This window comes from Miscanthus floridulus, unplaced genomic scaffold, assembly GCF_019320115.1.
Source record: "Miscanthus floridulus cultivar M001 unplaced genomic scaffold, ASM1932011v1 fs_211_3_4, whole genome shotgun sequence".
Lineage (NCBI taxonomy): Eukaryota > Viridiplantae > Streptophyta > Magnoliopsida > Poales > Poaceae > Miscanthus > Miscanthus floridulus.
This window is the reverse complement of record NW_027096384.1, coordinates 1-60,000: the sequence shown is the minus strand read 5'-3', so window position 1 is coordinate 60,000 and position 60,000 is coordinate 1. Positions and strand designations below refer to the sequence as shown.

The 60,000-nt window shown below is 43.6% G+C and overlaps 4 protein-coding genes and 1 pseudogene across 4 annotated transcripts; 3 read left to right on the top strand and 2 right to left on the bottom strand.

The window, feature by feature from the left end:
- The first annotated feature begins 2,292 nt into the window (after positions 1-2,292).
- On the top strand, positions 2,293-2,853 carry LOC136530810 (serine/arginine-rich splicing factor SR45-like). Its single transcript, XM_066523527.1, has one exon. It carries the CDS (start codon positions 2,293-2,295, stop codon positions 2,851-2,853), a length of 561 nt encoding a protein of 186 aa, XP_066379624.1.
- A 27,940-nt stretch (positions 2,854-30,793) lies between these two features.
- LOC136530812 (serine/threonine-protein kinase 1-like) lies at positions 30,794-39,851 on the bottom strand. The gene is made up of 18 exons (XM_066523530.1): positions 38,574-39,851; positions 38,375-38,463; positions 38,060-38,167; positions 37,817-37,924; positions 37,626-37,716; positions 37,458-37,510; positions 35,858-35,920; positions 35,390-35,434; positions 35,249-35,284; positions 34,940-34,995; positions 33,440-33,521; positions 33,216-33,332; positions 33,028-33,133; positions 32,301-32,451; positions 31,955-32,189; positions 31,619-31,819; positions 31,436-31,521; positions 30,794-31,334 (listed from the first exon to the last, which is right to left on the bottom strand). Exons 1-18 carry the CDS (start codon positions 39,415-39,417, stop codon positions 31,235-31,237), a joined length of 2,571 nt encoding a protein of 856 aa, XP_066379627.1. The 5' UTR covers positions 39,418-39,851; the 3' UTR covers positions 30,794-31,234.
- Positions 39,852-39,988: 137 nt separating this feature from the next.
- Positions 39,989-56,502, bottom strand: LOC136530809 (cleavage stimulation factor subunit 50-like). The gene is made up of 20 exons (XM_066523526.1): positions 56,283-56,502; positions 49,895-50,276; positions 49,564-49,760; positions 48,794-48,935; positions 47,950-48,103; positions 47,283-47,308; positions 46,512-46,603; positions 45,323-45,515; positions 45,145-45,248; positions 44,975-45,044; positions 44,676-44,759; positions 44,507-44,593; positions 44,027-44,097; positions 43,817-43,868; positions 43,667-43,724; positions 42,875-42,969; positions 42,614-42,768; positions 40,886-40,994; positions 40,554-40,610; positions 39,989-40,472 (listed from the first exon to the last, which is right to left on the bottom strand). The coding sequence occupies exons 1-20, from the start codon at positions 56,342-56,344 to the stop codon at positions 40,317-40,319; spliced, it is 2,346 nt and encodes a 781-aa protein (XP_066379623.1). The 5' UTR covers positions 56,345-56,502; the 3' UTR covers positions 39,989-40,316.
- LOC136530807 (uncharacterized) lies at positions 41,163-41,893 on the top strand (annotated as a pseudogene).
- Positions 51,353-55,599, top strand: LOC136530811 (uncharacterized). The gene is made up of 3 exons (XM_066523529.1): positions 51,353-52,820; positions 53,056-53,273; positions 55,543-55,599. The coding sequence occupies exons 1-3, from the start codon at positions 51,521-51,523 to the stop codon at positions 55,597-55,599; spliced, it is 1,575 nt and encodes a 524-aa protein (XP_066379626.1). The 5' UTR covers positions 51,353-51,520.
- Positions 56,503-60,000: the final 3,498 nt, after the last annotated feature.

The following is a 60,000-nucleotide window of genomic DNA, read 5'->3' as shown; positions in this document are numbered from 1 at the left end:
ACTTGCTGCAGTTGTGCACGCCCTAAAAATTTGGAGACATTACCTACTTGGTAACGTGTGCAATATTTTCACGGATCACAAGAGTCTTAAGTATATCTTTACCCAACCAGAGCTAAACATGAGACAGCGTAGATGGTTGGAATTGATCAAAGATTACAACTTGAATGTGCAATATCATCCTGGTAAAGCCAATGTAGTGGCAGATGCTTTGAGCAGGAAGTCACATTACTTGACTGTGCAGCCATTACTTGAAGATGGATTCGATCTAATGCATCCTGCTGTGTTAAATAGTATTCAGATTAGTTGCTCTTTGGAGAGTAAGATAATAGAAGGTCAGAAAACTGACAAGGGGATATTCCACATCAAAGAGAAAATAAAAGAAAAGCCGTCTCAACACTTTAAAGTGGATGAACAGGGCGTGTTGTGGTTTGACGACCGTCTTGTGGTTCCCAAGGATCGAGAGCTTAGGAATAAACTCATGGATGAAGCTCACCTTTCTAAGCTATCTATCCATCCTGGAAGCAGTAAGATGTATCAAGAACTAAGATCTCGATATTGGTGGACCAAAATGAAGAAAGAAATTACAGCCTATGTTGCCAGATGTGACACATGTTGTCGAGTGAAAGCAATTCACATGAAACCTGCCGGTATGTTGCAACCCTTATCCGTCCCTAGTTGGAAGTGGGACGATATCAGTATGGATTTTATCACAGGTTTGCCCACTACTCAAAAAGGACATGATTTGATTTGGGTAATTGTGGATCGTCTTACCAAGACCGCTCATTTCTTGCCGGTCAAAACAGATTATCGACCACCTCAATATGCCGAGAAGTATATCGCAGAAATTGTGAGGTTGCATGGTATACCAATGACCATAGTATCTGATAGAGGCTCACAGTTCACGGCTCATTTTTGGGAACATTTACACAAAGGCTTAGGAACTAGTTTGATTCGCAGTACCGCGTATCATCCTCAGACAGATGGTCAGACTGAACGAGTAAATGCTGTTTTGGAGGACATGTTGAGAGCCTGTGTATTGTCTTCCAAGGGATCATGGGAGTCATGGTTGCCATTAGCTGAGTTTTTTTATAATAATAGTTATCAAGAAAGCATCAAGATGGCCCCATTCGAAGCTTTATATGGCAGAAAATGTAGAACACCATTGAATTGGATCGAGCCTGGTGATAGAAGGTATTATGGTATTGATTTTGTAGAAGAAGCCGAGAAGAAAGTTCATATTATTCAGCAGAATATGAAAGCTGCCCAATCACGTCAGAAAAGCTATGCAGACAAAAGAAGGAGACCCCTTGCGTTTGAAGTTGGTGACTATGTTTATCTAAAAGTCACGCCAATGAAGAAGAAAAGGTTTGGAATCCGAAGGAAGCTTGCTGCGAGATTTGTAGGACCATACAAGATCTTGGAACAAAGAGGTCCGGTAGCCTACAAGTTAGAGTTACCTGAGACAATGAGTACAGTTTTCCCAGTTTTCCATGTATCACATCTCAAGAAATGTTTGCGTGTTCCGGAGGAAAGAATAGAACCTCGAGGTATTCAACTCAAATCAGATCTGGTGTATCGTGAGCAACCAGTCCGGGTGTTAGACACTAAGGAACGTGCTACTCGGAATAGTATGGTGAAAATATACAAGATACAGTGGGATCATCATGATGAGGGAGATGCAACTTGGGAAACAGGAGAGTATCTACAAAAAGCTTATGAAGAATTTTATAACAAATGGTTCGTAACCCAAATCTCGGGACGAGATTTTTATAAGGGGGGAGGGCTGTAACACCCCGGTGTTATGCCTGCATTTAGGCATTGCTAATCATACATATCGTGCATCATCAAGCATCCTATTCATACATGCGTAATCTTGCATATAACAACTGAAACATTACTTCGAAACATACGAAACATGTTTGTGAAAAGTAAATGATGCATACACTTATTAGAATTGTTTTGCCCTGAAATTTTCTTGCTAGTTTAGTAAAACATGTTTGACTGCTATTGTAAATCAGCTAGCAATAATTAGTTCAAATTTTGGAGCAATGTTTGTATTCAAAGTAATTCAAAATTTTGCTTCCAAAATAATTCTCCAAAATGAGGGTTTTGAATTAAAATTGACTTTGATTTTTATAATTCAAATTCTAGATAGAATTGGACTTTGGTCATAAAAGCAAAGTTGTAGGGAATTAAATTCTAAGCAACTTTCATTTTTGGTACAATTTCAAAAGAGGTCATTTTCTTGCTCAAAATAATATTTGAAAACAGTTATTTGAAAATTTATTGAAAATGGAAATTGCAAAGAATGTTTCTGTTTTCGCGGGCCGCCGCCTCCTTTCCGGCCCAGCCCCGCAAGCCGGCCCAGTGAAGCCCCCGCGCGCGCCTCGCCCCGGCCCAGCCCAGCGCCGCGCTGGCCTGCCTCCGCGCGCCTGCTCGCTGACGCGCCGCGCCGCGCGTCCCGACCGCGGCAGAGCTCGCCCGCCGCGTGGCCGCCCTGCGCTGGCGACGCACGCCGCGCGGCAGCCGTGGCCTGGCACCGCGCCCACGCGCCCGCCTTCACCTGCTGGTGCCCGCGCGCTCGCTCACTCACGCCCGCACTTCTTCTCCTTCTCCTCCAGAGCCCCGCGCTCCGCCCTCGCCGCGCCCGAGCTCCGCCGGCGTCAAACCCCCGCACCACCGCGCCATTCTCCAATTCGTCGCGCCCGCAGCTCCGCCTCGCCTTCCTTGAGGTCGCGCTCGAGCTTACTCCGCCTTCCGAGCACAGGTCGGGCCTCCCCGCGTCTCGCCGCCGACGGCCATGGCGCCGCTGTGCTCGGCCGCCATGGAATCCGTCTTCCTTCTCCCCTCTAGCCTCGCCTAGCTACCCTACCGAGCTCGCCTTCTCCTCGCACGTCTCCTGCGCTCGCTCGCTGGCGCTGCCGTAGCCGGAGACGGCCGCCGGCCGCTGGCCGAGCCGCGCCGTCGCGCCAGCGCGCGCCCCGGCGTGTCACCATGCCTCGGCTGGCCAGGCCGAGCCAGGCCGTGGGCTGACGCCCTGATTGGGCCGTCTCCCCCCCTCTCGCGCTCGGGCCGCGCAGGCCAGTGATGGCCATGGGCCAGCTGTTCCCTTCGGGCCGGCCCAGCATTTCTGAAATGAATTGATTTCCATTTATTATTTGTTATTTGAAATCAAAAATGGTTTGAAAAATGTTTGGATGGTCAAACTTGCTCCAAATTTGTTGAAACAAAATTTGCTAGGTTCCTTATCACCAGATCTACTTGGGAAAATTATTGCATGTCATGTTTGGGATACTTTTCTGTAGGATTTTAATTAATCATGGATATTGCTGATAACTTGAAAAATATGTAGAAAAATCTATAGTCTGCAGAAAAATATGATTTCAAGTTTGTTAATCTTCTTAGGTCATGTACTTCCTAGGAAAAATATGTTTCATGCATGTGCTGTGGAAAACTTTGGAGGTATAGTTCAAGTGCCTTTAATGGCTGATTTTTGTTATTTTTGCTAGAGAGCAAACTTTGTATAAAACATGCATGTGGTAATTTTTGTACAGTCATTATATGCTATTAAGAACTTAGGAAAAATACTAATTCTGTTGTTTGACACTTTTCATAGTACAAAGTAATTTCATGCTCATTTTGATGTTTTAGCTTGTCATTTTTGTGTAGGATAGTTTGCTTATCCAAATGCTATGAAATTTTTATGGTAGTCTGCTTAGAGTAGTACTATGCTACTGTAATTTTCTTAGATTTTTAGGAGCATCAGAAATATAGGTTGCTATTCAAACCTATTATTAATTAGGGTTTAAGCAAGTGTTGCTTTAAGTGTGATTAAGAAATTAGTAAAGCTTTAGTGTATCTTTGAAGCATTTCATAAGATAGGTTAACTTAACATATTAGTAGTAGAAGAGAATGCAGTAGATGGCATGTGCTTGTAGCATAGTTTCTTGGATGATGTTGACTACCTTGCTTTTCCCCATATCCATTGCATTCATCTCCTTCGATGCACCGATTGCATAGGCACTTACACGCATTGCATCATACAGGATCGCAAACCGAGAACCCAGTCGTCAGTCCCGAGGAGCCTGAGGAGCAGCTCGAGGTGCAGCAGCAGGAAGTGCCAGAAGCCGACGAGGAGGACGTTGAGGAACTTCCGGAGTGCCCCGATCACCGTCCGAGCTCCTTCGAGAGAGGCAAGCCCCGGAGCATTTATCTCCCGGTTTGCAATGATTTAATTAAATGCTTTACTTTAATTGATGCATTACGTTCAGGAGTTGTTTGCAACCGTTGCTGCATTATACCTTGCTTACCTTTGTTATACTATATCCTTGTTACCCTGGTATCCGCAGTCGAGTCAATGCTTAGCTGGCTTAGACCGGTAGAAGTCGGGTGATTTCCTGTCACCTGTGAGCTATAGGTGGTTACCTGGATCTGCTTGGATGACTATGAAGTCATGGTATAACTAAGTGTTAAATGAAGTTGAGACCGGACGGAGACTTGCAGAGTTTTGAACTGTAGTGTTTTCCGTCTGTGTCGATTAAGGACCGGCCGTTGTTGGGCCTCGAGTCATGTTGAACGCATGCCTTACATTTAGCTGGCCGGATAAAGTACCTTCCGACCGCGAAGCTGGGAGATTTTTCGGGCCGAGTAGATTGCCCGCAGCGCACTGTGCCGAAGCAGGTGTGGTAGGACACGGGGGCGGGATGATAAGACCAAAGTGCAGTCGGTCGGCCCCCGGGTACATGTGGTTCCTGGCAAACTCGAGATTCCTGGAAAGTTGACTCGGTGATCAATATCTCACTTTAGCGGGTGAGTGAGGTTTGTGTAAGGAATAAATCACCAGCTGGTTAGGAATCGATTCGAATCGCCATCGCTCCTGGATAGTGAGCACTTGACTTGAGTTACTTCATCGTAGTAAATGTTATGGAACACTTGGACAGTTATAATGAATATGACAGTATGGAAGTTGATTAATGATCATTGGTTATCATTATCTGCTTAATCATATGTTTACTCTAGTATAGGTGCAAATCTAGTTGACAGGTTAATAATAATTAACTTGGCAATAATGCTTTTAGAAAGGTTCTTGAAATGCTAAAAATGCTTCTTTTTGCAAATGAGTCAGCTACCCTACTATAAAGCCCTTCATAATCCTTGGTGTCATTTATTTTTGGTTATGTCGGGTAAGTCTGGCTGAGTACATTCTCGTACTCAGGGTTTTATTCCCACTTGTTGCAGATGGGCAGATGTACTATGGCTATTGTATCAACTGCCTGTATCCTGCGATGGGTGATGCTTAGGACCATGGGCATGGTCATTCCTTACGTCTCGTCTAATGCTTTTGTTGGAGATGATCATCAGCTGGCACTATAATTGAACTCCATGTGAGTGTGTGTGGTTTTAAACAAATGACTTCCGCTACTTTTATTCGAACTTGTTTTGTAATAACTATGTTTAAACTCTGATGTATCTGTTATGCAAACTTTTATGTAATATGTGATTGGTGACCGCTAAACTTATTATGATCATGGCTGGGACACGAGTTGGTTTGAAATCCTTCGTGATTTCACGGACTACCGGGTTATATGGGCTTAAGTTGGCTAAATCGTCTGCTCTGGTGGATGATTTTCTTACTTAATTTCGTATAATTGGTCGGTTCTGTTACACGTGCTGTGAGGTGAACGGCAGACCACAAAGGCATGGCTGCATCAGCGATGAGGAGGCGACACTAGAGCTATGACTAGCGTGTGCACGATGAAGAGGGAGCCAAGGCGAGCTAGTGTTGTAGAAGAATTGGCGCGGGGTGAAGTGGTGGAGGCTAGCCACGACGCGGGAGATGATGGGCCTTAATGTCACGTTGGCGGGCAAAGCTCCAAAATTGGAGCCCAGCGTGATGCGAGTCAAGGCGGGGTGGGATTGGCTAGAGAGGGGGTGTGAAGGTGGAGACACGAGCATGAGGAATTGATGAGAGGTGCTCGCTCTCTGGCTTCACCATGGCACGATGCGACAGCGGTGGAAAACAGAGGGAGAAAGAGGGAAAGAGAGAGACAGCGCGATAGGTGGGCTCAGCTCATCCATGCCTTGATGAAATGCGAGCGGTGGCACCGGGAGGCCCACGCGTCGGTGCTAACCAATGGGCTTGCGTGCCCAACCGGCATGGCCCGCGTGGCTGTAGTGCCATAAATGGCATGGCGATGGCGGCTCGCCCACGTGCGCGTGGTAGAGGCCACAAGCACAAGGCCGACAACAGCACATAGGTGCATCGGACTAGCGTGGATGCGACGATGATGCGATGGCAGCGGCAGCGTCGTGACATGAGGAGCATCGGTAGTGTGGACGCGATGGCAGCGTAGCATGGCCACGGCCGCGGTGGTACCCAAACGGCAACGCGAGGTAGAGCAGCAAGGCGCGGGGCCAGTGGCTCGCTGTGGCCGACCTCAGCCAAGCCTAGACGGCTCGACTGGCCAAGCGTGGCGGCACGGTTGACTACGTAGGATGCGGCCATCTATGCGGTGTGAGAAGGCCGCGCGGTGACCGCGCACCCGGAGCCAACCAACCCGAGACAGTGACACGCATGAATTTTAAAGCTTTCAACACGACCAAACGATTACTTTGGGTCCTAAACCATCTTCATCATGCTCAAGATGGCACATGAGACTACCAAATTGAGCTATAACAATACACCACTCCTTAACCCAATCTCTCACAATAAATTGCTAAACATAGCAGTGTCTAATTGTTAGCAGACTTGAAAATTTCTAAGTTTTTGAGCTAAATTTGATTTCCATTTGCGATTTCTAAGCTAGTGGAAATATTAGCTAGTAATATCATTTTTTGACCGCAAGTATTTCATTGTCATCTACAACGTTTGTACTTCAAACTTTATTTAAGTATCACATACATGTTCTATAGCATTTTTGCTTAATAAAAATTGGTTTTAAACCCTAAGTGATATAACATGACTATCGAATCAACTTTCGTTTCGCATTTTAGTTGATCATTTTGAGTTATAGAAATTGATCTACATACTTTATCACATGCATTAACACATAAACATGATGCTCATGACATGTTTTAGTAAATGATTTATAGTGTAACACCGAGGGTGTTACACACTTGAGGTCGGCGTGGGGACGTCCCGGTCTCTGGTCTGGGTGGCTACCCTCGATGAAGCAGTAGAGGAAAGGGAATGGGGGAGCGTCCACATGGAGGTTGGGGACACGGTTCGTGCCCTGACCACCATGCTGATCTCAATGCACGACATTGTTGCCCCGGTTGGCCAGGTATGATATGACCGTGCTTCCGACCCTCATGGTGTCTTTCCGTGCTTCTAAGTCTTGTCTTCTTCACAGATCCTTATGGCCCGCAGCTAGGAGAAGTCATAGTTCCTTGCTAAGGAGACATGGTGGAGTGAGGGGCTGTCCGCATAGCTCACTGTCGCCCGTCAGGAGGTGGCTGAGCTTGACCCTGCCGCCCAGGAGGTGTCAGGGAGAAGAATGCTCGCGACGATGCCCACGAGGCCGAGGAGAAGCTCGCAGCCCTGATCGAGAGGAGGTAGTCGAGGTAAGCCATCCTCCAGTCGGCCAGAGGGTCGGGCTCTATTGTTGGATCCTCGTCAAGCTCCATGACTTCTGGGTTAGATGGAGCCACCGGTTGGTTAGCCCCCGAGCCTAGGGCAGGTGGCCCATCACCAGTCTATTCTGGCTCCTCATAGAGGACCAAGGGCTTGTACTAATCATTGGTGAAGATGCCCGTCGACATTGGCTGTCGGCCAGACGCTGTTTTCACCAGCGCATCGGCTGCCTCATTGAGACACCTTGGGATGTGATTGAGCTCGAGACCATCGAACTTGTCCTCTAGCTGGTAGACTTCTCAGCAATACATAGCCATCCTAGCATTGTGGTGGCTTGATTCCTTCATGACTTAGTCGATGACCAGCTAGGAGTCACCCTGGACATCAAGCCATCGGATACCCAACTCGATGGCGATGCATAGGCCATTGATGAGTGCCTCATACTCAGCCACATTGTTGGAGGAGGGGAAATGGAAGTGAACCATGTACCTCCTGCATACCCTGAGGGGTGAAACAAAGACTAGCCCCATGCCGATGCCTTTCTTCATCAGCGATACATCGAAGTACATCATCCAGTACTCTTGGTCGATGACCGCTGGCGGCATTTGGATCTCGGTCCACTCTGTAATGAAATCAGCCAACACCTGGGACTTGATGGTCATCCAAGGGGCATATGAAATACCTTGACCCATCAGCTTGAGTGCCCACTCTACGATTCTTCCTGTGGCATCCTAGTTTTGGACGACCTCATCGAGAGGAAAGGACGTCACGACCATCACTGGATGCGACCCATGTAGTCAACACACATTCTCTATTTCCCACTCTTTTTCTATACAAGAACGGGATTGGCTAACCACTCGGGGTGGTATACTTCCTTGATGAACCCGGCTGCCAAAAGCTTCGCAATCTCCTCGTCGATGGCCCTGCGTTTCTCCTCGTCGAAGCGATGCAGGCGTTGCTTCACTAGCTTGGAGCCTGGCCTAATCTTCAAGGCATGTTCAGTGACTTCTCTTGAAATGCCTGGCATGTCTGAGGGTTTCCACGCAAAGATGTCTCTGTTGGCACGGAGGAAGCGAGCGTACTTTCCTATTTGGAGGAAAGTGTGGTGCCGATCTGCACCACTTTGCCCTTAGAGCCACTAGGTCTATGAGGACCTCCCTGATGCCCTCTACAGGCTTGAAAGACCTGGCCGATCGCTTGGGGTCGGGTGCTTCTTCAATGACCTCTTCCCTGATGGTCGCAAGCTCTTTGGAGGCAACAATTGCCACGGCTTGTTCGCAGCACTCGACCTCGCACTCGTAGGCGTGCTAGAAGGAGGTGCCGATGGTGATGACCCTGCATGGACCCGGCATCTTTAACTTCGGATAGGTGTAGTTGGGGATGACCATGAACTTCACGTAGCATGGACGTCCTAGGATGGCGTGGTATGTCCAGTGGAACCTGACCACCTCGAAGGTAAGGGTCTCCATCCTATAATTGGTCAGGTTCCCAAAGGTGACAGATAGATCAATCTACCCAAGTGGCACGGCCTGCTTTCTAGGCACGATGCTGTGGAAAGGCGCCCCGGTTGGCCGGACGCATGATCGGTCGATGCCCATGGCATCGAGCGTTTCAGTGTACATGATGTTGAGGCCGCTGCCTCCATTCAACAACACCTTGGTGAGCCGCTTTGTGCTGATGATTGGGTCAACCACGAGTGGATATCTTCCCGGCTGTGGGATGCTTTCTAGGTGGTTAGTCCGATCAAAGCTTATGGTGGACTCCGACCATCGGAGGAAGGAAGGTGCGACTGTATAAACCTTGCGGTGCACAAGCTTTTGGTGACGCTTGGAGTCATAGGCCGCTGACCCTCCGAAGATCATGAGGCAGCCATCTAGCGTCAGAAATCCACCATCCTTCCCCTTGGCATCGTCTGCGGCTGGCTTGGGCTCCTTCCTATGCTCCCCCTTGTTGGAGCCTCTGGATAGGAACCGCTTCATGAGGATGCAGTCTTTGTATAGGTGCTTGATGGGGAAAGCATGGTTTGGGCATGGCCCTTCGAGCAGCTTCTCGAAGTGGTCCGAGGTACTCTCGGTGGGCTTCCGACCCCCTTGCGTTCGGTAGTGGCAAGGAGCGAGCCCTTGCGTCATTGCTTGTTCTTTTTCTTGTTGGGGCGGTTGGAGGTGCCTTTGTTGGCGTCCTCATCCCGCTTTGCCTTACCCTTAGGGCGGTCGAAAATTGCCCCAAACGCCTCCTTGCCTGAGGCGTGGCTGGTGGCGATGTCGAGGAGCTCCTTGGTGGTTCATGGGCCCTTACGTCCTAGCTTATGAACCAGGGACTCATAGGTGGCCCCGGACTGGAAAGCTCCTATGTCAGGTTGAAAACGAAAACAAAAATTCCCGACCGAATCGCATCGTTTTTTACATTTGATCCGATTGTTTTCAGTTTTTTTGGAAAAATACAAATTCGATATGAAATTCGGAGAGAAAATTCGAAAATGGAGCGGAATTCGGTTTAAGCTATTTTCGACCGTTTTCTATATTTCTATATTATATTCGGTATGTAACCGAATTCGAAATTCGGTGCTAACCGAATTTGGTCCAATATTCACAAACTCACAAAGCCCAGTAAGCCTACTCTACAGCCTAGCCCAACTTAACAACCCTAAACCCTCCACTCCTATTCCCATATTCCCTTATCCCTTCACTCCGTGCAATTGCGGCGCCGCACCCGCACGCGACCGTCGCGAGTCACGACGCACCTGCCCCCTCCCGTCCTCCGGTCCTCCATCCTCCCTCCCTTCCTAGCAGCGCCGCCACTAGCGCCGTCCTCCGCCGACCAGACCCCACTCCGCCAGCGCCGCCACCCCGTGCGTCGATGGCGCCCCCTCCTGGAACGAAGGGCAAGCCCAAGACGAAGAGCGTGCGTCAACTTCTAGAGCCTCCGCCTGTTCCGGCAGCGACAACAACGACGTCTCCAACAGGTTCATCTTCCTACAATCCTACATTCCTACCATTACCACTACCAGTGATGAAAATTGCCTGTGTATTTCCCCACCAGTTAGCAGTGTATAAGAATAATAAGATTTAGTATGTCTTTACCTCACACAAATTATTTTAATAGCAACAGTCCCTATTTTATTTGGCTATTCTAGTTTTTTTTTCTGATTTAGCAATGTTTCACTTGGCTTTTGGTAGGATCTAGGATTAGAAGGCCTTCATCTCAAAGTGTTGCATCTAGTGGAACTTGTGAAAGTCCAGCTACAGCAGCATCAGTGCTAGGATCAATGGCGGCATCAGTGGCAGCATCAGTTGATAGTGATGCACCAGCAACAACCACAACATCTCCACCTAATCAAGTGCCAATTAATGTTGATGATCAAGAGGATGACGATGATCCAGAGCAGGCTCGCCTTTCTGGCAAGAGGTTTAAGAAATTGACATCGTGGGTCTGGCAATATTTCACCAAGAAAAAGGAGTATGTAGAGGTGGAAGGAAAGCTAGTTGAGGAGTTGTGGGGACACTGCAATTTCTCTAGGTGTGATCACAAATATAGAGCTGAGGGCTCCAATGGGACGACTTCATTCAAGCACCACTTGCTTTCAAAACACAGTATTGTGAAGGGACAACAATAGCTTAAAGCTGGTAAGACACCTGGTTCTGAAATTGCTCATGTTCAGCCTTACAAATATGACCAAGAAGCTAGCTTGAAGAAATTAAATTTGGCAATAACCATGCATGAATATCCTTTCAATATAGTTGAGCATGAGTATCTTGTTGATTTCATCAAATCTCTCCGTCCTAGCTTTCCGATAAAATCCCGTGTCACTGTTAGGAAAGAAATAATGGACAGATATCTTGCTGAAAAGGAAACTTTGTATGCACACTTGAAAACTATGAAGTGCCACTTTAGTGCAACAATGGATATGTGGACCTCATGCCAAAACAAAGGATACATGTGTGTTACTATTCATTAGATAGATGATAATTGGCATATACAAAAGAGAATTATTGGTTTTTTCAATGTAAAAGGTAGGCATACTGGTGCAAAGTTGTCTCAAACATTCACTGAAGTTATGGTTAAATGGTACATTGAGAATAGACTGTTTGCTCTGACTTTGGATAATGCTAGTTCAAATGAAGTGGCTGTCAACGATATAATTTCAGATCTGAAAGACAATGCTACTGGTTCCCTAGTTTGTGATGGGATGTTTTTTCATGTTAGATGTGCCTGCCATATTCTGAATTTAGTTGCTAGAGATGGGTTGAAAGTCATTTCAGGAACACTCAGCAAGATCAAATCACTTGTACTAGCTGTGAAAGGTTCTCCATTGCAGTGGGAAGAGCTTATGAAGTGTGCCACTGAAGCTGGGTTGGATACAAAGAGGGGTATTCAAATGGATGTTTCAACAAGGTGGAACTCTACCTATCTAATGCTGTGAGACGCCTTGTACTATAAGGATGCATTTATTAGGCTCAAGTCTTCAAATCGTCGTAAGTATGACAAGTTTTCTCCATCTTATGCTGAATGGGAGAATGCATTGACACTTTATGGTTGCTTGAAGAAATTTTATGATCTCACTAAAATTCTCTCTGGCACTTCATACCCTACTGCAAACTTGTTTTATAGAGGTTTCTGTGAGATAAAGGTCTTGCTTGATGAGTGGTGCTATGCTGAAAATATTACAATTAGAGAAATGGCAATTTCTATGAATGCAAAATTTGAGAAATATTGGGAGCAGTCCAACATTGCTCTAGCTGTAGCCTATTTTCTTGACCCTAGGTATAAGAAAAGGGGCATAGAGTACTACATGAAGAAGTTCCATGGTGCTTATTATCAAGCTGAACTTGATGAGTTTGTTAGTGTGGTAAAGAAACTGTACAACTTTTATGCTGCATCATCAAAGAAAACTAGTCAAGGGGCTGCACCTAGACCTAGTAACATAACTGATATATTAATGGGAAATGTAGACCATGGCCTAGAAGAATTCTTATATGAAGCAAGTGAATCTGGAATGGTTGAGTCAAATGAGTTGGACATGTATATGGTAGAATCACTAGTGAAACTTTATGGTGAGTTTGACATCTTAGCATGGTGGAAAAACAAGAGAGAATAGTATCCTATCCTTTCACAAATTGTTCAGGATGTAATGGCCATACAAGTGTCAACAGTAGCATCCGAGTCTGCTTTTAGTGCTGCTGGTCGTGTTGTTGATCCCTATCGCAGTCGTCTTGATCCCGAGATGGTACAGGCTTTAATTTGCACAAAGGATTGGGTTGCTACAGCAAGTAAATGTGCTAATTTTACTTGTTATTTTCACTTAGATACTTGTAGTTGCAGCTGAATAATGCATTGCATTTTTTCCTTCCTTATTTTTTTCAGATTCTAAAAAGCTTGGATCAATTGTGAGTGATCTTGAGGTTGATGCTTTGACTAATGTTGTGGCTAAACTAAAAATTGAGGTATGTTTATTGGCTGCTTCCTATGAAATATACTAGCTGCTAGCTACATGTAGTTTTAATTAACTTTGCAAATTTGTACTGCTTCCTGTGAAATATACTAGCTGCTACATCTAATTTTAATTAACTTTGCATACTTGTAGGAAAATAACAAGGAGCGGGATGAGGACAATGAGGTGGACAATGAGGAAGCAATTGACATGGAAAGTGATCCTGACATCATGAATGATGCCAATGAACTGTAGATGTTCATGTCCTATCTATGTCCTATTAATTAATTGCTTATTCGTAACTTGTATTAGCGTGTCGGTGACTATATGTTTGTCAATTGTGATGATACTTAAGGTCATGCACTCGTTATTCGTTAACTATTATGTGCACTTGAACTAAATCATGCACTTCTTAGTTTGGTCATGCACATTTTTAAAGTCATGGACCGTGGGTCGGTATTTCGTATTGAATTTTCGTATGCCGACCGTGTTCGACATAATTCCGATCGAATTGGTTCGTTTTCAAAATACCGAAAGTTCGTTTTTGTTTTCGTTTCTGGCTATATCGTTTCCGCTTTCGCGTTCGTATTCAAATATAAAAGTAGAAAACAATACAGGAGTTTTTCGACCGTTTCCGATCGAATTCATCCTTACTCCTTTGACGTCGGTGTCGACGACGTCGGGCAGCTCGTTGCACTGTCGGGAGAAGCGCCGGATGTACCCACAAAGAGTTTCCCTAGACTTCTATCGGTGGTTTTTGAGATCCCATGGGTTCCTAGGATGCGTGTATGTGCCCTAGAAGTTTTCCATGAAGATCTCTTTTAGGTCCGCCCAACTTTGGATTCGGTTGGGCGGAAGGTGTTCCAACCACGTTCGCCCCGAATCGACCAGGAATAATGGAAGGTTGCGGATAATGAAATTATCACTATCCACTCCATTGGCTTGGCAAGCAAGCTGATAATCCTCGAGCCATAGTCCGGGGTTTGTTTCCCTAGAGTATTTTGGGATGTTGGTCGCCGGTCGGTACCACGGTGGGAAGACGACGTTGAGGATGTGTCGGCCAAAGGCCCGGGGTCCTAGTAAGTCAGAGCTCGGGCTTCGGTCATCGCCGTTGTCATAGCATCCACCACGACGAGGGTGGTAGCTGCGGCTAGCCTCCTCCTTCTCATTGCTGCAGGCATCCAGGGTGTTGTGTGCGTCACGGTGGAGGCCGAGACGTTCATGCACTGGGACCGTGGCGCGTGGCCTACCGTCTTGCTGCGCCTGATGAACTGACATGTCCCTATCGGGTTGCTCTGAGGGTGCGCATTGGCTGGCGTCGAGCTCACATCGTTGGGACAACGAGCTCTCGGCATGCTGCGCCGCTGCACGCTCAAGTAGTGTGCGAATCTCGAGATGGGCCCGACGGTCCTCGGGTGTCACGGGGTTCGGAAGCCCCTTGAGCAAGGCCACCATGGCAGCAATGTTCTGGCTTGCCCGGGTAAAGTGTGGGAGGGCTTTGTCATCCTCGATGATCCTCTGGTTCACGTCGTAGGCCACGGCATGCGTACACCCACCATCTCTGTGGCGCTCGATCTCTCGCTCGAGCCCTGTGCATTCCTGCTCGAGCTGGAGTCATGTTTCATCGAGCTCTTGGTGCTGCGCCCTTAGCTACTCTACCCACAGGCGAGGTGGGGCCCTTGCGTCCCCCTCGACCTCATCATCGAGGTCGTTTGTTGGGGTAGCCCTCTCTCGTGGATGCTTTTGATGTATCCCTCGAGGGTACCTACCATAAAACACTCTTGCGAGAGGGTGATAGCTGTGGCAGAACCTCCTAAATTATAGGGCCCACATGCACCTGGCACTGTCCGACGACCTTTGACATCTGTGCATATGTTTCCGATAACTTAAGAAGACTGTCGGGTGTCCTTGGAGAACCCCGAATCATCCACGATTTCCAAGCAGGATTACGTTACAGAGTCATTACAGTATTACAACATTTATTCAAATATCTACACCAGAGTAAAAACAGCGGAAGTCTTACAATAACATAATTTACAAAACAGTAGTTTCAAACCTCACAACTAAGTTTGAGGATTATTACAAAACAAAATAGTGGAGTGGCATTATAATATAATACAAAACACACAAAGAAACTGCCCTGCCCAGGGGCCACACATTTACTTCTCATCGTCATCACAAGGAACAACCGTCATGCAGCACGATCCAAAACAGATCTGCTCACGAGGCTCACCTGCAACAAGGGTCAACGAACCCTGAGTACAAAAGTACTCAACAAGACTTAACCGAAACAAAACTGAGAAGACTTAGGAATGCAGGCTCAGGGATTCAAGGTATGGTTTTAGCAATAATCAAAGTTATTTTGCGTAAAAGCTCTTTAACAAAATTCTTTATTTCAACAGTTAAAACTTCATAAAATCATATACAAAGATGACACGATCCATAATGAGATCATGAAACTTCATATCCAACACCTTCACAAACCATTCTCAAGTTCTAGTTATTAATACTACGATGATGAATAGTGAGTTGAGTCTCCATAACCGAGGAGCAACGACGATTCGAACCGATTAAGACCCAGCTAGGAATTCCAGACCACACGACATATGTAGGTCCCTGACCTACATATACCAACCTACACTCAGATCCTCTAAAATAAGAACGGGTCCGCGCCACCCGAGAATACAGTACTCCACCTTTTCAGCCCATGGCCACGTGGGTACACGCTACTCTCGCCATCTCTCCACTCCCAGTGCACGAGTAGCCATTCTCATAATAGAATAGCCGAGTAAAGGCTTACCGGAGTATGTGGTTAGTACTACAAAGTCTCACCTCATGCAATTCAACAACAGTACGGACCTTAATCGACACAGACGGAAAGGACCCGCTCACAAGACCTCCATGTCTTGTGGCTCACACACACCGAGTCCACCCGGTCTAGATTTATTACTCCACATTCCCATATCACATGATAACATAAATAACCAAGGTTCCATTTAAAACTTGCAGGTGGCAGGTAATCACCCGACCTTCATCGTTCTAAGCATAGCTAAGCAAAACTAGGCATATACGAATTTAAAACTGGTAATATGGTAAATATGGAATAACAAGGTTGGTAATGTACCAATTTGGTTTGTACTCGACTCCTAATCACTTAATGCAGTAAAAAGAAGCAAAAGCGAAATCAATTTGTAAAATACAAGATAGGGTTGTATGCATCCGGGGCTTGCCTTCGTTGACGGAAAAGTCTAGTTCCTGCGATGTTTCACAAGTATTCGATCCGACCTCAACAGACGGATTAACCTCCTCCACAACTTGATTAACTACTACGTGTTCACCTTCGTTCACTACACGTAGTAACAGTGCCATGTTTAACATGATACGGAGTACGAAACATGATGCTCAATGATGGATGCAAAAATTAACAATCTGAATACAACTTTCCTTCGCGGTACAGTTACAAGTCAAACTAACCAAATCTTTTTCGTACTACTTACATCAATTGCCAGGGATCATTACCAACTAATGATCCAAGGACATCACTCAATCAAAAATGCAAACAAAACCTAAATCACTAAAGGTTACTGTTTGCTTTTATGAATTAATTAATTAATTAAGAATTATGAAATAAATCAACTTGTTCCAATTGACCCAAAATTTTTTGTAAATGTTCATTACATGATAAGTAAGTGGCAAAACAAATTTCATAATTTTTGGACAATTAAATAAGCCTAGAAAAATCATGGAAATCCATTTATTAATAAATTGAGCAATTTTCATCACATTCAAAAAGTGTTGAAAAATAACATTTCATATTTTTCTTAAATAATATACATCACAGAGGAGTCACACAAAAATTTTCATAATTTTGGAGCTCTAAATAATTCTACACAAAAATAACAAAAACAGACACTATTCATTCAAATCTGAAAAACAGAAATTCATTTTAAACTACGCAGTCACTGACATCGGGTCCCACTTGTCATCTTCAACCTCCAGCGCTGACTCCGGCGACACGTGCGCTGATCGGCGATTCCTCGCCGACGGTGAGACCAACGATGACGAACAAGGTACCAAAACACTACCCTCGACTAGGCGCATCGATCTAGGGCACAAGCTGGACTAGCTACGGACTAGACCGAGCACTACGCCGGCCATGGCGGCCACGACTGCGCGGCTACGCTACGCTGGCGATGTGAGACCTGTAAAGCTTAAACAGATGGCCCAGGAAGCATCAACAGCTCACCCCAAACGCGACTGAGTAGAGCACAAGGCCGGAGGAGCAACGAAGAGGTGGGTCGACGTTCCGAGCAAGCACGGCGGAGCAGACCATCGTCGGTGGCGATGCTCCGGTGGCTGTGGTGGTCAAAATGAGAAATCAATGGGTCATAGAGTACCACAGCATCGTGGCGAAGCTGAAGCAAGACTCAGCAGGGGCAGAGGCGCACCGTGGAGCTCTGGCCACGGCGAAGCGCTCGCGACGGGGACGCTACCGGCCGCGAGGAAGAAGAGCGCGCACAGCAGTTTCCCAGCGAAATCAAACTAAATTGGTGGGTTGGCTAGGCGCACAGGGATAAGGCGAAGCTATTGAGCGCTACACTACGACGGCACAGGCGCTGGTTCGACGGTGGGAGCTCGCCAGAGATGAGCAAGGCGACGGGAAAACAGAGGAGGAGGAAACGGCAATGACGACGGCGACTCGAGTTATAAAGGATGGCCAGGAAGCGCAAGGAAGCCATGACGAAGCCATTTCCCTCGCCAGCGCGACGCCCAGACGGCCACGCGCGCGACTGGAAGCAAGCCGAAGGATCGCCGGCAATGTAGCTTAAGCGGTGAATACTGTTCACAGATATTACAAAATTGCCATTCGCCAAAATTCACAAATTACTCTCAAATTTTCATAACAGCTTAAAAATCTCCAAAAACAAAAGTTGTTCAAAATCAAAAGTTCTACAACTTTTCTTTTATAACCAACCCCTAATTCGGTCTACATTTTGAAATGATCTTTTGAATTCAAATAGGGGACATTTAAGGAATTTCGCCTTTTCAAATAACTTCAAATTTTACTAAACAACTTGAAAAACTCCAAAAACAAACTTTGTATAACTTGTCAAGCTCTACACTTTTTCTTTAAGGCTCAACCCCAAAATGTGCTTCAATTTTGAAATGGATTTTCAGGGTAGGGTTTAAATATTGAAAATCAGGGTTTTCGGAATTTCAAATCAATACAAAGGTTTCAAACTTGATTCAAACAATACCAAGCAATACTTATAATATAAATGTAAACTTGTTTTAGTGAATGCATATCAAAGTTTGCAATATGACCAATGCCTTGCAATGCATATGATGATATGTCTAGTTTTTAGTATTTAAACACCCGAGGTGTTACAATCCTTCCCCCTAAAAGAAATCCCGCCCCGAGATTCAAAGCCATAGGGTAAGTAATGGAAAAGGAAATGTGTCGCAAGAACACATACAAAATCTGTCCATAAAATAGTTGAGGTCCTTTTACAAAACACAACTTGTACAGCCGAGCTCAACTAACATTACTCTATTCTTATATAGATGCTAGAAACTCTGGAAACTCTTCTAACAAGTAATCTTCTGATTCCCAAGTAGCTTCCTCTTCTGAATGTTGATTCCATTGTATTTTATAGAACTTGATTATCCTCCTTCGAGTAACACGATCCTTCTGATCCAAAACTCGGATAGGATATTCGGAATAAGTCAAATCTGGTTCAAGTTCCACTCCTTCAACCTCAATATTCTGCTCAGGCACTCGGAGACACTTTTTCAATTGAACACATCATGTACAGCTACAAGATGTTCAGGTAATTTCAAGCGATATGCCACTTTTCCATACCTCTCCAAAATTTGATATGGTCCAATATATCGAGGTGCCAACTTGCCTTTAACACCAAAATGGATAACTCCCTTCATTGGTGATACTTTCAGATATACAAAATCTCCTTTGTTAAATACCAATGGTCTCCGCCTTCTATCCACATAACTCTTTTGTCAGGATTGAGCTATCTTCAAATTACTTTGTATTTGCCTAACCTTGTCTTCTGTTTCTTTCACAAGGTCAACTCCAAAGAATCTTCTTTCTCTAGGCTCAGACCAACTCAACAATGTTCTGCACCTACGACCATAGAGTGTTTCGAATAGAGCCATTCTAATGCTTTCCTGATAACTATTGTTGTATGAGAACTCGGCCAAAGGCAAACATTCATCCCACTTTTTGGAATAGTTAAGAACACAACATCTTAACATATCTTCAAGTACTTGATTGACTCTTTCAGTCTGACCATCAGTCTGGGGATGATAAGCTATACTGTATAGAAGTTTGGTACCTAACGAAGCATGTAAGTGTTTCCAAAAGCTAGAGACAAACTGTGTACCCCTATCTGACACTATGGTCTTTGGTACACCATGTAAGCTCATGATTCTTGCTAAGTACATCTTGGCATATTGGATCATAGGATATATAGTCTTGATAGGAAGAAAATGTGCTGACTTAGTGAGTCGATCTACAATAACCCACACTGAGTCAAATCCCTTTGATGTCTTGGGTTGACCAACAATAAAGTCCATACTAATGTCTTCCCACTTCCAAGCTGGAATAGGTAATTGTTGTAATTCACCAGCAGACCTCAAATGTATAGCTTTTACCTTTTGACAAGTATCACACTTTGCTATATATCTAGCAATCTCTATTTTTATTTTAGTCCACCAGAATCTTTGCTTTAAGTCATGGTACATCTTGTTACTTCCTGGATGGATAGATAACCTAGTAGCATGTGCCTCTTCTAGAATTGACTGCCGCAACTCAGGAACTTTTGGTACCACCAGGCGATCCTTAAACCATAGCACACCTTCACCATCTATGCTAAAGCATTCTGCTTTTCCATTCTTGACTCTTTCCTTGATATGGGCTATACCCTTGTTTTCCTTCTGATCAGCGATAATCTGGTCTTGAATAGTGGCTTCAACAGTTATGTTAGTCAAACTTCCTTGTTGAATCATCTCTATACTCAACTTTTCCATCTCTTGGCATAAAGTCAAACCCATTGTTCTCACTGTTAGACAATTGCAATAACTTTTGTGACTGAGGGCATCTGCAACCACGTTTGCTTTACCAAGGTGATAATGTACTTCCAAGTCATAATCCTTAATCAGTTCTAACCATCTTCTTTGCCGCATGTTCAACTCTGACTGAGTAAAGATATACTTTAAGCTCTTGTGATCTGTATACATATGGCATGTATTACCAAGCAGGTAATGCCGCCAAATCTTTAGAGCATGGACCATAGCTGCTAACTCCAGATCATGAGTCGGATAGTGTTCTTCGTGTTGCTTAAGTTGCCTAGATGCATAAGCAATGACTCGGCCTTCTTGCATCAACACACATCCAATACCAATACCTGAAGCATCACAATAAACATCAAATGGCTTCTCGATATCAGGTTGGGCTAATACTAGTGCAATAGTCAACAATCTCTTCAAAGTCTGGAAAGCCTCTTCATAATCAGATGACCAGACAAACTTGACTTGGTTCTTCAACAATTCAGTTATGGACTTTGATATTTTAGAGAAATCTAGAATAAACCGACGGTAATACCCTGCCAATCCCAGAAAACTCTGAACTTGATGAACTATGGTTGACGGTTTCCAATTAAGCACATCCTTCACTTTGCTTGGATCAACTGCAACGCCTTCAGCTGACAAGACATGTCCAAGAAATTGTACTTCCTTAAGCCAGAAATCACATTTGCTAAACTTGGCATATAGTTGATGTTCTCTCAAGCGGGTCAGAACAATTCTGAGATGTTCCGCATGTTCTTTCTTATTCTTGGAATATACTAGAATGTCATCAATAAACACCACTACAAACTTGTCTAGCTCAGGCATGAACACTGAATTTATCAGATACATAAAATGAGCTGGAGCATTTGTCAAACCAAAAGACATTACCAAGTATTCATATAAGCCATATCTTGTGGTAAATGCCGTTTTGGGAATATCTTCAGGCTTTATCTTGATTTGGTGATATCCTGACCTCAAATCTATCTTGGAGAAAACTTTGGCTCCGGCCAATTGATCAAAAAGCAAATCTATCCGAGGTAAGGGATACTTATTCTTGATGGTCACTTCATTCAACGGACGATAGTCGACACATAACCTCAGGGTCTCATCTTTCTTTTTCACAAAAATTGCCGGACATCCCCAAGGTGATGAACTAGGTTGGATAAACCCCTTCTCAATCAATTCTTGTAACTGAGTCTTTAACTCGGCCAATTCCTTAGGTGACATCCTATAAGCTCTCCAAGAAATCGGAGCTGTTCCAGGTTGCAACTCTATGTTAAACTATACATCCCTATCAGGTGGTAGACCAGGTAAATCTTCAGGAAACACATCCAGAAATTCACACACTACCGGGATATCTCTAATCTCTTTGACAGCAGTTGCACAAACCTTGCCCACTGATCTTCTTAAGGTTGAAAGTTGGATGAGAAGTTGAGAAGTACTATTAGGCAAACTCACCCTTAATGTCCAATTCAAAGCATCTATAACAGCCTTATGCTGATACATCCAATTCATTCCCAAGATTACATCTATATCCTGATCCTTAAGGATAATCATGGTGGTGGGAAAAATATGCCCACCTAGGTTTACGGGTACCTGGTATACCATTTCCTTAGTACACAGACGTCCCCCGGGCGACTGTATAAAGAAACTTTCCTTTGTTGCCCCAATTGAAATTTCATGCTTTACCACAAATGTTCTATTGATGAATGAATGCGATGCGCCAGAATCAAAAAGTATAACTGCAGGGTGATTGGCAATAGGAAACATACCCATCATCATTGGTTCCCCTTCCGGAATTTCTCCAGCTTGAATATAGAACACCCGTCCTGTCTTTCTCTCATCTTTGCCCTTCTGAGCATTCTGATTGGGGTTCTTGTGTGGTGTCTGACCCTGTTGTTGATTGGCAGGAGCCTTCTGATAATTTTGATTAGCCTGCCTGGGATATGGACATTCCCTAGAGAAATGACCAGTCCTTCCACAATTGTAACACGGATAGTTGTGACCCTGGGACGTTGGAGCATTGCCACCAGGAGCATTGGTCAACTGTGAATTTGGGTAGGTTATAGCAGGACGGACATTTGACTGTTGCCCGGCTTGGGACTGCGGCGGACGATAAGGAGGACGATTATGATGTACTGGATGATAAATCACCCTCTGCCTCTTCTGATTTCCCCCAAAGGATCCAGACGGCATACTCTTTTTCTTCTTGAGCTCCTTATGCTACCGATACTTTGCCTCTGAAGCAATTGCAATATTTACTGTCTCATGGTAAGTGACATTGGTACAAGTGGCCATCATAGTCTGCAATTTGGTATTCAGGCCTCTCATAAACCACCTTTTCTTCTTGGCATCAGTATTGACATGCTCAGATGCATATTGTGACAGGTGATTGAATCTTCCCACATACTGCATCATTGTTTGATCTCCTTGCTTCAAAGCAAGGAATTCATCTAGCTTCATAGCCATAACTCCTTAAGGGATATAATGGGCTCTAAAGGTAGTACGAAACTCAGCCCATGTTATTGGAATGCCAGCTGGTTGCATAGCCACTAAGTTTGCCCACCAAGCACTCATTGCTCCTCTAAGTTGCTGAGCGGCAAACGCAGGTTTCTGATACTCCGTGCATGGAATGAGATCAAATTTCTACTCCATTGTTCGAAGCCAGTCATCAGCCTCCAATGGTTCATCTGCCTTAGTGAACACCGGTGGTCTTATATCTGTAAAATCAACATATGTAGCCTCCTGTCTGTTATGGTGGCGACCACGGTTTCCGTGCATCTGATTCTGATTACTCTGAGCTATCTCATGAAGTAAACAAGAATTTTCGGCCGTCACATTGACAAGTGCGGTTATAGCATCAGCCAGATTTATTGGAACTGGTGGTGGATCTGGAATACAGTCCTCATCTTGTGAAGTTCCAGGAATATACGAACCCCGCGTACGATGCATCTGCTCATAACAAACCAAACTTTATTCACAAGTCTTTATTGAATTGCACCAAAAGCTTACTCCAGACACATTACATAGGGTTTACTAATATAAACACAAACCCGCAAATACCAAAACAAGACTACATAACTTAACTAAAACTAACTATTATACAATTCTACTCCTGTCCTTGATTACTTCAAACTTCAGGCTTGGTATCCATTCCGGAATTATTACCGCCTTCATCATCACTTTCATTGATCATTACTAGTTCTTCAGGATCTTCTTCTTCTTCCTCTTCCGATTCGTCATCATCGGCAAATATGACACCGGGGTCCATTGCATCAGCTTGGGGCTCATGATTTGGATTTAGTAGATTGCTAAGCCTATGAACTTCCTCATGCAGATAAGTATTATGTTCTTCTAAATCTTCGACATAGAATTCTAGCTCATGAGTTCTAGCTCTAGCTACATTTTCCCTATGCCAAGCTTCATTCCTTCCCTCCACCGTACGAACTAACATGCTTTCACAGTTCCTGTGCGTGGTGGTGAGATGCCTCAATTGATCCTGTAATTCTCCTACCTGTATAGCATCCAAAGTCCTATCTCTAGTAGCTTGTGCTAACTCTACAGAAATCCTCTGTATCTCTGCCTGGGGATCAGGCCTAGAGCTGCTACTGGTAGCACCGTCATTCCTAGGGGCAAGTTGGTGACGAGGAACTCCTTTGAGTCCAGTGGACTTACGGGGCGTCATCTTGGTACGAGCCATACTGTAGGAAGCCAATTTAATCCAAGTAAGACCATTTGATCAAAGTCTAAAGAGCAGCTTATGATGGATTACATTACTCAAACCAGACTCACTACTCAACTCCAGACTCAGAGGGAAAGTAAGTAACGAATGGATTAATCATGATGCATGAATCGTTCTTACGAACAAAAACATCAAAGCTTATAATACACATAAACAACATTTGTTTTTATATAGGGCATAGTAAGATTACTACTCCACCACACAAAACGTTTTTAATCAAATAAGGAATGGTGAGAAAGAAATAAGATAAGTTAGAAGCAATTTGGACCAAATTATCAAGTTAAATTTAGTCATCCAAATCATTTTGAAGTTTTTGTAAAACAATACAACAAAAAACCTTGCAACGATGCTCTGATACCATTCTGTGGTAGAGCCTCCTAAATTATAGGGCCCACATGCAACTGTCACTGTCCGACGACCTTTGACATCTGTGCATATGTTTCCGGTAACTTAAGAAGACTGTCGGGTGTCCTCGGGGAACCCCGAATCATCCACGATTTCCGAGCAGGATCATGTTACAGAGTCATTGCAGTATTACAATATTTATTCAAATATCTATACCAGAGTAAAAACAGCGGAAGTCTTACAATAACATAATTTACAAAATAGTAGTTTCAAACCTCACAACTAAGTTCAAGGATTATTACAAAACAAAATAGTGGAGTGGCATTATAATATAATACAAAACACACAAAGAAACTGCCCTGCCCAGGGGGCCACACATTTACTTCTCATCGTCATCACAAGGAACAACCGTCATGCAGCACGATCCAAAACAGATTTGCTCATGAGGCTCACCTGCAACAAGGGTCAATGAACCCTGAGTACAAAAGTACTCAACAAGACTTAACCGAAACAAAACTGAGAAGACTTAGGAATGCAGGCTCAGGGATTCAAGGTATGGTTTTAGCAATAATCAAAGTTATTTTGCGTAAAAGCTCTTTAACAAAATTCTTTATTTCAATAGTTAAAACTTCATAAAATCATATACAAAGATGACACGATCCATAATGAGATCATGAAACTTCATATCCAACACCTTCACAAACCATTCTCAAGTTCCAGTTATTAATACTACGATGATGAACAGTGAGTTGAGTCTCCATAACCGAGGAGCAACGACGATTCGAACCGATTAAGACCCAGCTGGGAATTCCAGACCACACGACATATTTAGGTCCCCGACCTACATATACCAACCTGCACTCAGATCCTCTAAAATAAGAACGGGTCTGCGCCACCCGAGAATACAGTACTCCACCATTCCAGCCCATGGCCACGTGGGTACACGCTACTCTCGCCATCTCTCCACTCCCAGTGCGCGAGTAGCCATTCTCATAATAGAATAGCCGAGTAAAGGCTTACCGGAGTATGTGGTTAGTACTACAAAGTCTCACCTCATGCAATTCAACAACGGTACGGACCTTAATCGACATAGACGGAAACGATCCGCTCACAAGACCTCCATGTCTTGTGGCTCACACACACCGAGTCCGCCCGGTCTAGATTTATTACTCCACATTCCCATATCACATGATAACATAAGTAACCAAGGTTTCATTTAAAACTTGCAGGTGGCAGGTAATCACCCGACCTTCATCGTTCTAAGCATAGCTAAGCAAAACTAGGCATATACGAATTTAAAACTGGTAATATAGTAAATATGGAATAACAAGGTTGGTAATGTACCAATTTGGTTTGTACTCGACTCCTAATCACTTAATGCAGTAAAAAGAAGCAAAAGCAAAATCAATTTATAAAATACAAGGTAGGGTTGTATGCATCCGAGGCTTGCCTTCGTTGACGGAAAAGTCTAGTTCCTGCGATGTTTCACAAGTATTTGATCCGACCTCAACAGACGGATTAACCTCCTCCGCAACTTGATTAACTACTACGTGTTCACCTTCGTTCACTACACGTAGTAACAGTGCCATGTTTAACATGATACGGAGTACGAAACATGATGCTCGATGATGGATGCAAAAATTAACAATCTGAATACAACTTTCCTTCGCGGTACAGTTACAAGTCAAACTAACCAAATCTTTTTCGTACTACTTACATCAATTGCCAGGGATCATTAGCAACTAATGATCCAAGGACATCACTCAATCAAAAATGCAAACAAAACCTAAATCACTAAAGGTTACTGTTTGCTTTTATGAATTAATTAATTAATTAAGAATTATGAAATAAATCAACTTGTTCCAATTGACCCAAAAATTTTTGTAAATGTTCATTACATGATAAGTAAGTGGCAAAACAAATTTCATAATTTTTGGACAATTAAATAAGCCTAGAAAAATCATGGAAATCCATTTATTAATAAATTGAGCAATTTTCATCACATTCAAAAAGTGCTGAAAAATAACATTTCATATTTTTCTTCAATAATATACATCACAGAGGAGTCACACAAAAAATTTTATAATTTTTGGAGCTCTAAATAATTCTACACAAAAATAACAAAAACAGACACTATTCATTCAAATCTAAAAAACAGAAATTCATTTTGAACTACGCAGTCACTGACATCGGGTCCCACTTGTCATCTTCAACCTCCAGCGCTGACTCCGGCGACATGTGCGCTGACCGGCGATTCCTCGCTGACGGTGAGACCAACGGTGACGAACAAGGTACCAAAACACTACCCTCGACTAGGCGCATCGATCTAGGGCACAGGCTGGACTAGCTACGGACTGGACCGAGCACTACGCCGGCCATGGCGGCCACAACTGCGTGGCTACGCTACGCTGGCGATGTGAGACCTATAAAGCTTAAACAGATGGCCCAGGAAGCATCAGCAGCTCACCCCAAACGCGACTGAGTAGAGCACAAGGCCGGAGGAGCAACGGAGAGGTGGGTCGACGTTCCGAGCAAGCACGGCGGAGCAGACCGTCGTCGGTGGTGATGCTCCGGTGGCTGTGGTGGTCAAAATGAGAAATCAATGGGTCATAGAGTACCATAGCATCGTGGCGAAGCTGAAGCAAGATTCAGCAGGGGCAGAGGCGCACCGTGGAACTCTGGCCACGGCGAAGCGCTCGCGACGGGGACGCTGCCGGCCGCGAGGAAGAAGAGCGCGCACAATAGTTTCCCGACGAAATCAAACTAAATTGGTGGGTTGGCTGGGCGCACAGGGATAAGACGGAGCTATTGAGTGCTACGCTGCAACGGCACAGGCGCTGGTTCGACGGGGGGAGCTCGTCGGAGATGAGCAAGGCGACGAGAAAACAGAGGAGGAGGAAACGACAATGACGACGGCGACTCAGGTTATAAAGGATGGCCAGGAAGCGCAAGGAAGCCACGATGAAGCCATTTCCCTCGCCAACGCGATGCCCAGACGGCCACGCGCGCGACTGGAAGCAAGCCGAAGGATCGCCGGCAATGTAGCTTAAGCGGTGAACACTGTTCACAGAAATTACAAAATTGTCATTCGCCAAAATTCACAAATTACTCTCAAATTTTCATAACAGCTCAAAAATCTCCAAAAACAAAAGTTGTTCAAAATCAAAAGTTCTACAACTTTGCTTTTATAACCAACCCCTAATTCGGTCTACATTTTGAAATGATCTTTTGAATTCAAATAGGGGACATTTAAGGAATTTCGCCTTTTCAAATAACTTCAAATTTTACTAAACAACTTGAAAAACTCCAAAAACAAACTTTGTATAACTTGTCAAGCTCTACATTTTTGCTTTAAGGCTCAACCCCAAAATGTGCTTCGATTTTGAAATGGATTTTCAGGGTAGGGTTTAAATATTGAAAATCAGGGTTTTCGGAATTTCAAATCAATACAAAGGTTTCAAACTTGATTCAAACAATACCAAGCAATACTTATAACATAAATGTAAACTTGTTTTAGTGAATGCATATCAAAGTTTGCAATATGACCAATGCCTTGCAATGCATATGATGATATGTCCAGTTTTTAGTATTTAAACACCCGAGGTGTTACAATGGCTCCCCCTGCTGGAGTCAGAGTGAGAGGGCGACTCCGATTCTCCCATGAGAAGGTCATGGAAAGATTCCATGACGTATTCAGTCATCCCCACGAACTCGTCGTTTGTATAGGGTGGGGACATGCGCTGCGCCACAAGGTGGCCAATGGTCTCTGTGGCGTTGTGCAGACCGAACGGGAGCGCTGTCAGGGCGCTCCGGGTGAGGTATTCTGGGAAGAGCGGCTCTCCTCTGGCAAGTAGCAACATGACGTTGATGAACGAGAAGGTGAGGCGGCGCAGGCCCTCCTAGGACGGTCGGGGTCCTAGGAAGGCGCCGAGTTGGCGCTCTAGCCTCCCGTAATCGAAGTCGAGGAGCTAGTCGCTCCCAGGGGCGTGGGCCTTCGGTGTGTGCAACTTTAGCTCCTCAAGCGCCTCAGCGATCGCGTCGAGGCTGGCGGAGTGGAGAGGCTAGACGGCGGCGGGAACCTGCGCCAACTCTCCCTCCGTCGTAACGATGAAGTCCAGGTTCTCGAAGCGCACGTGCGCGCGGGACCCAGCTGATGCCGTGACTAGCCATCCGAGGCCTAATGTGGACATCGAGACGTGCAAAAAGCGCCTACCTGGCACGCCAATTGTTGGTGTTTTTGGACCACCGACGAGTAAATTTGTATTTGCGCGTCTGGCTCAGATGGTGTGCTCAGAGGACACAAGGGTTTATACTGGTTCGGGCGAAACATCCCTACATCCAGTTTGCTGCTGCTCATGTTACCGGCACTTGGTTTGTAGTAGGGGTTATAAAGAGGCAAGAGAGGGAAAGGATCCCAAGTCTCTAGTGGAGGGAGTGAATCGGGTGCTGAGAGCTCGCTTGCCGCTCAGGCGTGTGTTTGTGTCGTGCTCTTGTGTTTAGTTGTCTCCTGTCGATTGTCCATCCCCTTGTTGGGGCACCCTGCTTCTCCTTTTATAGGCGAAGGGAAAGCGTGAGTTATAGAGGAGAAAAAGGAGAAGAATGAGAGAAAGAAGAAGGCTTCTAGGGTTGTCGAGTCCTTCTTCTCCTGCATGCGGGTCCCGTCGATCCTGTAGACGTCAACAGGGATGGCTCCATGTCGCGACCCTGTTCGTCACAGGCGCCATGCACAGGCGTCACCTGCCAGTCATGGCGTTCCACTCTGTCCCGGTGGACGTCATGGTGAACTAACGTGCCTGTCAACGTCCGTACGAGGATTAGGCAGAACAGTACCGGCACGCCCGACACTGTTCTTGATGTGAATCGCCAGGTATGGCTTGTCACTGGCCATGGGTTACATCAAGGTATGCTACCCTCTTTCCTTGCGTCAGAGTTTTGACCCAGGCCCATACGTTTGGACCTAGAGTGGTTGGCGGCGGTATAGGGCCCGTCGGATGAGACGGAACTCACGTCCTTGAGGTCATGCGAGACGGAGCCCACGACCTTAGGCGAGACGGAACCCGCGTCCTTAGGGTCGGACGAGACGGAGCCCGCATCCAAGGTGTCGGGCGAGGCGGAGCCCGCGACCTTAAGGTCGGGCGAGACGGAGCCCTGCGACCTTGGGGTCAGGCGATACGGAGCCTACACCCAAGGGGTCTGGCGAGACCTTTTAATACGTCTCGAGCCATCCGGGGGAGTCAGCGTGGGCGCTAACTTCCTTGCTTTGGGTATCCCTAATAACGATACCCGACTAGTACCCTTGGACACCTCCCCCTCCTATGATGGCTCAAACTCAATGTTGATGCAGGCTTTGAACTTATCACGTGACAGGCAAGCCTGGGTTTTGTTGCTAGGAATCATCTGGGCGGGGTGGTTTTCTCAGGCTGGACCAGTGACCATTTATGTTCCTATGTGGAAGAAGCTGAAAATCTAGTGGCTTTGACGGGAATCCGAAATGCCCTTTCAACCTCTACAAGATCTATATGGCTGGAATCTGACTGCTTGGCTACTGTACAAGCGCTCAACTGCAATATTCCAAATCGGTCCCCTAGTTGCATCATCATTGAGCAGGCAAAAGAAATGTTTTGTTTTCAAGACTTCAAAGTCACAAAATGTAACGGGAGTGTTAATGGAGTAGCCCATGCTTTATGACATTTTAGCATGAGAGTGTTTTCTTCTTGTTTTATGTCTGAAGGTGTCCAGAGCTGCACGCCAGTAGCCTTGAACTATGATTGTAATCGCGCTCATGGTTGAAATATAAGCTCTTTTTCTGTGTAAAAAAGAAAGAAAATACACCAAATGAAATAATCTTGATTTCAAAGGAAGAAAAGAAAAAAAGAAGAAATGAACCTAAGGAACTGACCCGAGATTGAAATAATCTGGATAAAGAAATGAACCTAAGGAACTGACCCGAGATTTTACATCGGTGTTGCACTAACTTATAATAGTACTTCTATGTTGCATGCTTTCTCTTTCTATGCAACTTTTTTAAAGAGGATACCTACCTAATAAGACACGTAATGTACTGACACAAACAAACCATACAACTACTATCTTGGATACCTAATTAGTAGCACCACTACACATGCACATCACTGGCCGGCCCTCCTCTCCCCCAAATTTTGGTGATTGGCAATTGGCAATTTGGCATCTGGGTTGGGTATTGGGTGCAAAGTGTCAGTAGTCACTGCCACGGTTGTTTAGCAGGATGCGGCATCCGACCCAGGTTGTCCCCTCTACCTTTAAGCTGTCCCGCCGGATTTGGTTATTTCCGGGCAAAAACCAGCATACTTGTGCGGTTGTGCCGATTATCCAAGTATGAAGCATCAGGTTGGGCTGGCAGCAAGCAGAAAATTTGCCTACGTGGAACGTGTTTTGTTCACAGAACATGGCATACCTGGCAACTCGAGATGGAGTCAGTAACAGCCCGAATATTTCCATGTTCCCGGCCTCAACTGGGGCAGGCGTTGAGCAACCATTAACAAGAACCACTTGTAACAACACGAAGCATGGTGTACAATGACCAGGCACAAGGAACACGCGGCCATGGCAGCATAAATCACGCCGACCATGATATCGGATAGCCAACCTAAATCATTTTTTGTTTATTTCTGCTCAACTATTTCTCTTTATTTGGAGGAAGACAATTGCATTGTCAACGATACAAAACCAGACTACAATAGGCATTACTGCCGCAAAATTTGATTAGCAACATGTCGATGCACAGTCTCTACATACACCGACCACTGAAACCCCTAGAGGCTATTAACAGAGACAGAAATTTCCACTTCCCACAGAAATCCCTGTGTCAATGAGCTTCCAGTCACCATAGCGTCCAGCCGTCCACAAGCTCAAACGCAGTTGTCATTAGGCCTGCTCCACGGTACACACATGTCATGCCTTCCTTCCATCCTTGGGTCTCCACGCCGAGCAGGTTCAGTGTCCACCATGAGAAGCCATGTTCACCCTTGGCTCCATGCAGCGCTTCAGAACTCCAAAGGTTGTAACCTTCACTCTTGCAAATCTACAACCTCAGTATGGTTCGAAGTGTATCACAAAGATTTTGTATCGTCTGCTGCTCTTGCGTTGCTTGTGAATCTTGTAGAGGCATGTCCTCATAGCACCTAAAACATTTACAGAAGACAACGGAGAAAAGCTATTTACTTCAGTCATATTGCGAGAAAATAAAAACACTAGCAGCACAGAGTAGTTCAAATGAACTCACGTTTTATGATACGCTAGCGCTTGGGCCAGGTTCATCAGTGTGGGGCTTGTCATCAGCCTGTGGTGCACACCTGGAGGAAGAGGGACCTAATGCACCAAATGCAGTATTAGACTAAGTATCCCTCTGCAAGCTTTAAAAGTTATGTCACTCTGCAAAAGCTAAAGAAAAGAATCTACCACATACTTCGTTTTGACCTTTCCGGCCTTTCTTTGCCTGCCCATCACCACTGAACAGCTCCCTAACTGCCTCCAAGGCATCATTTGTACTTGACCCAGCCAGGCCATTTCCTGCTTCATTTTCTGATACTAGAGCTAGTGGTGAAATGTCGATTGCCTTAAGAAATGGTATTGGTACAGTGTTGCCGGCAGCATAAATTGACCAGAGCTACAATGAAGTCGTAGAAATGCTGGTGAATTAGACATGGGGCTCAAAGGGGAATGCGTGCAATAGCTAAATCTAAAATACCTTAGCCTCAGACAAGGGAACAAATAGCTGATGTCTAAACCATGAACCATATACCTTATCCTGAACCGAAAACGCTTTACGGCTCGGGCTGCTGTTCAATTTAGTTGTTGTGTTTGCAAGTCCTGGTGACAAATTAACTTGATTATCATGGCGTCTTATAGTCCCTTCTGCACCAATATGCTTCTTCACTGTTCCAGTTAAAGGTGGGATTGCTTTTGATTCCTGTATGTCAGGACGATCATCTAAATCCCGATCTTTATTGGCATTACTATCACCTGTGTTCTCCGCCCTATCAAGAAACTGTGCATAAGATTTGTGACGGGATAAATAAAAACTTCACATTAAGCTGCTTTGTATGACTGAAAACACAAACAATAAGATAAATGTATGTTTCTCATACCAAAAACTTGAAATAAGTTCCGCTCTCTTTGGATCATGTGTGAAAGAATTGATGCTACCAAGGCCGGGTATGAACTCTGTTCTTGGGAAAATGGGTGATTCTGCCACTTCGTCGCCATCTTCAGTATGAACTATCATAGTACCAAAATCACCTATATGGAAAATAATAACAGCCGTTTCAAAGCAAATAGCAAAAATCAAGAACATAATAACATACTATCTCTGATCCCAAATATAAGTCCATATAGGTTTGTCTTAACTCCTAAGTCAAACCTTTTTAACTTGGACCATCAGTTTGTAATTTTTTTTTAAGTATAGATACAACATAAGACTGATTGTAAAAAATACTTTCATAATATAGATTTCTATAAATATTGTTAGTCAAAGTGCCATATTGGAGACTCTATTGATGTCATAATGGACTTATATAAGGGATCAGAGTCAGTATGAAACAGCACTATATTTAGAAGCGTCCCATTCAAGAAACAACAGGATAACCCGCCCACCAAGATATACATAAAAACTCCTAAGTAGCTATTTGAATAAAATCCATACAAAGTGTTATGAGCAAGCCATAGAAATATGTAATATTGAGTTGACATCACAGTTGCTAGACAAAAGACTCAGAAGAAAAGGCAGTTTTAATCTTACATGTATTGTTGGCATTCAAAAGGAATGCTAAGACTCGTGTATTAGTTAAACAAAGAACTCACAAAAAGGAAATTTACCTGCCTGACAATCATTATATGTTCCATGATTCATGTGTTGCTGAGAATTTGTAGGAACAGTTTCCCCATAGTCTTCATTTATTCGAACAGGCACATCTTGCATTGTCTGCAGATACCAAAGTAAATATTAACATCGAGTGAAATAGCATAACCAACCCACACATAACAGTAACAACTATGTGGCATACGTTGTTAGGGTCAGACAGTTCATTTTGCACAGCAAGTGTGGCTCCAATCTTCTTCGCTTCCTTGATCTTCGCCAACATTTTTGAAGCTCCACTATTGCACTTCTCAATAAATTTGTGCTGTCAGAGGGAATTTGGAAGAAAACAGAAACAATGACAAGTACATATGTAAATAAGAGATCACGAAAATGCACCATAAACGTCATCTTTGAGAAAAAATTAAGTACCTTCACCATCTCACTTGCAGCAGGCCGAAGTCTTGGATCTTTTGTTAGACACTTTGCAATAAAATCATGGAAGAGTAGAGACCTGAAGGTCAGGATAACAAGAACTTAGGCCAACTCATGCTTAAAACTTCTATTGCCTTATATTTTTTTCAGACATGTAGGAGAGCTGTATCATTGCATTAAAAGAAGAGAGTTCCAACACACACACCAGTGTCATGACAAAGACATACGTGTCTAAGCAAAATGTTAAAAACAAATTTAGTAGCCAATAGTTGTGCAATTCCCTCTTTCAGAAAAGATATTTATGCTCTAGATAAGTTAGGGGTCCTGAATATGGTGTTTCATATATGTCGAGGAGACTGATGTTTTCAAAGCCTATGAAATCTTAAAGCGAAGGACAAAATTTGGCAGCTTCTTAAACCAAACTGTCAAGGGTGTTGGTGCTCAAGGTAGCTGGCCCTCGACTACGAAGCTCATAGCTTGGGTTGGTAACTGGTGTGGGGTTTATCCCCTGGACGCCCAATTATGAAGGGGATGAGATGAAGATGAAGGGGGTGAGATTAAGAGAGAACAGGGAGATTAGGAATAGGGGGTGAGATTAGGAGTGTCTGTGTGTTTAGAGGACTTTCCCCTGATATTCAGAGCCTTCTACAAAAGGCCGCTGATGAATGTAGCTCTTGGTGCATGGCAAGTGCTTCTAACCTCCAGGACATGGCCCTAAGGTTGATTGCCACAGAACCTTATAGTTTCCGGTTGGCGGTTTGATCTCCCTTCGTCGTGTTCTATAGTCAGTGGTGTGGGTTTTGTATATAACCAGGTTTAGGTGGGGCTGTTTTCGCCTCGCTCTTGTACTCTTTTTTCTCTCTTAATTAATGAAGTGACATACAGCTCTCCTGCGTAGCCCGAGAAAAAAAAATAACTAGCTGGAACTTCCATCAAGCTGTACCTAGAATTAGCTACTCTCTCATACAATTCAGACAACAACAACAACATAGCCTCTCATACAATTCAGACCAACAAGGTAAATTTAAGCAGGCAACATAAATACTCTGATCATAGGTAAAAGGTTCGGTTGATTGTAGAAGCCAATCACAAGAGGATGGAGATAGCACAAGAACTAAATTAATAGAAAGGCAGCATTTATTTCTGCTCATTATTTTTTTCACTTTCTATACTATTTAGTATTTACTATATCTTCAAGCTACAATATGCCCCAAATCCACACAAATAGAAAGGAGTATACTGGGAAAATAGTACTGACAACTAACTGATTAAATCCTCAGTTTTCAATCCCAGTAATGGCTTTGTTTGGATGAGTGCCTCTAGTTTCAATAGTTGTTTATCGTATTTATATTGATTTCGTTGCAGGTCAAAAGAAACCTTGGCCAGATCACTATGTCTAGGCACTTAAAAATCTGATATTGCAAATATTAGATCTGATGAGACCATTCACTATTCAAAATAAGCAAAACAATTGCATGGTTACTAGAAACCACTTACCATTTCTCCTTATCCTCCAGCATTGGTGCTGGTTCACTAGATATCATGAAGATAACCTGAGATAAGGGAAGTGGGAGGAGAGACATTAGTCGGTCTATCAAGCATTCAAGCTAAATGAAGATGAAACAATATATAGATATGTATACCAAATATTTACCAAGGCGAAGTAAAGAAGCAAATGCATCAGAAAGAACGTAAAGAAATAAAAAGTACAGTGCACCAAAAGATAGAGCAGCTTTTTTTATTCTGTTATAGCCTATTAGCCTCATTAACTGCAGATACTAACAGGCATTGAGAAGCATCGCTTACTCTCATTGGATGCACAGTGGATCTTGGTGGCATGCCCTACAGTCAGAGATACAAAATAAATATTAAAATGCATTGTCACAACACAAAATTAAAAACAAAAGTGTACAGTCACAAAAGAAAGAAGCAAAGAACAATGTCTACCTCTGCCATCTCAATTGCAGATACACCTAATGCCCAAACATCTACCTGGTGCAGAAAACAAGAACACATGTTTTGGTAAGACAAACTAAAGAAAGAATTCAACTGCCAAAATGATTTTCTCAACATTGCAACCAGTAGACTTGTTTTGGAGGCTTAGTAGTAGGTAATAATTTTTTTTGCTTGAGGAACCATCAAGAGACAAGGAAAAGAAATAATATGTTTTGGCACTGCCATGGGTTCCATAACAATTATTTACTGGCTTTTATGACTTTACGTGTAACCTTGTTCTGCCATATGTAAAGACATTCCACACCCAAAGAAACAAAATATTAAAGAAATCCTGCTCACTGAAAACCCAATCATAAATTTACGGCTACCAAGTCTTTAGAGCAAAAATGGCAACATCCACAAAAGCTGCTAAAATGAACAATTCCGTAGCTGTACACTGTAGAGATGATAGCATGATACCTTTCCATCATAACGACTTTCTTGAATGACCTCTGGTGCCATCCAATGTGGAGTACCAATGAACTGAAAGCATAAACATGAAGGGTCAAATTATGGAAATTAGTGTGCCACTAAAATCTTTATTCTTTCCAAAAACCATTGCATTATTTTTATTTGGTAAAAAGCCATACAGACTGAGCTTAGAGAGCGATGCTGACAGTCTGTTTCACAGTTATTTTACTGTAAAATTGTGACAGTTTTATCCTTGCATTTTGATTGAAGTACGTATTAGCGCCCCAACAACATAAAAATCCAAGACACTGTATGCATGTATGGTGAGATTTGTGTTGTGCGGTCATGATGGATTTGGTCTCAATGCATGGCTGCATGCCAATACGACAAGTCAGTATATGTATTTAGAAGTGTCTGTGTTGTGTGTGGTATAAAAGCAATGGATACCATCAAGGAGAGGGCACCAGCTGTTGCCGGAACACTTTACTACAAAATGGTGTGTGTGTTGGGGGGTGGAGGGGAGGGGGGGGGGGGGGGGGGAGGGGGTGGCGCAGTGTAGAACTATTTGTTATTTGTTCCTCAAGCATTTATGTATTGCCATGGTTGGAAACTAGAGAAGTGTAGCGGCCAAGAATGTGTAGAAGAGAAAAAAAAATGTAAGTATCAGCAGCAGTAGAAAGGGAGTAGATTGTTTTTTTTATATTGGTTTCTAGCTAGATATTAATAAATTCCATAGTCAATTCTTGTAGTATAGTACTACATTATATCATCGTCCTCGGGAACCTGAACTTGTATTCTAACCTGATTTTCCAAACTCTCACTCACGTACCTCCTCCCAGATCTAGCCAACTATGAACTATCAACTATCCTACCTGATTTGGACTCCCTGTGCACCAACTCTTCCACTAGTGTCAAGCAGAGTCCATAACTTGGAGGTAAGATGACGCCCTGGATAATATTTCCCACTTGGAGGTTCATTGCGATTAGGATTTCCACAGACCTATTGGTTTGATATGCTACTGTCACAGTAACCCTCTACGTTCTTGAATAGCTCCACCAAGGCAGCGATTTGCCAAATCGAATGGAGCATCGCAGTCATCAAGAACAGAAAAATTGTTGAGTGGTGGCCTAGGAAGAAGCCAAATGGGGGAGTGAGCAGATTCATAATGGGATATATGGGGACTAGAGGCTGTCACGACAAGAAAGGGAGAAGCAGCAGCGCAGAGAGTATTTGTACAGGAACCACTTTGACTGGGTCTACCAGTATGGGTTTCAAAGAACGGAAAAAATGCCAAGGAATTAGGCGAGACATACTAGATAACAAATATATACTTTCTTATTTTTAATTTTAAACCTAATAGAACATAATGCAGTATGACACTTAAAAGAAATAGTTAGGACTTCACAGCGATCATTTTCCAACACAAACTTGCTTCAAGTTCCCATAAAAGTACCATCATATTGAAGAACTATGCACAAGCACAAGTGGGGCCGCTTATGGTAAACTGGCATGGACAAGTTTCATCGCCACTTCATTTTGTTTGTTACATCGATGTGAAGTTTCTGGAACTATGGATTTGAATGGCAAAACAAACACTGTTTAGAATACCGTGTTGCGCTTTGACATGGTTCTTGTCAGCTGGGCAGCTACACCAAAATCACCTGTTTTGCACATTGTTGTGGTGACACAGCATGCCGACCACAGAGTCAGGACATGGAGAAATATGAGTGCTAAGAAATGTAAACTAAAAATTTTGAAGAAAACAAATGCGCTTACCCAACTTCACCTCGCCTTGCTCAGTTAGAAGAATGTTGCCACCCTTAATATCTCTATGAACTTTAAAAATGGAGTGCAGGTAAGCAAGGCCCTGGAGAAGAAAATAAGAACACAAAAGTTCAATATCCAAAGACATTTAGTTGCCCCACAAGGGAGCAAATACTTCAAATCTGATGCAACTATGTTAGAACCTTTAGTGCTTCTCTACATATATAAGCTATTTGGGATTCATCAAGAGGCTCCTCTGTGATGCCTATCAAGTCGGCGACACTTCCACCACCACAGTACTCCATAACTATCTGTAAGTTGAGAATCGCATTTGCATCAAGCCCATGTTAAATGACTTGACAAGTAGAGAAATCTCACAATGATAGAATACTTTTGTTATTTCTTAATGTTAATAAAATGGATACTATCAGGCTATTTGATTGTACCCATAGGTAGTCCTCTCCTTGGTAGCTTCCAAAGTAGCGGACAACGTTTGGATGGCTACATTGCTGGAGCATCTCAATTTCTCCCCGTATGTCTTCATATCCTTCTTCCTGAAAACCAGAGATACATACTTATATTTTGGAAAAATGCAAGGACTCGGAAAACAGACAGCAACCACATTTATGAGATTCTCTCACAATTAAGCCCATGCAAACAAAATGCTCACAACAAAAGCAATATGGTTGCCAAATAAGATATGTCTCGGGTGGCCTTTCAGAATATTCACAGAACTTTGTCATAGAAAGTTAGAAACTAACCCCTTCTGTTAATGAGATAATCTTGACAGCCACAAGCTCCTGCGTTCTGAGATCCCTTGCTTTGTACACTGCACCATATGAACCTTTCCCTGCATTCCCAATTGAATTTTGCATTTCGCAAAACAGCTCAAAGCTTCAGCCATTCTACAAGTAGACATATAGAACTAATGAAACAATAATTCCAGAGCAAGAGTCGCACCAAGCTCATGGAGCAGCTCGTACTTGGTGGAAGGATCCTCTCTGGTAACACTGTCTGGTGCCGAGCTCACTGATGGCTTCCGCCTTGAATGCTGCTGTTGTTGTTGCTGCATCAGAGGCGACGGTTGCCGGAGCTCCTCTGTCTGCTCCACCGCTGCACTCCAGAAAGAGGACCCGAAACCCCCGGCGCCGCCAGAAGCAGATTCATGGGAACTGGAACCCCCGCTGGTGTGGCGAATGAAGGTGCCTGAGAACGACCCGCCGGGGCTCGACGGGCTCCCTGGTCGGCGGATGAATGTGCCGGAGACCGACTCCCGGGGGCTCGACGGGCTGCTGGTCCGGCGGATGAATGTGCCAGAGACGGACTCGTGAGGGCTGGACGAGCCCCCCGAGCGACGGATGAATGTGCCGGAGGCGGACCCGCGAGGGCTGGAGGAGGTCCCCCCCGAGCGTGCGGTGGAGTGGACGACGAAGGTAGAGTATGGGTCGTCATCGGTAGCGCGGGGGCTGGAGCGCCGCAGATCCAGGAACGGAGATCGAGCGGAGGCCGGGGTGCCGCTCTTGAAGACCACCGTAGCGGAGAGGGAAGCATCGTCGGGGTCGGAGGAGTATGGGTCCTCGTCGTCGTCAAAGGAGGGGCCGCCGAAGTCCTTGGGGAGCCGCTGGAGAAGCGGAGGCAGCGAGGAGGGGTCTTCCTCCTCGTCTTCCTCCGCCCGCGTGGATGGGCCCCTGCCGCCCCTGCTGCCGCGGGCGTCGTCTTCGTCGTCATCGCCGTGGACGACAAAGGTTGAGTAGACGTCGGTTCTCTTGGTACGCGACCACGGCGAGCGCGGGGAGAAAGCCATGGCGTGCCACGCGAGGAGACGGTGAAGGTGCTCTCGTCGGGAATGGCAAATGGGGAAAATTGTTTAGTTGGAGCCAGTTCACTCGAATCTGGCAAATATGGGTCGGGCTCAGATGGGCCATCCCCATTCTAGGCCCACGTGACAAAGAAAATCCGGTCAAATTCTTCCTTCCCGCTAGGCCCACACGGCCACACCCAGTCACCCACAGACAGCTTGTTGATATAGCTGTCATCTGCTAATTGCACTTAGCACGCGAGATCATTTTGAAAAGAAACAAACAAACTGAAATGCAATACTGTTGTAGAACTTTTATTACAATATACAGCCTGTTCGGCAGCTCGTATCTGGCTTATAAGCCTCGCTTATCAGCCAACGAACAGTATTTTTCTCTCACACCAAACCAGCCAACAATACTTTCAGCCATGGCTTATAAGCCAATCCAGCCGAAACGAACAGGCTGATACCCTATCACACATGTGGTAGGGCCAGACCATCATTATATTCGAAGAAGAAATATATTCCGCAATCCACAATGTAATAAAAATAGCAAATCATCGAGAAAGGGCTGATGAACAAGAATCATGTCAAGGGTTCATATAACTGTCATCTGCTATGCAGAACCAAAAAAACATCTCTTTAGGGCACGTTCGTTTTACAGGGAATGAAGGGCCGGAATGAATCCGGGCCGAATCGTAGCTGTATTTTATACAGCCAACTGTCACCGGGAAGCGTTCCAGCCGGAAATCATCGGAAACGAACGGGCCCTTAGGGTTTGCTACTAGGTCAATAAATTGCGTATGCAAATTTCTCCCATATACAACTAAAGTTACATGAGCACATTCCACCTGAAACAGTAATGCTGAAAACAAACTTTTGATTTGAATGGTTGAATCTACAAGTTATACGGTTTGTTTCCAGAATCTGATCGATCTATCGTTTCCACAAATAACAAAAACTGGCTCAACTGGGGAGTGGTCGAGCCATCTAGGAGCACCAGTGCTGCCAGAGGGCAATCTTGCAACCTTTTCAGCAGTAAGTGCATCCCAGACGACAACCTGATGAGTGAAGTATCGTAGTTAAGCTATATTTCCCTGCTGAAATACAAATATATATACTGTTCTCAAATTGGAATTTACCTCATTGCTTTGTTCATCAACTGATAGCATGAATTCCTCGGTTTCATTGAAGACAGCCTGGATAGTAAGAACAGTTATTATCATATTTATTGTTTATCATAGCAAAGTTAGGTATGTTGTTATCCTTAGCTGCAAGCTCAAACCAGCCTATTTTCGAATTAAAAATATTGCAATTTTGTTTCCTAAATTATTTCACGCTGTGTATACATTGACAAAAAAACAGAATCTGGGTCTCAGATTCCCCGGTACAGCAAAAATCGTGTATATATGACACACGAGTAAATTTAAATCAGGAAAAAACGATAATCTTACAGAAACACAGAGAAACTAACCTGACAACGAAATTGTCTGCGAATGGCTCCTGCATATTGCTTCACAAGTCGTCCAGTGCCAACTTCCCATAACTTGACACAAGAATCTTTCCCACAAGATAGGACATACCTGAAAGAATACAGTAAACTTCATAACAGATAACCAAAATACAGTGCGCAGTTTTATCAAATCCATGAACATTATCTAAACATGTAGTTCGGGTAGTCAAAGTGCACTACATCAGATTCTTTAGATCAATCTTATTCGCAAGTGCATTCACACTGTATATAACTAAAGATGGGGATGGTTGATCCACGGAGCGAACCGTGGTTGATCCACCGATCCATCTAATTAGTATAGGAGCACCGGTTACTCCATTCTATTAGCTGCTGACCCTCTTGAGGCTCCAATGGATTTCACGGGTCGCTCCATTCATTGACTTCACACATCCACAGTAGAGAGGAGGGAGATCGGCATCATGGTGGCGCAGCCAGTTCTACGGCAGCGGCTTGCCGAGACCGCGCTTCTTTTCCAGCATCTTTCGCGTTGACCCGCCGGCGTCCGTCACTGAGCTGCTCCTCAAATGGGCGCGCGAGGCGCGCTGGTCCACCCGTCCATGGGCGGCTTCGGCATGAAGCGCCTTCGCCTGCAGGGCCGCATCGAAGGCTCCATCTACAAGCTCCGCTGTCACGTGCCGCGACCTCAGGGCAAACGCGAAGGCCCACGCCGCCGGCCACAAGCCCATCTCACTCGTCGCCCTCGGCTCCGACGACAACACCTTCGATGGTGACTCCGACGAGGAGGTGGCGGTGCAGGAGCGGGCCCTAAAGCTGGAGCTCATCGACGACGACAGCCCCTGTGCCGCCTCCCCGCACGCACGTGCACGCAGTGCGGAGCACAGCGCCCGCGAGCTCTGGCAGAGCGCAGCTGAGCCGCAGCCGCCGCGTGCTCTGTGCCTCTGTCCTGTTAGCTTGATGACGTCATGACTATGTCATATACTTCCTTTTCCTCTTGAAAATAAAACCGAAAATACATAAATACGTTTCTTTACTCATCCTCATCACCACGGTCCACGCCTAAGGAAGCTCAGCGACGAGTTCGACTGCATCACCACGGACTCGCGGAGCAGTAGCCAGTGGAGAAGAAGCAGAGGCCGAGTGCCATGACACCGGCGAGGACGTCGCCGAGGTGTCATGCCGAACAAAGAAACGGGAGAAGTAGTCGCTGTATGTGCTGGCAGACGAAGGGAGAAAGGAAATAGATCGAATCGCTGGATCTTTTGGTTCTATGGTTATCGATCCGTTGATCCAGATCCTCTATCCTGGATCAAAATGGGGCCCGTTTGGATAGATTTTATGCACCGGTTCGAAGAACCGCTCCACTGAACCGAACCACCCCCATCTTTAATATAACCACATAAACACTAGACCTTTCAAAAGAAGTCTCAAAAGTGCTTATAGGCAGGTTAGTTGTTTAGTGGTGAAACATTAGGGCAAAGGAGAAAGAGTTGTTAGTTGCTATTCGTGTGATAAAGTTAAGACCTGTCTGAAACACAGGAAATTCACCAGGACATGTTACAAATCATTCAGAATTACTACAAGATTCCCACATTCCAAACAGGGTTTGAGGTAGTTACTGTCTTGAGTCAAGCATACAGCATATGCCTGTCTCTCTGTTCTTCAAACCAAACAATAACTGGATCTTATCTTGAGGGAAGAGCATTTTAGACAGACTGGTAGCTCGCTTACCTCTCATCTTTGGTGAAAATTGCGCTAGTAGCTTCTGCAGATCCATGTGCTCCAATAATAGGTCGAACACATTCAGCAGATACTCCATCCCAAATGCGCAGAGAACCATCTTTAGAAGCAGTAACATACAAGCTCCCAGTACAAGAGTAGCGTACCTGGCAGCGACATCAGTAAGCACGGCTAGCGGAGTGAAATTAACCTTTGATGAGAATATAACCAATGCAATATAATGCTTGTGAATCAGAAGGAAAGAGAAGCTACCTGGTTAATGGGAGAACTAGAATCCTGTGCATTTGCTGATAAGTAGCATGTAAAAGTATTTATATCATATAAATGAGCAACTGGATGATCAGTCCCTGCAAATAACTTTATCAGTGTCACTTGCTTCCACGATATTCATCAATATATGAAAAATGAGTTATTTTTTAAAAACATACATATGTGGATGAAAATATTTGACTATAAGAAAGAAGAAAATTCCATAAGATAACAACAACAACAACAACAACAACAAAGCCTTTAAGTCCCAAACAAGTTGGGGTAGGCTAGAGTTGAAACCCAGCAGAAGCAATCAAGGTTTAGGCACGTGAATAGCTGTCTTCCAAGCACTCCTATCTAAGGCTAAGTCTTTGGGTATATTCCATCCTTTTAAGTCTCCTTTTATTGCCTCTACCCAAGTCAACTTCGGTCTTCCTCTGCCTCTCTTCACGTTACTATCCTGGCTTAGGATCCCACTACGCACCGGTGCCTCTGGAGGTCTCCGTTGGACATGTCCAAACCATCTAAAATTCCATAAGATAAGCTTGCAGTATTTTTCAAATGCCCAAGAGATAGAAACTGTTGATCCAGGAACGAATCCAAATTCATGGGCCCAAATATCAAATTGTTTTGGTGAAATGATTAAATTACTTTACAGATAACAACTGAAAGCATGTTAACAACTTATAATGCATAAAAAATCAGAGCAAATCAAAATGATGTCAGAAATCAAGAATCGGTTAATAACAGCAGAAGTAGAAATTAAATTTAAATTTAGTGAAAAGATCATAGTACCTGCTAAAAGGTAATCCCCACAAGGATGAAAACATACAGATCTAACATTATGAGTATCCTGCCAAGCATTAACAACTGAGCCTGGTTAAATGCAATGAACACACCATTTTACATGATATATAGATAGATTGGGTTGCTAGAATTTACAACCTGAATAACTCTGAACGCTTTCCTCGCATTGGTTTTTGAGAAATCAAAGAATCTGTTGAGCAATTTTTTTCATGTACAAAACAATAACACAGATAGCAATTAATACCACAAAAAAAATCCTAAAAAATAAGAATCATGCTTAATCCCAGTATGAGCACTTCAAATAGACAATTTAACAGCAAGGAGTATAGACATCAAGGATAAGCATACTTTATTGTATTGTCTTTTGCAGCTGATATCAGTATTGGACTCTCAGGATGAAAATCCAGATCATTGATGGCCTGCAAGAAATCAATCATATTTATGAGCACAGTGGAAATTCGAGCGATGGAAAATAAAGTAGGCAACTAGTGAAAAATGGAGTTGTTTATTAAAAAATTGAATACCATGTCAATGCTCCAAACAGCTCAGTAAGCAAATATCTAGCTATAAACTGCATGTGTTAGATGTGCATCCAGTGTGCTAAACGTGAGTTGAGCATGTGTATTTAAGTGTGGTGGCAGGTGGATTTGATCTACCCATGCATTTCAGTCTTTATATAATGCAATGATATGCAGCTCTCCGCATATTCAAGGGGAAAAAAAATACTGCAGGAGACCTAACTCGGGGGCAATCTTGTGGAAGTGTTGAAAAGAGTCTCATGACCTTGAACAGTAAATAAACTGGCATATATGAACAATACATGCTCACCTGTGTGTGATCATAAAATGTGCGAATCACAGGCCTGGCAGGACCATCTTTGGAGTCCCCTACCATAGTCTGCTTAATTTTAGCAACCTGCAAGAGAGAGCAATAGTGAGTTGCAAGTTGCAACTAAGTACAAAACAGCACAAGCCCACCTAGCACCCGACAAGTTTACCTCAAAAAACTTAATGGATGTATCAGCACTCCCAGTTGCAAAATACTTTCCATCAGGACTAAATTTCGCGCACCGGGCAGCGCTCTACAGAAAAGTACAATGGTAACTTGATAATAAGCCAATGAACATCAGTAAAATATATGGCTGGGTCAATCTCAAGTTATATACATAATCATGGTACTGTGACAAGTGCAAAATGTGCAAGAAAAGTAGTAAATATCCAGATAAGCAGGAGACTGACACAAAAGTTGTTTCAAGTGGTAAATTAATTAGCAAGGGAAAATTGGAATCATACGCACCTTATGGTCAGAGACATGCTTCACCTCGTGCTTGGGGAAGCTCTTGGATGAGCCCTTGACATCCTGCATACTACACAGCACCGGCGTTAACACTCCTCACCAATCACTGTTCAGCACTAGAAAACCACTGCCACTAGGCAACACCACGGGCGCACAAGGTTGGGGTTCACCTGAAATCCACGGCACTGGAGCCGAGCAGCTGCGCCACCCCACCGAACCCGGCGGAGTCGAATGCGGAAGCGGCGGCTCCTCCTCCGCGCTCCGCCGCGAGGCCCTGCGAACCAATAGTGAGGGTTTAGGCCCGTGCAGAACAAATCCTAGACCGGAGGAATGGGAGAGTGGGGGGACCTTGGCCACGAGACGTAGGAGTTGATTGGCGGGGACGGATTCGACGGCGGAGATGGGGGTCATGGTGGCGGCGGCGACGGCGGCTGCGGCCTGCCCGAGGTTCTGGCTACGGAGGTGCGCCACGATGAGCGCGTTCACCTGCCGCAGCAGCTTCGCCTCCTGCACCGCCTCGTTCATTGCTTCGTTCTCGTCGCTTCAATTCCCCACCCTCCGAAGGCCGAACAAATCCTTGGATGGCTTGCGCGGCGGATTCAGTTGGGACTGGACTGAAGCTGAGGAAGACTGGCAAGCTCCTGTCCTTTCTTCCTTCTTCGAGTATTCAAGGACGTCGAATCCTCTGATAAAAAAAAAAAAGGACGTCTATCCTCTTACCTGTGGATCCCGGGCAACGTCTCAGGAAATGACAATATTTAGGCCCTGTTTGGCTGCTGTTCCTCTAAAATTTTCGTCGTATCGAATATTTGGACACATATATATAGAGTATTAAATATAAACTAATTATAAAACTAATTGCATAACTTACGACTAATTTGCGAGACGAATCTTTTAAGCCTAATTAGTTCATGATTTGACAACGTGATGCTATAGTAAACATGTGCTAATGACAGATTAATTAGGCTTAAAAAATCGTCTCGCAAATTAGCCTTCATCTATGTAATTGGTTTTATAATTAATCTATATTTAATGATCCTTATTAGTATCTAAACATTTGATGTGACATAAATTTTAGAAGCGACTAAAGAACCCAACACCCTCTTATAGTGAGAAATCCCAATAAAAGAACAATTTAAAATTGATGGCTTGGAAGAAATTACAAAATTTATATTCCTCATGCGAAACTAAGGGCCTGCTAGGCTAAAAAAAAAACTTAGAGCCTGCTTGAATTTATCACAGTAAGGATTCAGGAAGCCAAAAGTTGGACAAAAACATTGTCATAGATTTGGCAAGTCAAATGTGAGAGTTTGATAAGTTTTGGTGACAAACCAAATACTAGTCAAAATCATAACTTGTCAAATCATTGACATGGTAAATTTTGAAAGCGAACCAATCAGGCCCTTATTATATAGCGCTACAACATTTATCCTAAAATATAGGACTTGAAGAAGTGATCTTAATTTGTTTTGAAGAAGAAAATACGTTTGTTGCCTCCATCGCAAACCCATTTCCCAAAATCAGCGACTTCGATCACCCTGAACGCTGCAGAGCAGGAAATGGTGTCACGCCCACAAAAAAGAATCTGGAATAGGTATCACTCCATTTTAGTGTAGTTTGAGCACCAAACTAAACGCATAAATGCATAATGTCCAGGACACCCAAACGGCATCATACCAGCAAGATAGCAATGAACATAATAAAAGGATCAAACGAACGGGTTATCCTCTCTCAGAAAGGGTTTCCCAGTTTGCTTAAGCATCATACTATGATTTGCTTCTCAGTGAATATGGGAGCAGCAACGTGTTCGACATTTTTGCATTCCAAGGGCAAAAAGGTAATTGAAACCGCATCAAAAGAAAAGTCAAAACAGCATCTCCTGGAAACATTGTTCCATGTCATTACAACTGGTCTCAATCATCCTGGTCTTAATCATCCAGCCTCGCAAAAAGCCTTCACGTATAAAAGAATGAGAAGTGTGTACATCTGATCTCGTTTATACTCATCTAAAATAATCTGCCTAATCCATATTCAGCATAAGAGGCAAAAAAAATATAGGCCCCTGCATTTTTTGAGAATACTGCCCAGAGAACCAAAGTTTGTAAGGACTACTATTGTCTAGCATCAAACGAAGTCTTTAACACCATCAAACATCCATGTTTAATGCTTTCACCTATGTCAGCAAGAACTGAAGCTTCCAGTGGTGTCACTGTTGTCGACATACAGCATTATTTCACTTCTAATACAAAACTTCCAGAATTGTAGGAATTGCATTCGAGTCGAGTTTAAGGCAGTCCAGCAGTCAGACCTCTTCAACTTTAGCACACAAGCGCTCTGTGGGAAAACAAAAGAAAATTATAGTAAGAACACCAAAATCGTCTGAGCGCTGGTCACAAAAATACCAAAATTAAATATACCTTGTTCTCTAAATAATTTTGGTAATGCCCACAATCCATTAAAAAAATAAGAAATCGAAATCAGTGGTTTTATTCATGACACGCTAGTGCCATGTTTCATACAAAGGACTAATTGGTTTCTTTTACAGCAGTCATCCACAGGTAGACCAGATTGATGCACGCACAAGGCTGCTATTTGCTACTTGCATGTGACAATTGTTCAACATCCTGCCAGTCTACAGGAAATAATGTGCGCTCCTTGGCATTAACAGAAGCAGGTTTCATGTATGGTGATAGCTTTATTCAAAAATATAGAAAAGTTACAGGCTACAACTTTAGTCAAAATTTTCATTGCACATGGGGTTTATGATACAACTTACAAAAGCAGTATACTGGAGATGCCAACTGACCTGAATGATGCCATATAAACTAAATTCTAAATGAGAAGTACCTGGGTACTTAAAATTAACCTGCATGGGATGCAGTAATATATGCCACTACATATGTGTGTGCATTAGATACAGTTATTTAGGAACCAGGAGAATAAGTATATATTTGACAAGGGAAGGCGAAACATACTCAGATACTCGTAGCATACTATCATTGAGGTACCCCAAGCTGATGAGCTGAAAAATCTTGGACCCAACCCTCTGTACAAACCTTTCCATCCATCTTCAGCAATCAATCTTTTAACAACTTCCCCGGCTTTTGGCTTATTTTCATTATCCATAACCTAAATGACAAGAAACAAAAACTCAGTGTAATCATCTGTAGCAACAAGTGCAGAGGGAGGAAGGGAGAGCACAACTGTCAAAATATAGGGTTGTGGCTTGTGAGAACTTTCAGGGTTGGTAGTTATATTATCAGTTTACCACTACAAACTTAGCATGTGACATTTGGGGATATGTGAAGCATGTTGTAAAAATGCATGACATATCCCGGGCATACTGTAGTCAGTTTGAATGAGCTAACTTTTGTTACTCACTACAAATAATGAGGTCATAGATATCAAGTTTTCCCAATGGAAGTTTCCTTTTTTTGACCTCATAACGGAAAGTCGGAAACCATGACAAATTGATCATGGTATGTCAGCAGAAAACAAACAGCTGTAAACATAGAAGTATATATTGTTTAATATAGACAGCATTCCAGTCTAGCACCTCAATAGCCTGCCATTGGAGGAAATATATCAATATAAAGAAAAACATTTAGGTCTTCAAGTCTGACATCGAATATACTTCCAAAACAAAATATCCATTCCCCTAAACTTAGTGGCATTGCATTGATAAGGAATCAAATTATAGCAACTGAGCAGCATAAATGTAAAGACAAGAATCATTTAGTCACAAGGGTAAGCCTCACAAAATATACCCACACAAATCAAATTACAAGAGTAATCAGCAAACAGAATGTCACACAGTACCTGCAGCCTGGTCTTGATTGTATCTATGGGAGTCGTAACAAAAGAGGTCACGGCACCGGCAAAAACTCCCCCTGATGCTTGAACACCAACTAGTTTCAATTGGCTAGGAGCCTCTTCTTTGTCATGCAAACGGCCAAGAGCACTGTTCCAATATGTAAAGAGCATAATAGTTAACTATTTTGGCTAAGTTAACAAGACAAGAAATATAATCTTTCAACCATCAATCACAAAGAAATAAACTAACAAAAGGTACTCATTCCAGTAAACTTACATACACGCTCTTAACAGCATTAACAGCACACTAAGAGTTTCAATTTAGTTTTGCAGAGTGCATGGAACTATATGTGGTTTTTGTGTAGTTACTTCATTCAGGTTGGTAATTTTCTCTATAAGCTGCCAGAGAATAGAAATATGTAAGATTATATTTCCACTTTTGGTCAGTTATCCAACTTATACTTCCGACTATTTATCTGTAAAGAAAATGTGAATTGATCGCTACGGACCAACACAGCACATGCATTGAGATGCATTCTTGTTTTCTAAAAAAATATACATATTGACATGAAAGAACAAGCAGCAGAAAACAAAATTGCAAATATAACTGCAGTTTGGGCATCAAGTGGGGGAGTTTGAAAAGGTTTTGGACAGATGGGAAATACCAATTCAAATAACTATTAAGCAGAAATGTAGTACTGGTCTTTTTCTCGTAAACATTACATAATGCACAGGGCTGAGAGGAACATAACGATGAACCAATCAGATAAGCTAACCTCCAAATTATGCGCTGGCTGGAACCATAACTCGCCCACCACACAGCACTGGATGGTGCGTAGGTCATAACAGACAGTCCAAATCCTCTGTACAGCCCCCTAATGCCATCAGCCTTTATGACCTTTCGAGCAACATCTATTCCACCTTTGTATCTGGCATGACCAGAATATCCTTGAACCATCAATTTCTGGCTAATCTGAAACATATCAATGCACAACACAATGAACACAGTAGTCTAGTGTTGTAATTAACATTTAACAGCAACATAATGTAAGACAATTTTTCTCTATACAACATCACATTCACATATAAGGCACATGATAGGCATACCACATCAATTGGAACAAAAATAGCCTGCGAACATGTAGACGCTGACAGACCAGCAAGGCCATTGGCAAAGGCAGCCTGCACCGGCTCTGACAGCTTGAAGGGCTCAACAAGCTTTAGCGAGGTTGCTTTGGTTGTCTCAAGCGCCGTGAGGAAGATGATCCTAGTTGGTACAGCCCCAATGATAACGGTAGCAAACCCCCGGTACAGCCCTGGCATGCCGTCCATCTTGAGGATGTTCTTGAAGGTAGCCAGCGCATTCCTCCTCATGGCGTCCCCAGAGGCAACCTGCATCCGGGTCTTGACCACCGAGACAGGGTACAGCGCCACGGTGACGCCGCTGAACATGCCTGCGCCCACCACGTAGAGCTTGGTCTTGTCGAGGCTGCAACATTTCAGCACCACGATTTGAGAACAGTAACAGAATCAGAAACAACGGAATAAGCTACAAATCCCCAAATTACGCCTCGTCCAGGAGGATGAACAGCCATGTCAAATCCCCAAACCACAATTCCTAATCCTAAGGCGGTAAAGCCAATCCGGAATAGGGTGGAGGACACAGTTCAACGATCGGAGCTAAATCTCCTAGAGACTAGGACTAGGACCGCGAGAAAGGGGGAAATCGGCATTAACAAGTAACCTAAGGCCTCGTTTGTTTCTACCGGATTGGCCCATTCCGGGTGGATTGTTGCGGCCCGTTTCCAATCCAGATGTGAATGAGAATGTGCGTTCGTTTCGGCCCGGTCTGGAACCAAAACTGGCCCTGAACCAAAAACTGGCCTCACTTCTCCCTATCTCCACGGCCCGGAACGGAACCGGACCTCCTTACCTCTGGATCGGTGCCGGCTCTTGGAAGCGACGCGAGCACGCGACTGACTCGAGCAGCAGAGGCGACGGCGGGGCGGCGTGGGGCGACCACGGCGCGGCGCGAGGAGACGGCGACCCTACATCCTTCCCCTTCCTCCTTCTCGCCGGTGATCCCCTCGCTCTCCCCTTCGTCCTCGTCCTCTCTCCCTCCTCTAGGGTTCTTTGATCTTGAGCACGATGGTCTCCTGGTAGTTCGATGGATGATGATGTGATCAGTAGTGGGGGCTAGAAGTGGGCGCCGATCTATCCTACTCCAGGTTGACCTAGGTCACAGGCGTGTTCTTCAGTTCTTCGATCTGGAGAAGAACTCTGACATATGTGAAGGAACTATATCACTGTGATTAAACAATTGATACTTGTAGTTTAGTTTGTGTCACTAGTATTTCCTCAAGTCCGGCTATCCACTACATGCATTTTATGGTGGCATTGGCATTCAGATGGCATAGTTTGCTTTTGTGAGTGCCTACATTTTTTCAACTGGGAACGTTTGATGTATTCTACTATAGTTGTCAGCAGGTTGCCAGGTTGAGTCCCCAAATTTATTTATTTTTATTAATCTTCTGGCCTAGAATCATGGAGAAAAGGATGAAATTGACCTGCACTGATCCCTGATTTGAAGAACAGTGGCTTCAGTCGTGATTCTTCGTGCGCACTATATGACATATGGTTCTATATGACTAATCTTTATTAGAGCTTCTATATGACATGGTTAATAATATTTAGCTTCTATATGACTATAAAATTATATGCTTCAGTTCTACAATGCGTCTCTCACTGCGAGATCGTATTAGAAAGAGGAGGGAGGAAGAAGACGATGACATGATGCTATTTATTTTCCCCGCCTTATATCTTATGAGTTCTACTAGAGGGGGAGAAAGGAAGAAACGTCATACTTCGGAAGAAACAGGCGAGGTTAAAGTTCGTAGACTCCTCAAGGGACATGTCAAGAACTGTCAAGTTGCATTTAGGATGGAACCACACATCTTTAGAGAATTGGCAACTTATCTTAGAAGGAAAAGGCTTGTTGATACTAGGATCACGGTGGAGAAGTTGGGTTTCCTCCTATACATGTTAAGTCACAATGCCTCGTATGAGGATCTCCAAGTGTTCTTTGGGCACAACAATGACACCTTCCATCATCACATTAACCACTTCTTCAAGGTGGTCATTCTTGCACTCTCTCGCCGTTACCTTCAAGCTCCCGATCCTAATCAAGTGCATCAAAAAATCCAAGACAATCCTAGATTCTATCCATTTTTCAAGAATTGTCTAGGTGCCATTGATGGAACTCATATTCCTATTTCCATAGCCTCTGAGAAAGCTTCTCCTTTTAGAAATAGGAAGGGCACACTAAGCATTAATGTGATGGTGTCATGTGATTTCGATCTCAACATTACTTTCATTTCTAGTGGATGGGAGGGATCGGCTACAAATTCCAGAGTGCTGCGATCAGCTATGAGCAAGGGCTTCCAAGTACCTCTAGGCAAATTCTATCTGGTTGATGGAGGGTATGCGAATACTCCATCTTTCCTTGCTCCATATCGAGGAGTTCGATACCATTTGAAAGAATTTGGGGCTGGACATCGAAGGCCGCAGAACCCAAAGGAGCTCTTCAACCACCGCCACGCACTACTGAGGAACCATGTGGAAAGGGCTTTGGGGGTGCTTAAGAAGCGCTTCCCCATTCTGAAAGTTGCCACGTTCCACATGTTGGAAAAACAAGTAAAGATACCTATAGCTGCTGCCATCTTCCATAATCTAATCCGATTACTTCATGGAGATGAGGAATGGTTAGATCATCAGCCGGATAATATCCCTCCAAGTACCTTTGTTGTTGTGCCAAGTGGTGATCAAATGAATGACCTAAATGTGGGTTCAGTACAAGGCAACGCTAGGCTTGTGTCATATTTGACAGCGTTGGTTGGAAAAGGCTCCCCAAAGTTGAACATGATTACAAGGGGGTCGCCAAAGATGCATAAGTTCCTGGCTACAACAAGTGCTATTAAAAAGAAGGCTTCTCCTAAATGCAGGAAGGCAAAGAAGAATGGAGGTTCTCCGAAAGGTATGGTGTTTAATTCTCTGCTATTATTGCTGTTATTTCTCTGCTGTTGTTTGCTACTAAAAAGAAGTTTCTTGAAGTAATTCTCTGCTGCACAGTTTATTCCAACATCTGCTATTATAGAAGTTTTAGTAAACCTGTAACCTGTAAACTGTTATTTCTATTTGCTGATTGTTGGTAGCCTATAAGCCTGTCAATAATAAACTGGTAACCTGATGTCTGAACATTGTTTATGTAGTAGTAAAGCAAAGAGCGGACTGGAATCCAGCCCTTGAGAAGTCCCTGGTAGACATTCTCCATGAGTATAAAGATAGTGGCTACAGAGGTGACAACGGTTGGAACTCTAAAGGGTGGAATAAGATGGTGAAGGAGTTCCATCTGAGGAACAAGTATGCCAACTACACAAAGAGTCAGATTCAAGACAAAGAAGGGAAGCTTTGGGAGAGCTTTATGATGGTAGGTTCACTTTCTATAGTTGCAAACAGTGCCAATCAATATATTCTTTCTGCTTCTCACTTTAGTATTTGTTTGTTTCTATCTTGCTGCTCTATATTATCCTGTGATTCACTTGACTTGTCTAGTAGTCTTTGATCAAGTATTTTTATAGTGCTGATGACTAAGCAACAATATGCTAGTTACATTTTATATTTTCTACTGATGGAACAATTACAAGAATGCTTTTCTACTAGTGCTGATGACTAAGCAACAATATGCTAGATTTGTAGAGTTAGGTTATATGCTTCTACTTGTCACAATTTATAGATGTCAGAACAACAACTCTACATCTATGTTCTTCTCATCTGTACTGTCATGATGTAGAATTAAGTAACCAGAGTATATGCTGTTGCACATGTGCTATTTTCTCAGGATGAGTATTGCTTTGTTCTGCCATGAGGCATATGTTTAGTCTTTAACATTGATGAACTAACCTAAAAGTTATGCATTGCTGCACACTTAGTTCTGCCATGAGGCATCTTGCAGTACATGATAAGACTGCCCGAATTCAAAAATATAGCTTGATGAACTAACCTAAAAGTTATCGTGTAGGTCATTTGGCTGAAGGTACTTATAATCTCACTTCCCTTGGGCCACCACAAGAAGAAGAACCACTTCAACAAATTCATGAAGTAGAAGACTTGGACAGCATTGAGGTTCATGAGGTACTAGATGAAGATGATTCAATCACTGAGATGCAAACAAGTGAGCCTGCAGCTGTTGAAAGAAGTGGACAGCGAGATTCTCTGTCACGCGATGAAGAAAATGATGTCGTAGCTGTTGAAAGAAGCGGGCAGCGAAGAACTAATACTACTACATCAAGCAAAAAACATGAAAAAGGAAGAAAAGAGGCCTAAGAAGGGTGAAAGGATTGAAGAAATGATGGGGAGATACCTAGACATGAGGACTAAGCAAGTACAAGATGAGTCTGCAGATCTAGCCAAAGAAAAGGAGGTTGCTGAAGGTAATGACTTCTCTATCAAAAGGTGTATATCCGTTCTGAGCACAATGGAAGTGACAAAGGAAGAGAAGGCAAAAGCATTTGCAGTTTTCATCAAGAGCAAAGAAAATAGAGAGGCCTTCCTAAGTGGGTGTGAACTAGATCGAGAAGCAACTTTGGTTTGGCTCAAAAGTGCGATGGTCTAACAGGTCAGTCTACTTAATTGCTGAAAACTTGATGTTTTCCTTCTATTTGACTACAAGAGTCCTTTAGTCACTGCAAAACTGAAAGAAGAAATATTTTCTAGTTCTGTGCAACCCTTAGAGATGAGAACATTTTGATAGTTGAGTTGCTAGTAAGAGGATTTGGACTGTAGAGATGCATTTCTAGTCAGGTTGAAAGCTGAGATCTGCTCCTTTCATTTAGCTTGAAAATTGTTGTCCTTTTACAGTAAGGTTGAAAGCTGAGATCTGCTCCTGTCATTTAGCAAATGAAACAGTTTTCTTTGAATTGTCAGTTTGTCACTAGTTGTCGATTTTCACCATTCTGATTATGTTTCCACCATTCCTAGTTAGGTAACTGAAATGTGTCTCATGACTTTAGTAAAGTTATTATTATTATTATACATAATGTGCATCATAAGTTAATAATAATGGCTATCCCTTGCTGTGAATGTACATGTTACTATGTTGTTGTTTGTATCAAGGGACATTTGAACCTCATGGTTAAGTTGGATTTTTTTTATAACCACAGTAATGGCCAAAAGAATTTATATATCACAAACTGGAGCAGGTGATGTTTCTTATTTGTGCATGTTAGGGCTTGTTTTTTTCTCTGCCTTTTAATTTTACAATTTCAATCTAATAGCAGCTGCTGATTCACAGAGGATGTAGTCACTTCCATTTCTATATGTTAGGAAGTTAGCAAAGTTTTTGCCATGTTAGTACTTAAGATAACTGCAGCCAGTTTTAGATCATAGAAAAGAATCATCACCGGCATGGTTAATGAACTCCACAGAAGTAAACATGGTTGCCAGCGCTGGACTGAACTTGTGGCAAAATTTGGTTGCATCATTCTTCTGGATCAGTTTGATAAGAAAGGCAGAGAAACCATTTCTCCTTTCAGTTTGATAAGATAGGGATAGAGCCTGGGAAGGCACTGATTAGTTTCATAACTAATCAAAGCTTTTAAACTGACACAATGATTTAATTATGCTTTGGTTGACTACATTGCGAGTCATTTTCGTTCAATTATTCAGTAATTTGTAAAACAGCTTGCTGTCATTTTCAGGGAGGAGGCAATGATGATCAAGAAACATTCGATTGGACAAAGTGCCTGGACACTTGAGTAGGCTTAGACGAGTTATCTACTGGTTTAAATTATGCTTTGGATTTGTGCACTTTGTGATGGTTTGTGTGAGAAAAGATTGTAATTTCATGAGTGGATTATGACAGCCTTTTGGTGCACCTTTTGTCAATTTTGGCAGTAGCTAGCATGTCCTTTATCTGTGGTACTCTTTGCTGCCCATTATCTCTACATGTATGAGAGCATGATGAGAGACTTGCAGATAAAGAACTTCAAAACATGGGAGATTTATTTATTTTATTTTGCTGCAATGTATGAGAGCTTGTTTTTGCTGCAATGTATTTGCAATGTATTTCATGAGATGTATTTGCAGCACTCCAAAACAGGCACGTATCCAAAACAGGTATCTGCTGTTAGTGCCCCAAGCAATACCTGTTTTTGATCCCTGGCAAACCGAACAGCAGATGATTGAAGCAGGGAATAGTTACAGGCAGGGAATAGTTACAGGGCAGGGAATGAGTGACAGGCACGTATCCACTCATTCCTGGGCTGGAAAAAATCTGCTCCGGTATTGAATTCACAGCAAACGAACGAGGCCTTAGGCAATTCCGGGAACTGAAAGCTTATATAAATTGAATAGCAGTTCCGGCCAGAAACTCTTCCTGGCGTCATTCCTGGAAAAGCGAACGGGACCTAAAGGAATTACAAGACGGGCGGTTGCTTACTTGTCCCAGTTGATCTCCGTCTGGTGGAGCGACGGGATCTTGGCCCTAGAGGTTGTATCCATGGCCGCGGCCGCTCAAATCCTCCCCTCCACCAATCCGCGACCCCCGAGGTGAGAACCGAAGGCGGCGCCGGAGGCGTGGCGCGGACTCGATTCGGCAAGAATGGCGGGCGGGCGGGCTGCTGTGGTTGGCTTCCCCCCGTTTTCCCTCCCCACTTTCGTGCTCTTTTTGTCCACCACAACTCAGCAAGAATGGCGGACAGAGCATGTCCTCCTCGCCTCTTCCGTTTTGTCGGAGGGCGTCGCCGCGTCGACGGCGTCAGCACTCAGCCGTCAGGGATTGGGGGCGATTCTTTCTTGGGCCCAAAGGCAAAATGAGGGCGAGATCGTTGTTGGGCTCCGTAGTCCGTTGGCAAGAGGCTCTTCAGAATAAAAAAAATGCAAAAGAAGTGATTCGGTCGAGAAGGAAAAACTTGTTCAACGTAAACAAAATAGCATAATAGGTTCAAAAAAAAAACAAAATAGCATAATCAGAAGAAAAATATATTAGGCGGGAAGGGACGTGTGTAACAAGATAGCTCAACTTGTACAATAATCAGAAATACGAAACAAGTTTGGGCGTATTGCTAATTTTATTGTACAATAAATTGATAAAAAAATCTACATAAAAAAGGACGTATCCAGTGCAGAGAGCTCTCGCTTTGTGCGGGGTCTAGAATAGGGTGTTAGTGGCAAGCATTACCCTCGCCTGTGCAATACGAGGAGACCGCGACTCGAACCCGGGAGCTTCCGGTCACAGGCGGTAAAACTCTACCGCTTGCACCAGACCCGCCCTTTATAAAAAATTCTACATATCAAAACAAAATTTTATTACTTTAGAAAATTAGAAAATCGTCTTTAAAACTGGTGATAGGATCAAATTTATCCAGTTTTAACAATTAAAGGGTGCCTATTACACGGATCGTAGTTTTGGAGTGAAATCATACTGATGTGCAATTTAGAGGTTGAAAAATATATTTTACTCTATGTGATAGAAAGTGATTCTAGACAACCAACATGATCATGTCGTGCAAATGCAACGCAAGTCATGCACTACTACTGAAAACATTTTTATAACACCGTTTTTATCGTCAGTTCTCTAAAAATCGATAGTGATAATATTTCACCACCCCGCAATAAAAATGATGAGAGCCGGTAGTCAAAACCTCTCCTGCACCCAAAATTTGAAACTCAACAATTTAATAAATAATACACGTCCGGACCCTCTCCCTCTCTCCTCACCCTAATCATCTACCTCTCTCCCAAACTCTCTCTTTCCTAGCGCACGGTGGCCCCCTCACAGCGCCACCCCTCTTGTCATGGTGCCCCTAGTGCAAAGGCGCCCCTCAGCCCAGCTCACCGGTCGTCCTCCCCGGAGCAGCGTTCCCCCCCCCCCCCCCCCCCCCCCAATGGGCTCAACGGATAAGGCCCTACGACATCAATCCGTGGCTAGGCAAGCAAGGGCGCGGACAGCAGATCTGCGTGGCAGCAGGACGGGCAACGGTTCAAGGATGAGAATGAGGACATGGGTACATATTAATTTTTTTATTGGTTTTCACCACCGGTGATGAAGATGAACATCACTGTCCACTTCACTGATATGTGTGAAGCCGACAATGATAGGATTTTCGAGCTGATGGTGATGTTGATTTTATAGTAGTGATGGTTTCAACATGAGGGATAGCAAACACTTGGCAACTCCTAGGAACATACTAACGTTGTGTGTTTTAGTGATGGAATGGAATGATTGACATGGCAATCACAACGATGTATCCATGACTTATTATTGCCTTATAGGCCCTACTAAATCTACTACTACTCCCTCCTGTAAAAAACTACTACCCCCTCTTGTAAAAAGAATGTAAATATTTAGCTTTGCACGGTCTCGTTGTTAGAAGTAGAGATAGTTAAAATTAGAGAAAAATAGAATCATATAGATATAATAGGTTTAGTCTTAGTATTGTACTCCAATTAAACTTAAGTTATTCTATATACTGAACATAGCCAACAGCCTAAGCTCTTAAGTCGTTCCAATTATTTTCCATGTAGTCTCCCTCCCTTAGCGCGCACACCACGAATACTGGCCTCAACTTTGCTGTCCTAGCTCTCCTTCCCATCAATATCATCTGCAACAAGTCATCAGCAACAACTCCAATCAAAACTCCAAAGTGTCCATGCCATCAAGATTCAAAGACTTTGTTGATGATGGCACAACGAAGAGGATGGATGAAGCACAAGACTTTGGCCCCGTTCGGCTTATCTCATATTCGGCTTATTTTTTCAGCTGGAAAAGTGTTTTTCTCTCACAACAATTCAGCCAGAACAGTGTTTTCAGCCAGTTTCAGCCAAGATTCAGACTAGCGAACGGGACCATTTATCCAGTCACTATCATTTGCTTCGCTCCTATTGCGATTGAGTGATAGTTTGAAGCACTAGTACAGAAATGATTTTTAGCGACGCCCCCTTTTCAATCAGAAGCGATTCAACTAGCACGTCGCCTCTAACTGCAAAGGGGAGCACTGTAGCTTCTTGACCGCCTCTGAAGATCAATTTTCAAGGGCGGTTCCGTTAGAAAAACTACCTCTAGAAATAGGTCTATTTTTAGATGCGGTTGTGTTAAGAGAACTGCCCCTGAAAATGAATTTTCAGAGACAGTCCTCTTTACAAAACCATCTCTAATAGAGACCTATTTTCAAAGACAGTTCCTTAAGAGAACCCCCCTACAGATGATTAACAGAGGTGATTTTCTTTAGTGAACCGCCCCTAAAAATGGCTCACGTAAATAGCCATCTTCCTCCTTGCGACAGTACTGCTGAGCACGCATCATTGTTGAGCTCATTTGGAGGCAAGAAATAGCAAAAATAGAGGGGGAGGTTTTGCCCTTTGAAGCTTGGAAGGAGTTGGATTTGAGAGGTGAGACTGTGGCATCCCTAAGCTCTTTTCAAACTTTACATATACATTTATTTCACTAATTTCTTTCCCTTAGAGATTTAGAGAGAGTCATGCATGATGTTTGATTTTTTTTATTTTTCCTAGCAATTTAGACTCATTTTTGCCCAACTTACTTGGCTCACACGAACTCTATTTAATTTTTATATTTACTTTTTCATTTTGGTACATAGCTTTTTTATATCATTTTTTAAGCTTTAGGTCTAGAATAATATAATATTTGTATAAAAATATAAATCAATTGCTTTAACATTTATATGCGAATAATACCTTGATACAAATATACCTTTTATTTTTGAAGGGCACATATGGACAGGTCATGGATGTACACGAAACGAAGACATGAAGCTTCCTGCATACAAGATGTAAATGGTTTTATTGAAGCAGCTAAAAGGCACGCTTTGATTAAGAAGACAAAGGATATATATTGTCCCTGTTTTGACTATCAGAACCGTATAGTATGCCGAGATCCAAATACGATAAGATCACACTTGGTAAGTGAAAGCTCTAGTTTGGTTTTGGATAATTGATGAAACCTAGCACTAACCTTTGTCATGAGCGATGATATGAGCTAGGTTGGTGCAATTCAAGTGATTGAGCAAAATAAGGTCTATGGTGATGGAGGTGGACATGAGATGATGATGATCAAGCTCAACTTGAAAAAGAAGAAAGAGAAAAACAAAAACTAAGAAGATTAAGGTAAATGTATAAGATAGGTTTTTGTTTTGCAC

Excerpts from the sequence above, each read along its gene's own strand:
- LOC136530809 (XM_066523526.1), bottom strand. The coding sequence starts at position 56,344 with ATGGATACAACCTCTAGGGCCAAGATCCCGTCGCTCCACCAGACGGAG. Across the intron at positions 46,604-47,282 it reads TGTGTGCTAAAGTTGAAGAG|TTTGGTGCTCAAACTACACT; the intron begins GTCTGACTGCTG and ends TTATGCGTTTAG. Across the intron at positions 40,995-42,613 it reads ATTTTCACCAAAGATGAGAG|GTATGTCCTATCTTGTGGGA; the intron begins GTAAGCGAGCTA and ends GTATTCTTTCAG.
- LOC136530812 (XM_066523530.1), bottom strand. The coding sequence starts at position 39,417 with ATGGCTTTCTCCCCGCGCTCGCCGTGGTCGCGTACCAAGAGAACCGAC. Across the intron at positions 37,511-37,625 it reads GCAAGGCGAGGTGAAGTTGG|GTGATTTTGGTGTAGCTGCC; the intron begins GTAAGCGCATTT and ends TGTGCAAAACAG. Across the intron at positions 31,820-31,954 it reads CGTTTTCGGTTCAGGATAAG|CTCTGGTCAATTTATGCTGC; the intron begins GTATATGGTTCA and ends ACTTCATTGTAG.
- LOC136530810 (XM_066523527.1), top strand. The coding sequence starts at position 2,293 with ATGGAAATTGCAAAGAATGTTTCTGTTTTCGCGGGCCGCCGCCTCCTT.
- LOC136530811 (XM_066523529.1), top strand. The coding sequence starts at position 51,521 with ATGCGTCTCTCACTGCGAGATCGTATTAGAAAGAGGAGGGAGGAAGAA. Across the intron at positions 52,821-53,055 it reads GAATGGAGGTTCTCCGAAAG|TAGTAAAGCAAAGAGCGGAC; the intron begins GTATGGTGTTTA and ends TTGTTTATGTAG. Across the intron at positions 53,274-55,542 it reads TTTGGGAGAGCTTTATGATG|GGAGGAGGCAATGATGATCA; the intron begins GTAGGTTCACTT and ends TGTCATTTTCAG.